A 60948-nucleotide genomic window follows, 5' to 3' on the forward strand; every position below is an offset into this window, starting at 1 on the left:
TTGAGGTTCCATAGCTGATAAGTGGCAGATTGGACTTGCCCTCGCAAGTGATGACCGTACAACCAAGCACATGATACCTGGCACATACTGTGAATGAATAAAGTCTCACAGTGTAATTTGGATAATGTGGACCAGCTATCCTGGGGCTTGTTCAGTCCTGGAGGAACCACTCTCAGGGTTGCTGAGACTAGACACTGCAGACTTCAAGCTCTATCACAACCCTGTCACCCTATTCTCACTTCCTGTCAACATGTCCTTCTGTTTGGTTTTATTGGAATTTTTATTTGCAGGACTCACAGGGCTTATGTCAACACAAGCAAGTCATTTTGTGAAGCAGAAAGTAATTTTCGATAATTTGGGCTCCTATTTTTATTATTCTAGTACTTGAATTTTTTGATTAGCCACTTAACTTTTTTCCCACCACTTGAATGAATGGATAATAAACTATATACTTAAATTTACAAAGATAAGAATCAAATACGTCACTGAATCATGGAAGGGATTTTTAATCTACTTGATTCACATTGATTTATTAATATCAGATAATGAAATCTGGTTTTCTCTATCTTGAGTCATTAAAATATGCCTAAGTAGGTAAGGCCCCCTGTACAGAAAATGGCTAAAGACCTTATTAAAGATTCTAACCTTTCTAACTCTAAAATGTTAGAATCTTTCATTAAGTTTTAGTACTAAGAAGTAACAAATAAGATTAGTTACAATAAATAGTAAAAAATTAAAATAGTAAAAGTACTAACAAGTAACAAACTATTCTATGAGAATTCTGCTCATATTCGAAAGTGAAGGATATTTTGCGTGAATTTCAATTCTGCTGCTATATGGAATAATAATGTAAACGTATCGATTGTAGGCTAAAACTGTAAAGTAAGAGGTTTCAAAACATTCATTTCGTGAATGTCTTTACTCCCTTTAGGAGCAATATAGAGTGTAGCTGTGTGTGTAAATAAATTAGCACATACATGCTTATATACATACAAACACATGGGAAAAAATATATATTTATAGCATTTATTGACAGGCAGATCCTGGTCATATTTCAGAACTTAATGTCTTTTGCAATTTTCTTCCCATATTTGAACACTTTTACATCCATTGAATTATTTTTTATCAATTTGATAATATTTGAGGTAAATATACAAATATGACTAAAATTAATTTCTACAACCTCATTAAAATGATGGTCTGATGATAATGGGTCAGTCAAAATTACATTCTTTGTATGTTATACTCAAAGACATCCTGGCATTTTCATAGGGAAATTTTTAAGAAAAGTAATTAAGGAAAGGGGAACCAAGATCGATGCCTATCGTCAAAATTAGATTTGTCAATGTTGAATAAAATAAGTAGAAATAATTTTTCTTAGTGATCTAGAAATGGGAATCAAGAGAAAAAATAATACTTAGGAAATCTAAAGAGATTTAGAGCTTAGAAATACATCCCAGTCAATTCTACGTGTAACGTACAACGGTCTGCAAAATTTATAAGGGGAACTGCTACTCCTGGATCACTTTGGAAGTGATGAAATAAGTACTGATGACTGCGTGAGTCTAGGAGTTTGGTCAAGAGGACAAGGGCTAAATGTCCGGACTCGCGTCATGATCGGCCTGTGAAGATTCCATTATCCCAGGGGGTGCTTACCTAAGCCCCAAACTGGAGGGTTTTACTTGTGATTGCTCTGGGTTGTTTGGGTAGATATTGATCGGAGATAGTGTCCTCACTGGACCGTCCCAGAAAGACTGTAAAAGGAGCCGAGAATTCTGCCTTCCATTGGAAATTCTCTGGGAAGGCCATGAGATTTCTTTCTGCTGGTTTATTCCTCTGAGAAGCTACCAAAGCCTGTGATCTACCAGCTCTGAACCTCTGAGTCCCTAACGTGCACCGCTCCTAGGATTACAGTTCATCGAAAGAGGGATTCAAAAGTGCCAGAGAACTGAAGGAAGAATGCTCCGAGGCCGATCCCTATCTGTGACATCCCTGGGTGGGCTTCCCCGGTGGGAAGCCGGACTCCCTGTGGAGGATCTACTGCTCTTTGAAGTCGCTTGGGAAGTGACCAATAAAGGTTGGTACTGCCCCTGAGGTGGTTATTTGACAGATTGCTGAAGAATGTAGATTAGGATTTCACAGAATGCTCTCTAGTAAGGATGAATTGCCAGTGAGTGAGGAAAGTATTCAAATCGAGTATGTTTAGATCATGTGTAACCTTGTCTATTTCGACAAGGTTGAAATGAAAGGCAATGAAACCTTAAACTGGTGTATGTGTGGAAGGAAGAGAAAATTGAAAATATTAGTCATGGCCAGAGAATGTGTATTTAAATTAAAATTTGAAATCCGTGTTATGACAAGACAGGAATATAGAGTTAATATTTACCTTTCTGGTCTTATGATTTTTCTCAGCAAAGAAAAGCACACTTTTGTACTTTATTTTAGGAAGAACTGTGCCTGATCAGGACCAGTTAGAAACTTTAACCCCACACTCTGTTAGCAATTATATGAAATATTTAACAATATTTCTAATAATTCAAGATTAGCTTGGAATTAAAGTTTTAACTTAGAACCAGTTCAGAAGGCATAATATTGAGCTCCTATTAAGAAGAATGCATGTAATTTTTCTTCAATACTATATAAACATAGAAATTATAAAATAAGAAAGGAAATCAAATTGCCAAATCTAAAACAATTTCCTAATAAAGTATAGTATCACTTACACTGGATTGGAGACGGCAAGGCAGAGAACTGTGACCTAAATGATTTTTATGATAAAGGTATCTGTAAAATTATTAAAAAACAATTCCTCGTGGATTGATATTGTCTAGTTTAAAAGTGTCAAGACTATTACCACTAATACTGAAGGAATATTGGTAAAGAAAAAGGAACCGTTCTGAAGGTTGAGTTCTTCAAGGTCATGAAAAACCAGGCCAAAAGATTGATGGGTAAGGCAGTGATAACTTGTGGGATTTAAAGGATCTGAAATGATAACATGTGATGTGATCTATTACATGTTCATTTTTTTGAAATTTATTTTTTGTTTTTTTTATGACATGTTTATTGCAGTAGTCTAAAGGATCCGAAATAAACATGAATGTGATACATTACTTCTTCCTTTTAGCTAATCAGAGCCAGCAAAACCTCAAAATCAGAGAAATTGTATTTAGAATCTGATTTTTACCTTATGCTCAAAGCTCTCATGTGTATGCATTCATAAAATTCATAAAATCATAAACTAAAACTTAAAAATGAATTCTTCTTATTTAGAAATGCACGGAATGAATGTCAGAGAACAAATCACAGTCTTCCTCTTTGTAGTTTACTGAGGAAGAAGGGGACAGAAACCTTAATATGGAAGCGTGAAGTATTATACCAATAGCTGTTCCTACTGTTCTTTTTCCAGTCCAAGGTTTTTAAATATGCCCAAAGCTCCTGGGAACAGAGCCATCTCTACTACATATAAATCCCAGACTGTGACTTGAAATAGAGGTTGTTTTCTTCAGAGTAAGCAGGAACTCAAGGATATAGCTTATTGGTGGAAAAAACTGGCGGGTACTCTTTTGCACCAAGAATCAGTTCAGAAGACCTCTGTGTGGGTTCTCCTGAGCAGAGCCCCTCTCCTTCCTTCTAGCAAACATTGCTGGGGCATTGTCTCCCGGTGCTGGGCACACACAGGTGAAACTGTTTATCCCACAGATCTCATATCCTGACTACATGCATGTAGCTCTCAGGGCCTAGAACAGTGCCTGGCGCATAGAAAATGCTCAATGGGTTTTTTTCTTTTGGATGAAGGAACGAATACATTTATTTTTCAACCTCCAAGTTGCCTTCGATACTTATTTTCTTTCATTTCCCATGCAAAAGGAAGGGAATTTTCTTGTCAAGATGGGACCCACAGATTGATTTACCCAAATTGATATCATTTCCAACATACCTTTAATATTTATCATGGTCATTTTTTTTTTTTTCGGTACGCGGACCTCTCACTGTTGTGGCCTCTCCTGTTGCAGAGCACAGGCTCCGGACGCGCAGGCTCAGCGGCCATGGCTCACGGGCCCAGCCGCTCCGCGGCATGTGGGATCTTCCCGGACCGGGGCACGAACCCGTGTCCCCTGCATCAGCAGGCGGACTCTCAACCACTGCGCCACCAGGGAAGCCCCCATGGTCATATTTTTAAGAACTTTTTATATAAATGGACAATGATTGTGTCCATCCCTGACAAGACATTGACACTACAGTTTCTTTGAAAAAATTTACTTTGAACTTCTACTTCCCTGCAGTTCATAGCAGTGACAGGAGGCATCTCTGAGATCATGACTCCAACTCCCCCACTTCATAGATGAAAAGGATGCCTACAAGATATTAAATGATCAAGCAAATGGCAGGGTTGGGACTAGCATTTAGGTCTCCTCCAGGTCCACTTCTCTTTTTTATTACCACACAAGCACTAAAAATTAAAATGTCCAGTTTCTAAGGAAGTGCCCTGTAGGACACAGGACTTTAGTCAAAAAGGTCAGGGTTTTCTAAGACTTAGAAAAAAATCCCTTAAACTGTCTGAATATCAGTTTCTTCATGATAAAATGAATGTAGTATGCTCCAGCCATCTTACAATGTTTTGTGGAAACAACAAAATGTATTCATATCCAAGAAGACAAAAGATTTCTTAGGGGAAAGAAATTCCTAACTGCCAGAATTTTGCCCATGAACAATGGAAATGTGTAAAATATAACAAAGAGGAGAGTCATAGTTAAATTATTGGGTGTTAATTCTCAGACGTCAAAATAACCTTTTCTACTTGTTCACATTAACCTTGAAATTTATTGCTTTTATTCAGTAAAGATTCATCAAGTGTGTATTGGGTATGAGACACTGGAAAACAAGGGGCTTAGAATTTAACAATACAGAATTGATTCCCAATCTTCCAGAATTTACAAACTTGTAGGAAGATGGACATTGAACATGCAATTGTAGTCAAATGTAATGAGCGTAAGAATGAGAACAAGGTGCTCTAGGACTATAAAGGCAGACCTCATTTTACTGTTTCGTTTTCTTGTACTTAGCCAATGTTGCATTTTTCTTACAAATTGAAGGTTTGTGGCACTCCTGCATCAAATTTCGTGTCTCTGTGTCACAGTCTAGTAATCCTCACAATATATCAAACTTTTTCATTATTAATGTATTTGTTATGGTGATCAGTGATCTTTGATGTTACTACTGCAAAAAGATTATACAACTCGCTGAAGGCTCAGATGATGGGCAGTCTTTTTTAGTAATAAGGTATTTTTAAATTAAGGTATGTACATTATTTTTTTTAGACAAATGCTATTGCACGCTTAACAGATTGTGGTATAGTGTAAACATACCTTTTATAGGCACAGGGAAACCAAAAAATTCATGATTCTCTTTATTGCAATACTCGCTCTATTGACCTGGTGTGGAGCACAGCCTACAATTACCTCTGAGGTCTGCCTGTAATTTATTGGGGATGGGGGAGGTTTTTACCTAGTTGGAGGCTTGGGAAGAACCTTTGATGAAAAGACATTTGAGCTGACACCTGAAGGATGAATAGCTGTTAGGTAGAGATGAGGTGGTGATAAAGAGGGGACAGAGTTCTATGCGTGGGAACTGTACATGCCAAGGTGCAGAGGTGAGGAAGTATACTCTGTTCAATGATCTGAGGGAAGCTCAGAGGCGGAAAAGGAGTGGAGCATGAGAGGAGACAAGAGACACCAGCAAGGGCTGGACTGTGGAGTGTATGGTGAGTTAAGAGCCTTAAGGAGTTACATTTCCAATCCACGAAGGATGGGAAGCCATTGAAGTTCTAGATAATGGAAAGTGTTAAGGAGTCAGATGTGGTTTTTTAAAAATTATTTTTAACTGAATGAAAAATTATTTAAATTCTATAGTGCTTTACAGTTTGCAACTTTCACACACATGATTTCATATAATCCCATAATAACTTTTCCCCCCACCCCTACATTGCTCCTCCCCCCTTCCATCTCCCCACTGGTAACCACTCATTTGTTCTCTATGTCTTTGTGTCTGCTTCCTTTTGGTTTTATTCACTAGTTTGTTGTATCTTTTAGATTCCACACATAAGCGATATCATACAGGATTTGTCTTTCTCTCTCTGACGAATTTCACTTAACATAATGCCTTCCAAGTCCATCCATGTTGCTGCAAATGGCAAAATTTCATTCTTTTTTCATGGTTGAGTAGCATTCCATTGTATATATACACCACAAAAAGCACTATTACTCGTTGCGGGACAGGCTAGCAGGAAAGTAACTGTGCCATGGTCTAGGATGGAGAGTTTTGCCCCAATATTGGAGATAAGCTTTACTCTCAACTTCTTTGCTACAATCATTTCTTCTATACAAACTTGCCCAAATCATTGTAGATTGTGGACCAATGACCATGTGGAGGACATTTAGGGTCATTAAAAAGAGTTTAACGAATGTTGTCAAAAATAACGCATGCTAATCTAACAAATGTGAACACTTCTGAAATTTAGTCACCAAATGGATGCTTCCCTCTAAAAGTTGCCTAAAAACAATTTGTTTTAGCACCAAGCCAGTGTCAACTGAAAAAAAGATTGCACAACCTAAAAGTTGAGAACTGTGTTTTATTCAGCAGACTTTCTGAGGACTATAGCCTCTCAGTTCACTCTGAGGGACTGTTCCAAAGAGGTAAGGCAAGGGCCAGGATATATAGCAATTTTTGCTGGGAAAAAAAAAAAAAACATGAACATGTAGTCAGACATCAAAAGGTTACTGCTAATTACAAAGACAGACATCTCAAGTTAATGACTTTAAGTATTTTCTATGTTTGGAAAGATGCAAGAGACTGGGCTTGCAGAAATCATTGATTTCAATGATTGAAATATTCCTTTGATATGCTTCTTAACTATCTAGGGCCAGTATCCTGTTTTTCTCCATCCTGAATTCCCCTCAGGGTGTACCCTCGGGGCAGGTGCGGTGGCTGATGACTTCATGCACAAAACATCCTTTGTTTACTGAAATGGCAGGTGACATTCTTTGTCCACACCAGCTTATTGCCTGACATAATATTTCTCCCTGCTCCCTCCTCAAACTGGACACCATAGTTCTGGGTTACATGGTACAAAAGGCACATGGAATAATTCAGAAAACTACAGTCAAAAAGATGTGGTAGAAACTGATTATGATCAAGTCCACTACTGCAATCTGAGGCAGGAGTTCTAAAGGTGGAGACCTTGATGAAAGTGAACTTCCAGGAGTTTGCAAACCTTCCAAAATTGTATGTGAATATTGTGTGCTCATATGTGTACGTGCTTTGTCAGAGAAAAGGACTGAATGATTTCATCAGATTTCCAAAGGTCCCTGTGATTGATGTGAGAACCACTGCTCTAAAGTTCCCTTAACCTTGGGTTCCCTTTTATTAACTCAGAATGTTTAGAGCCAAAATAAAAAAGCTATTTCCCCTAAGTGCTGTTTTCCAAATGGCCTTTCTCGAGAGCAGAGTAGAAAGGATTCCACCTTCCCCAAGACTTAAAGATGTGTGATACTGCTCACTTTCTCCCTCTGCCCCTCCCACCACCATTTTCAAAAATTCATCAGTATGTTGTTCAATAGAGTTACAGTCGGCCGTCCGTATCCACGGTTCCACATCTGCGGATTCAACCAACTCTGGATCAAAAATAGTCGAAATAAAATTCCAGAAAGCTCCAAAAAGCAAACCTTGAATTTACCACGTACCAGCAAACTAGTTACACTCCCATTTACATTGTGTTAGGTGTTATAAGTAACCTAGAGCTGATTTAAAGTATATAGGAGGATAGGCATAGGTTATATGCAAATACTATGCCATTTTATATAAGGGACTTGAGCATCCTTGGATTTTGGTATCCACAGTGGTGGTTGGGGAGTGGTGTCCCCAAAACCAACCTGCTGTGGGTACCAAGGGACAATGATACTTAGAATCCTGCTATCTAAAACTTGTGGGCTCTGGAGTCAGACGCCTGGATTGTAATCCCCACTCCATCATTACCTTTGTAATATTGGATCCATCTCATAGCCTCTCTGTGTCTCAGTTTCCCCATCTAAAAATAAAGATAATAATAGCATCTTTCTTAGTAGTGTTGTGAAAACTAAAAGAAACACCAACTGTAAATCACTTAGAACTGTGCTTAGCATCTATTAACACTCTGTTACCTTATTTTTATCTCTTATAAAGTTTATTCATAAAATGGGGACATTCATTTTCACACTAGCTCTCACTTTGAGCAATTGCATGTTTCTATTTTTAAATGCAGAAGAAGAAAGAGAAAAAAAATACATGGATCAAAGTTACTACAATCATGGGCAACGCTGTAATTAGAGGTTGGGATTTCTTTGCCTGGTGTGGATATGCAGTGGCCATGTCATGTCAAAAGCATCCTGAACCACACCACATGAAACACACAGTCTCTGTAAGAACCACGCTTATCACACACATACGTTCAAGATGAGTACTGGTCTCTCCACTTCCCTTTCATCCAGATTGCCATGACTAAGCCCTTCCTGTATAAAATATTCAGAGCTGCCGCTGTGGATGTAATCAGGGTGGGGCGTGCTTGTGGGCATGCTCTTAGTGTATCATCTCCCACTGCCCAGGACTGCGGCTGCTTTGATTTGAACCACAGACCCAGCTGACTGCTAGGCACACGAACATTTGGTGGCCATCGTCACCAGTAGCATTTAATCTCTTTCCTACCAAGACCTGCTGCCTCAGAGAATGATGTCTAACTGTGTAATGACTACCCCTGCTTCTGTAACTGTGTCTTGGGACAGGAGGGTCAGATTAGTAGCTATGCACACTGAAATCATAGACTTCTAAATTCTCTGACTTTTAACCATTTAAATATAGTGAAGAGTCTATATATATATACTTACATTTATATATTATAACATATATCTCCTTTTTATGGCTGGTGCCCACCTTCCATACTGCCTTGGAATTCTGCTTTTAACAATATCAGCAGTGTTTCTAGGTAAAAACTTGAGGTTTTAGCTACTTCATTGACATATATGCTAGGATAGCTCATCTTTTCTTTCTGATGAAAGGCTTGATACTTTGCCCTAACACTACAGACAGCTTCCATGTTGTTTCAGGAAAGTATAGATCAATAAAAGACAAAGTACATGTTTGAAAGTGAAGGGTAAGTCCAAATTCAATGACCTACACTGTGGTAAAACAATAATTCATTAAAAAATATGTGTTGGTGAACCTTTGGTTTGTACTCCAGATTTGAAAATAGGAATGACCCTATTTCTCAGCTATCATATTCATCTTTTTTTTTTTTTTTTTTTTTTTGCGGTACGCGGGCCTCTCACTGCTGTGGCCTCTCCCGTTACGGAGCACAGGCTCCGGACGCGCAGACCCAGCGGCCATGGCTCACGGGCCCAGCCGCTCCGGGGCATGTGGAATCCTCCCAGACTGGGGCATGAACCCATGTTCCCTGCATCAGCAGGCGGACTCTCAACCACTGCGCCACCAGGGAAGCCCTATCATATTCATCTTTAATGAGCATGCCGAGAGAGGAGTTTCGGGTATAAGGTGTTAAATAGAGTGAAAATTAAGGAAAGTCGTTGGCATATAAATCTGGGAAGGACAGGGAGGGCCTGAAATGGAGCTTGAACCTGTGAAATAGCAGTAAGAGGACCTCCCCATAGAAAGACTGTACGGGGAGAAGCCTGGGAGGAGGGAAGATTTATTTACAAGCAAGCCTCAACCAATATGGGATGAAATTTTTTTAAATTTTATGTTTTTATTCCTGATAGACTGAAAGAACATAGCCATAGTCTTTGTAAACACTCTAAGGCTATTTGGGGACTATTTATCTCAAGGTTGAAGTCCTCAAATGGGAAAAAGAAGCAGCAGATTAATTGTGTCTATCTTTGCATTTCAATTCTCAAATCTAACCATGTATTTTTTTTGAAATAAAAAATTTCTCTTCTCCCTTACATCCTTTAGTAAATAAAAATATGTTTGCATTAACCCGAGTGTATTTGAATTTGCAACACATAATCCAACAAACAAGGATGTTCAAAGGTCTCTGGGCAAGGTACACAGTTGCAAGTAAAAGAGAGTTTTCAAGACCTGAAATGTGAATAAGACATTTAATAAGTGTATGCCATCAGAACCCGATAACATAGTCCCCTGGATAATATAAACATGAAGGAAAATAGTCTACAAAGAGGAGGAATTATTTGGAGATTTTCAATTTTTATTGACAGTGGGCTTGAATAAAGCTTATATAAATATATATACCTTTAAATATGTTGCTAAGATGTGACTCCAAGACGTTAGAGAAAAGTTCTTCTTTTTAGTTGCTCTTGCAAACTATTTCTCTAATTTTTTTTTTCCTCAACAAGTGGTTTTGACGGTTCCTAAATTTTTCTGGAATTTGGGGAAATATTTAGGCATCCTTGAGGTTGGCATCAATTTACGTAGACTCAGATTCGTGGTTGAATGGTGAAGTGAATCCTGTCTGTTCTGGTGCAGTCGGAAAGGCTCTGCTTGCAGGTTTGCAGAGCCTCTTTCTGGTCCCACGCTGTCCTCATCTGAGGACACGCTGTCCCCACCTGAGCTGAGATTGATAGTGTCCTTATTATCAGATTCTGCTCAAGTGACAGTTTAAGTTTCTTTTAGGTATGGTCAAAAAGTTTTTTCTTAAAGATCAAGTTTCTAAGGACAATACATTTATGTAGGCTTATATGAAAATTACAGGTAATATTTACATGTTGGGAGTTACATTAGCTCTTTTCTTTTATAAATTAATGAACCCGGTTGTATCATGTAATACTATTAACATTTGCCTTCTGTGTCTCACCTCTCAAAAGGCAATTTACCAACGTGTGTATTTTGAGTGATTCGGACTTTTAAAAAAATAGGCAAATGGCAATTCTACCTTTCGGCTCTCAGTTATGACTATCAGTAAGATTTATTATTAAAGGTCTACTTGATTGAAATAAGAAATTTAAGAGATGCAGTAGCTATCAAACCCTACATCCTGAAGAATTGAAATACCTTATGAAAAACCATGATGAAAAATAAGACTTTTTCTTCTTAATATACAAGTAACAAAATTGTCCTTGGAAGTGGGGTTGATGATTGGTGCCAGAATCGTGCTGGCTTGGGGATTTTATACAGGATTTCTTGAGTCGTTGCTTTGCCTGTGGTTCATGGACAAAGATCGCTCAAGAAAGTGGTTCACATTGTTTTCATACTCTCATACGAGGTGATTGCTTTGAGCTGGCATGGGAAATATCCTGTCTAGTTTACTGAAGGCCTTTTTCCCCTCGGTCCTCTCTATTCCTCCCACCTGTTTACTGAACCCCTCCTTTTGAATGCCTAGGACTCTCTGCTCCCAAAATAGAGCCTTGCCTCTGACTGTTCTCTCTGCCTGAAAATTTCTTCCCCATGAGATCCACTTGCCTGATTTCCTTACCCTTTTAAGTACTCACTCCAAATATCACCTTTTCAATGAGGCCTAATTTTTAATACTGCTGCTCCAACCTGCCCTTCCTCCCCAAGTGATGTACTGTTTTAGCCCCCTTGAACAGGTGAGCTAATTGAGCCTTAGACAGGTTACGTGAGTTAACTAGTTCAATTAAAGTTGGTTACAATTTTTCACCACCATAATTCTTTAATAAATAACCTTATACACACATCTTCTTATTTTTCCCCCAGGACAGTTTTCCAGAGGTAAACATGCTGGGTATAACAGTCTGCATATTTTCCAAGAGTATACATATTTTTTGGCTTTGTGTTTTAATAGTGGTAGCAGCAATGCCAGAGAGGCAAAATGAAATACCATATGAAAACTTGTATTTGTTTCATTGGGTTTGACATGAGGATTGGGCCAAGCATCCCACCCCTCAAAATCCATCAGCTTCTCCTTGTCAAAAGGTACTTGCTTGGTCCCTAGAAGGGAAGAGGCTCTTTATCCTGGGAGACTTATAATTTGAGCAGTGGCTGTTACTTGGTCGTATTTTATCCCCTTGGACCACTGTTGGAGAAGGGGTGAAATGCGATTACTGCTGCTGAGGGCATGTGTCATGACAATAGCTGTTTGTCTCACCTTTGACACTTCCATGTGGGTAGAGGTTTAAGCCAAGTACTGCTTTATTCCAATTGTCTCTTCAGGTTTCCTTGAAATATTTGTACTTCTCTGCTGCTGCAAACCTGTTGCTTTCTGACAAGCACCCAGCATGAAATTGAACAAAATAGTAACTCTTTGATTATGTCCCTTAAAAATTTTCTTTTAGAAAGTTAAATAAACCCTTGAGTTTGATGGATCCCAAATGCTAACTTAAAAATGAGTACTAACCCAATATTATATATCAACTATACTTCAATAAAAAAATGTTGGCTTAAGTAACCTAGAAAAAAATGAAGACTCGTGTCCATCCCTTCATCACTTAAAATGAACTACTAACCTGAATGATAATGGGACCTTTTCTTTTTAACAGTTGGTGGCATCTATACTGTGATTCAGACAAAGGCCAAAACAACAGCAGATGAATGGGGAGACAATTACTTTCTGCTTGGTCCATATTTTGAGCATAATATGAAGACTCAGGTGGAACAATGTGAACCTGTAAATGATGCTGTGAGAAGAGCAGTGGACGTGATGAACAAACATGGCTGCCAGGTAAAGGATACTGTCTGACACTTCATTAAGCAAGCCTTAGTAAACTGTTGTGGGAAAACACCACAATGTACACGAACTCACAAGAAAAGGCCACTCATCTTCTTAGGGGAAAGGAGTTGGTTTAGAAAAAGATGATGAACTTGATTTTAAATAGGTTACATTTGAGGTACTTTGTGAAAACCATAATATATCCATCTAGAAGTGTACTAGGTTTGGAGCTCAGCAGAGGGTATAGAATAGAGATGTTTGGGGAAAAGTGATTTGTGTCTAAATTGTAGTTGACAATATGGGTATTGATAGCATTATTCAGTGGAAGATTATAGACTAAGAGCAAAGGTTTTGAGCCAAATCTTGGGCAATGTGAACATGTTAGAATATCTACACAAAAAGAAGTCAGAGACTGCAAAAGTAGAAGTTCAGCTGGTGATTAGAACCAAGGATGTCTAAGTGCTAATCCTCAGAACCTGTGAATATGTTACCTTATAAAGCAGAAGAACTTTGTAGTTGTGACTGTGTTAAGGTTCTTGAGATGGGAAGATTATCCTGGATTATCTGGGTGGGTCCAATGTAATTACAAGGGTCCTTATAAGAAGGAGGTAGTAGGGCTTCCCTGGTGGCACAGTGGTTGAGAGTCCGCCTGCCGATGCAGGGGACACGGGTTCGTGCCCCGGTCCGGGAAGATCCCACATGCCGCGGAGCGGCTGGGCCCGTGAGCCATGGCCACTGAGCCTGCGCGTCGATCCTCCCGGACCGGGGCACGAATCCGCATCTCCTGCATCGGCAGGCGGACTCTCAACCACGGCGCCACCAGGGAAGCCCAGTCGTGACTTTTTAATGGCACAAATATACACGACTGTGACTTTCTCCGGCAGCTAGAGTGGAAGTGAAGGAAGTAAATAGTTGGAGATTTGGTGTCGTTTAATTCCAGCATTTGTGCAGCGGGGCCAGGTGGCACAAGTCTTAGCGGTAACTGTGTGATTGACTGAATTAATTGTTGTGTTGATGAATTGTTAGGTCTGAAATGGATAGGAAAGGAAGGATGAAAGGAGAAAGATGGGGATGATGTAGGAGAAAATGGGAGGTTCCAGAAACTGGAGGTCTTGAAGGGCGGCATACACTGGGAGAAATATAGTGAGAGAAGTGGAAGTATGGTAGTTGTGGTCAAGGGATACAATGCTAAGGTTGAACATTTCAGAGGAGGAACAGTTTGGATTTTGACAAGGGTAAGATTGCCATGAAGTTCTTTGAAGTCAGTAACGTCCAATAGCTATGATGTAAGTGTGTAGGATATAATCCTGGATTTTAAAGTTGCCCAGAATAAGGTGGAAAAGTAACCAAGAGATTTGTAGGACAAGGAAAGTAACATATTTGCATAAGGAAAATTTCACAGGTGTCTTTATATACGAATAAAGAATAAGGTTTTAAAAGTTTCAGTGTAATTTAAAAACTCCTAACTTTCCTTCCTACTCACCCCAGGAATATAGTTTCTGGGGGTGAAAAAATGAGAAGTTCTTACTGAGATGTCCATGTCAGTGGTGATGTCTAGGAGATATATACAAGGTTTAAGGTGCAGAATATTTAGTTTAAAAGGGAACTTGAGGTCCCAGAGGGCACCATGGAAGCATATCACAGTGAGAGTAACATGGAGAATAAGGAGAGTAGGGAAGGTTGCATGTTGTACTGTTGGGATGAAATGAGTGAGATGTTAGAAGGGGTTCGCATTTGAAGCACTTGCGATAAAAGAGGGAGGTGAAAACCATGGTGGAACTGACTGGTCTCAAGATTCTAAATGGATTTCTGATGTAAGGATGTTTCCATGTCAGGGCTGAGAATGCACTGCACGTCAAGACAAGCTAGCTTACGTTCTCTGTTCAGCGCTTCACTGTGTCTTAGCTCACTGTATCATATGTCACATATTAGGCAGCCAGTAGCTACTTGTTAACTGAATACATAAAGCAATGAGTGTCCCAAAGAGAAAACTATTGAAAGGTTGTTTGGGGCTCAGGAAAACTCAATCTGAAAGAGTGATAAATACTGAATTACAGTGGAAGCGACTGACACATAATGAGGGTCTTTCAATGTTGACTGAGGCATGGCTGGGAAAGAGACATCACCATACATTCCTGAGTCCCAAGCAAGGGAATGATGATCAAACGGGCTTTCATGTTCTGTAAAATTCAGCCTTGGGTGGAGTCATAACATCAATGTAAGCAGTGTAGACACATTCAGTTTACTAGAGAGGTCTGGATACCCAAAGAGAGAAGCTCTTAGCTTCTGCCAACTTCAAGAAGGGTTTGAAGTGATTTATGGTATTGCCTTGCATGTAATATGAGAATAAACATAAAATAAAGAGCATGAGTAAATTACTATAGAAAAATAGAGACCAAAGGGGAAGTTAAAACTTGGATATACAAGTGACTAAATAATTACAATTGGAAAAAATTTGAAATAGCTACTGCATTAAAACTTGCACAAGGTAAAACATTTAGGAATAAAAGAATCAATTTGATGAACGTAATAGAATTAGACCTTGAGCTGCTAGATTAAAGAGAAAATGCATCTTGGGCAATACATTTAGTTACAACCTCTGGCAGCAACCATATTGGGAAACACTTGTTGCCACATTTTCCTTGATAGGAGGAATAAGGGAAATTATACACATTTGTCTAGAGAAACAACTTTTTTTTCTGGCAGGAAATGTTGTAAGTCCTGTTGCATAAAGGAAAATAAGTGACATGGTAGACATATCCAACTCCAGGTTGTTAAAGACAGAGCAGTTCACCTTATGACTCTATCATAAAAACGTAGACCATAATATGAAATCCTAAAACCATGGGCTCAAGGTCACAGGAGGATAATGAGGGACAGAAGAACAGAGATGACATGATCTAAATACTTCATTTTAAAATAACCAAATTTAATGAAGTGCAGGAACTTGGAGATTCTAGATGAATGGATGCCAGCCCACTCCCTCTTCGGGCTCAAACATCAGATGCTCTGTGTTATCACTATGGTTTCCTATACGGCTTGTGTAATCTGCTTTTGAGTTCTAAATACAGTTTATAGCTTCTAAACCCAAATACATTGTTCTCCCTTGCGTTGCCTAGTATTACTCCATGGCTGTGTGTTCTTTTATGGCAGGTGCACTTTGGAAGGTGGCTGATAGAAGGGAGTCCTTACGTGGTGCTCTTTGACATAAGCTATTCGGCTCGGAACCTGGACACGTGGAAAGGTGACCTCTGGGAAGCATGCAATGTTGGTATCCCTTATCACGACCAAGAAGCCAACGATATGCTGATATTTGGATCGTTAACTGCCTGGTTCTTGAAAGAGGTACTGTTTACTGTAGAGTCGTTCAACAGAGGAGAAGCCCAGTTGCTCTCCATGGCCAGCAACGATCCTCTAAACTTTAAGCCAATTTTGAGATGATGCCATTATTAATTGTCCTAAAACATTTCAAAGGAATCTGAGAAAACATTCAGCCTTCCCGTAACTAAATACCAGCTGTTGGAACAGGGTGATGATAATGCTTATTCATATTTACCTCATGTCAGGTTCAACTAGAATGATGTGGATAAAACACCCAATTATATTCCCTGTTACATAGATAATATTCAACATATATGCAAAAAAAGACAGTATACATCATGCACTATGTACTTGATTTCTAGCGTCATGGGAGTAGAAAATGGCCTGAAATCTTTGATTTTGTTTATGTGTGAGTGCTTGTGCGACTTCAGTGGCTCTTAGATCTTTTAATCATTTGCTAAAGGCTGAAGTGGTCTCAGAAGTTGCTAAGGAGTCTACAGCAGTGAAATAGTCCATAGATGTAAAAAAAAAAACACCCAAAAGTGTTGGAAATCAGTCCTTGTTGAATGAGCCAAGGCTGTACTCAATTCCTGAAAGCACGGCAGTAGGATTTCTTCCTCTTCCTTTCATTACCTCAAGATGATTATGCCTCACTTAAAAATCGGAGAATGAAGAACATCCCTAGAAAAGTGGGACTGTGGTCCAAGGACAAATCACAGAACTCTATGTTGGGAGTATGTCCCCCTGACCAGTATAACTTCTTTCTGATGAATTAACTCCAACAGCCATCAAGGGCTGCTTTGAGGTGAAGGGGAAGTGAAGGGGTGGTCCTATTGCTTTGTCTTGGTGACACCGTAGGAGAAGAGTGAGGCTGCTGACAGGATCTGGCCTAATGACAGATAGATGCAGGCTTAGCATCAGTTGCTGAAACCAACTCTTCCTCTGCCAACTGCCCCAGGGCTGAGGCCAGCCTCCACGAGCACCCACACATGCCACACATCTGTGCATGTCAAGCCTTCCAGGTGATTCTGATGTACCCTAGGTATGAGAACCGCTGTCTTAGGTTAACTCTCCAGACTTCCCAATTCTCTGGGCAGGCTCCTTGAACACAGGTGTTTTTCATTATCGATGCTACTCCCCCACTAGGGAAACAGTCATTAAGGGGAGTGGAATGTAAATATTAATTTTTTGTAAGGGTGAAACAAAGTAACATTTCTATTGAAGTGCAGTTGATTTAAATATTGTGTTAGTTTTAGGTGTACAGCGAAGTGATTCAGTTATATATATATATATATTTTTTCCATTATAGGTTATTATAAGATGCTAATATAGTTCCCTGTGCTACACAGTAAATCCTTATTGTTTATCTATTTTATATATGGTAGTGTGTATCTGTTAATTCCATATTCCTAATTTATCCCTCCTTCCAACCCTTTGGTAACCATAACTTTGTTTTCTATGTCTGTGAGTCTGTTTCTGTTTTGGAAATAAATTCATTTGTATTATTTTCCATATTCCACCTATAAGTGATATCATATAATATTTGTCTTTCTCTCTTTGACTTACTTCACTTAGTATGATATTCTCTAGGTCAATCCATGTTGCTGCAAATGGAAATATTTCATTCTTTTTTATAGCTGAGTATTATTCCATTATATATGTATACCACATCTTCTTTATCCATTCCTCTGTCGATGGACGTTTAGGTTGCTTCCATTCCTTGGCTACTGTAAATAGTGCTGCAATGAACACTGGGGTGCGTGTATCTTTTCGAATTATGGTTTTCTCTGGATATATGCCCAGGAGTGGGATTGCTGGATCATATGGTAGCTATATTTTTAGTGAAACAAAGTAACTTTTAGGTTAAGAAACTGGTGCCCTGACTAGTGTTAGAATGAGACCTGGAATTAGACCTGGGTCCTCAGTGTGTTATTAAATTTCTATTTGATTCTAAGCAAGTTATTAATCTCTTTCCCTAGTTCCAAATTCTTAAAATAATAGTATATCATTTAAAATGTTTTTGGCTTCAAGGAACAGAAAGTCCAAATAAGACTGACTTAAAACATGAAGTCATTTATTGTTTATTAAATAGAAGCTTGTAAGTGGGTGGTCCCAACTAATTCAGCAGCTCAGTGAACCTTCAAGGATAATATTGCTATTATCCATTCATCCATTTAATGAATAGTTATTGAGTGCCTACTGTGCATTTATTCAGGAGTCCCCTCTGTGGATACAAAAATAAATTTGATCCATATTGAAAGAGAGGATTATGCCATAAACATATATGGGCTTTATGAACATGCAGCTAAATTCTATAAAACCGTTATATTTGCTAAATCTGCCTGCTTTGTCTTTAGATCCCTTTAAATTGTGCTAAAATTTACAGGCATGATCACATTCCTTATGCTGTGGGCCACGAGCAAGATCCAACTACACCACCACCTTTTCTAAAAGCTTCTTTTCCGGTGTAGGTGACAGATCATGCCGATGGGAAACACGTCATTGTCCAATTCCATGAATGGCAGGCTGGGACTGGACTGATTCTTTCTCGAGCTCGGAAACTTCCGATTGCTACAGTCTTTACCACTCACGCCACACTGCTTGGGAGGTATCTCTGTGCAGCAAACATTGATTTCTACAACCACCTTGATAAGGTAATTAGTCCTTCCACCTTCCCCCCTCATCACCTTTCTTTCTGATCCTTGAAGCTGAAGGATGGGAAATATTGACTTTCGTCTTTCATCTGTCATCCAGATGGCAGAAATGCCCTTTCAACCAATCAGTATTCATGACAAAGCCTCCCCTGCGTGACTGAGAGCTCATATAGTTTAACTTCGTTCAGAGTGCAGTAGAGTGTAGCAGGGAGAGGCCAGATGGCTGTCCACTTTGGAGCAATAGACCCAAGGTCCAAAGGCATCTGGTGGGAGTCAGACACTGAGGATGTGAGGTCGGGCTGCTGTCTACTCTGAAGCTTGGGAAATGCTGTGAGGACTCTGGATCCACACACAGATCTGAGTGGCAGGTGCACGGCAGGGAATCTAGCCATCAACTTGTTCTATGAGCCTTACTTCCTCCATCCTTCAAGTGAGCAAAGGTCAGATTTCTGCTGTGACTCTGCAGTGAGTTATAGGTGGAGCTTTGTGGGGGTCTAGTAAAACAGAGTTATCAAAGACAGGGATGTGGGGCTTCCTTGGTGGCGCCGTGGTTAAGAATCCACCTGCCAATGCAGGGGACACGGGTTCGCGCCCTGGTCCGGGAAAATCCCACAGGCCGCGGAGCAACTAAGCCCGTGCACCACAACTACTGAGCCTGCGTGCTACAACTACTGAAGCCCGCTGGCCTAGAGCCCATGCTCCGCAACAAGAGAAGCCACCGCAATGAGAAGCCCGCACACCGCAACGAAGAGTAGCCCCCGCTTGCCGCAACTAGAGAAAGCCCGTGCGCAGCAACGAAGACCCAGCACAGCCAAAAATAAATTAATTAAAAAAAAATTTCTTAAATGAAAATAAAAGAATAAATGAAACAAAATAAATTCGGAGAGTATTAAGATGAAATTAGTACAAGATAATGAAAAAAAGATGAATGAAAAGATCTACGAGTAAGAAATACATCTCTGAAGAAAAGAAAAAACAGGGATGTGGATCCTTGGTGACTAAACAGTTGGGTTTGCCTATCTTAGAAGACTGCCTTATGCTATGACCCAAAGTCATTCAGTTTTGACTTCTTCTATTTTCCATCAGTTCAATCAGATTAATAAAAGTATGTTTCTCACATCATCCTGTCAGTAATAGTGATCAAGCATTTGAGTAACATAAAGCCAGGAGTTTTGCAGATTTGGTATCTATGTTGCCAATTAAGTCAATTTAGTATTTTAGGGTTCTGTTCCACTATCAGGAACATTAGGAAGTTGGAAAGTTGATTTCTAAAGACTCCCCCAGTTTAAAAAATTTCTAGAATTCTATGAAACAGAATGCATGCTTGTGTGAGTGTGTGTATGTTTGTGTGTGTTTGTAACATATGAATAATACTACTCAGATAATGAGGGCAGAAAATTATACTATCATCTCAGAGACATTTTGAGCACAGGAAAGTTCTTTCAGACAAACTTTAACATTTGCAAAGCAATGAATGGTCCTAAGGAGAGCTTGCCTATAAAAAGGTCAGCTAAACCTGAAGGTCAAATTGTAAACATTAGATGTATATTTAAAATAAAGTCACCAAGGAATTCAAAAAGTCAGGAGCTCAGGGAGATTTCCTAATGGTAGACTAATGAGGGCAAACCAGTGATCTGTGATAAACTCAACCACCATGTTTCCTGGAGAAGAGCGGACTTTGATTTTTGTGAAAGAGAAAATATTACAGAGGCATATCAAATATTTCACAGCAGAATACTTAAGAGCATTGGATAAACAATTAATAAAAACAACTAATAATATTCATCAGATTTTATTAATCGTTTTTAAGGAACAAAACCATTATAATGTATAGTTATATATTATAACTGTATCTGTTCAGTAAAAGGTCAGTGTTTATATCACACTGTTTTCAAATATGATTATATATCTCCCTAGCTTAAACCCCTCACTTGTTGAAATATGGAAGCTTAGCCAGACCCTAGCCCATCTCTCTAGTAAAAAGTTCTGCTCAGCAGAGTGACTAGTAAATAAATAACAAGTAATTAAGAACTAGGTTTTAAGTTAAAAACTCATAATCATTATTCACAGGAAAGGCCCCCATATCAATTTCTACAGCAGACCTTCCAATGCTCACAGTAGGTTTAGAAATTCAGTGAAACAGCAAAACACCAAATTATATATATGAAAAGTTTTTAAAAGTTCAACATAAGAAATGAGTCATAAATTAGTCTTTGGTACAGGATCCAGTCAGTTTCAGTGAGCTCTGACTCAGGCAAGTAGACATCGGGGGGAAATGAGAACAAGGATAAAAGCATTTAACTTTGATAAAAGCAGAAAGATTAGAACTATTTTACTCAAAGACATTAACTGAAAACATTTTTGGTTAATAGCCGATTCATAAGGACCTTGATGTTTGTTTATGTTTTGGCTTAAATGTATTGGTTAAAATAGCATTGCAACTATTTTCAGCCAGCATATGAATTTTCTGAGACTCTCCATGAAAATGTTTCAAAATTCATTCTTATCGGTCCTGCCATGGGTCAATCGTCTCCTCAATGATAATGACTAGATACCTAATGCTTTAAATAAAAAGGGGATGGGCATTAGTTTTCTTATGTTTAGGCCTCTCTTTTCTTGATAGCAATGGGATTTCCTAGATGGGAAAGTGAGGACAGGGCTGTTTGGGATTAGAAAATGGTGAAGAAAGCCATAGACAATTGTTTGGTGGATTTTAACTCTTTCCTCTGACCAAGTGTTGAGCTGGTCAAGTTCAATTATAGGGAATCGCAAGGCCTCTGCTATCCTCTCCCTGTATTTTTGCATACTTGGTTTCCTCATTTAGGAATCCTATCTTGACACCTCTAAATAGTATTCAAATGTTAAGTGCTACCCCTATGTGAAATCTTACTATTCTCTACAATAACAACAACACTACTACTAAATAATAACAATAGCTGAAATTATCAAGCCCTTTCCATATGCCAGACACTTTTCTAAACATTTGATATGTGTTAACTCATTTAATTTCCCCCAAACTTAATGAAATAGGAAACATTTCATTCCAGAGTTATTTTTCTCAAACACAGACTATGTCTTTACCATACCTCTAGCTGAGCCCTTTCAGTGCTTGCCATTGTATTCAGGACAAAGGCTGAATTTCTAGCCTTGTCTTCAGGGACTTCTGGGATCTGGTCCTATTACCAGGATGTTTCTCTATTACGTGTCCTACATTCTACACCCAATGCTATAGTCACATCAGATGTCTTGCTATTTTCTGCACATACAGTTTGACTTTATATATTTGTTCTTTGGGGCAACTAAATTTCTCAGTCCAAAATAACCTTTCCCCAAATTAAACTTTCATGCCTCAGTCCAAATGTCATTTTATTTATCTAATCAACTTAGAAATACAAAGATTAATAAGTCATGTTCCTTGCCCTTGAAAATCGTACATTCTAGAGGTGATATTGACAATATGAACAATTGCATAAATATGACATACTTTTCTCTCTCCTCAGCCAGGATGAATCAGACCCTCTCTGATCCTGCACCTTACTCAGACACTTACTCATTTCTGCCCAACTTTTACCTGCTTTCTCATTCATAAGCTCTTTGAAAGCAACAAAAGTATGTAAATTACTAAACAAATGTAGGCTGAATGAGAGATTTGGTTGAATGAATGAGACCAGCCATACAGAGCTGATCTAAGCATGCCATATAGAGCCTTGATTCAGACATTTTCAGAGAGATGGTTGCAAATATTACAGTCAAGAAAGAATGCTCTAGGTATGTCCCTGTTGCAATCTCTAGAATCATGTAATGAGACTCTTTTAGTACATTCCTCTACATGGTGCAGTTGTTATTGGGATTGCCATGTTGATTGAGCTGGAATCTACTTGATATGAAAGCAGGCAGGAGCCCAGGTGTGGAGTCAAACTGATTTGGGATCAATTTAGGGCTCTGCTAAGATACTTAATAGGAATGTGACCTTGGGCCAGTTTCTTAACCCCTAAAAGTTTCAATTTCCCCCTACGTAAGATGAAGACAAAAAATGTGTCTCTGGTTTATGAGGATTAAATATGATATCGCTCTTAGAAGGGTCTGATACATAGACTTCAGCTTCTAATAATCTTTATTGCAAAAAGCACCCCACTAATACAATGCCAGAAACTTTATATACTTTTTTGTCTTAGACACTGCTAGTTTCATATGCAGCTATAGAGACATAACATTCAGTAACTAAGCAAAATGGCAAAAGCCCGCAACGGTTGCTAACTGTGTTAAGTAACTGTTGGGAGTTTGGCTTTTTTTTTTTAAAGTTAAGATGCCCAGAATAATGGATGATTACACAATCTAACACACCATCTAATTAAAGTAACTGTACACTCCTTGAAGTTTCACAGTGTTGGGAGTTATATAGCATGGAAAAGCATTTGTCTTTTCTCTTTGTCAGGTTTCTTTCCTTTAGTGAATAGGAAGGATAATACTTATCCTTACTTTCAGTATCAAGTTTAATGTCAGCTTTGTTTCATTGTTTATGGAAAAAATATGATAAAGACCTTGGGGAAAGGAATTAGCTCAACATTTATAAAGTAAGTAAAAGGATAATTAAAATGCCAAAAAAATCAAGAATTCTCTATGATTATAGCAAAGGGGAAATATCATTTACATAGGGGGTTAAATGACAGTTTAGAAGCACAGATGAACTAAGCAGCACTTTTTGTAAGCATTAAGTAGCTATGTGCTTTAGTAATGGGTTTAACAGAAATTTATCATTTCTTTTGTGGTCATAAAATTTCACACAGCCTTGAAGAAAAACAATATGAGAAATATGTGATTTTGTTTTGCTTGTGTAGAAGAATCGGTGTAAGCAAATGTGTATGTGCGTGTGTTTTGTTTTGTGTTCACAGTTTAACATAGACAAAGAGGCTGGGGAAAGGCAGATTTATCACCGGTATTGCATGGAGCGTGCCTCAGTCCATTGTGCTCATGTATTCACCACTGTTTCTGAAATAACAGCAATAGAGGCAGAACACATGCTGAAGAGAAAGCCTGGTAATTATTATCCCTGAGTTTGTCACCGACCTATGAGAATTTTGTTTGAAACAAAAATGCGTAAAATAATAATAAGAGGAAAAATTGCATTCACTATTACCACTCAAATCTTTACACATATTTTCAGTAGCTTTGTTGAACACTAAGCTATATCTGGAACATACTAGTGTACAATCTGTGCTTGTCGTATAGTCTATGCTTAAAATGACCTAGTTCTGAACTGGGTTGTCATAATGACTTCCTGTGCATAAGCAAGCTGAGTTGATTTTTCTATTTTAAGAAAATGAAAGTCCAGAAAATATCAGAAATGTGAGTGATACTACCCTAGTCCTACATCCTAGAACATCGCCTTATTGGTCCTGTTTAGTAGAAACCTGTTGTTTTACTTCTCCCAAGATTTTCTTGTAAGTTTTTCTGGGAACTATCCCCAGACCCATCCAGAGGTTGCAATGCCAAGAGGCATGTTCCTAAAACATGACACTGTCACCTGACCACAGCTGATTGGTCCAGAGGTAGACATCTGACATAAGCTGGACCAATCAGAATGCTCTCATAAGAAGGAGTCTAAACAAATGAGTCTGTTTGAATGCACTCTTGTATAACAGAAATGTCACCTTGGAAGCTGTTAGCAGTGCCCATTTTCCCATTATGTTGCATGAGATGCAAAGAAAGTTAAACTACAGTGAAGTACAATAAGAAGCAGAAACAGTTTGAGAGAGAGAGAACTCTATACTTTCCACAGTGATTTAGACCATGGTTTAAACTAATTCCTGAGGCCCAGCTAAGTCTTTGCTATGAGACACTCCAGCATCTTATTAATAAATCCCTCCTTATTATACTTAGTGTTAATAGGTTTCTGTTACTTGCAACCAAACAGTCCTAATTAATACATCCTCCTTGCTTGATTGCTGTGGTCTTGTCTCTAGTTGTCTTTCTTTCAGATACCAGTTGAATATCAGAGAAAGCATTTCAAAGTGCTAGATAATTAAAAAAGAAGAATCCAAGTAATTTGAGTAGTGACAGCCTCAAGATCCTATGCTATTCTTTTTTCTTTCCAAGGGTTCTCTTGGATTCACTTGGGTTCTCACTCTCATGTCTCTTACAGGAGTTTGCTACATCAACATGCTCACTTGTTTCTTGGATTCCTTTTTTCCCCTATCTTCAGTATCCTTTTCTGTGCTTACGAAAATGCTTTATTTTTTCCTATTCTAAAATAAAACTTTCTCTTGAAGCCACTACTCTGTCAGATGTCTATACAATCCCATCCTCCCTCCTTTTGTTAAATATTTTAGAAAAATAATCCATAGTTCTTCCACTTACTCACAGCCCCTTCAACTCTAATTTCCAACCTCCAACACTTGGTCTAAAATTGCTTTTTCAAAAGTCACCAAGTTCAGATTTCTGTAATTTTCTTTATGTTCCTTGACATTCTTTAGGAGTTAAAGGTGGCAGATACCTCTATCATCCCTTACTTTTCATGACATTACATATTCTAAGTTTTCTCAAATATGATTCTTTCTAGTGTCTCTCATAGTTCCTCTTCTATCTTCCATCTTTTAAAAGCAGACATTCTCCGTGATCAGATTCTGGATCCTGCTTTCTCTACATACTATTTTCTTAACTTCCTGTTTTCTTAAGGAGATTGCTGTAGGATAGGGGTGAAAACTGTGGACTTGTTGCCAAACTGCCTGAATTCAGTATCAAAAATGGCTTTGTGTTGAATATATGTCACTAGCTGTATGACACTGTGAAAGTTGCTTAAGCTCTCTTTGCCCTAATTGCATAATGGAGATGATAATACTATCTCTTATCTAGAATTGCTGCAATGATTAAATAAGTTACTGCACGGGAAGAATGCAGATCAATGCCTGGTTCATTGTAAAGGTTCAGAAAATGCCAACGATTATTATTTTGTATGGATCAGACTTTTCCCAAGCTCTCATCTCTTCTTCTGCTAACTTCACTTGGAGGTTCTACTAGAACTATAAACCCCATAAGCTACTCCATTTCTGACTAGTAAAATGATCACGTGGTGGCTCTGATAGAAATTGTGAGATCCCTGATGCTTTGTGGTTCAAGAAGGTCCACAGACTTCCAATGGATTATTAAGCACAAAATTTTTCCCAAGAGCATTCTGAGAAAAAGCATCATATAGCACATCATTACTTTGTATTTTTTCTTTTTCCTTGAAGTCTTCCCCAGTTAAAAGTATAACCACAGCTAAAAGGTGTGGGTGTAGCTCCAGAGCAAGAGGGAAATGTTGGCTGGATCAAAAGCTTATATAGGGCCAGATATTTTTAATAGTATTATCATATGCTAATTGGCAAAGCCTTATTTATTACTGCATTATTATACTTTTTTTTTTTTTGCGGTACTCGGGCCTCTCACTGTTGTGGCCTCTCCCGTTGCAGAGCACAGGCTCGGCGGCCATGGCTCACGGGCCCAGCCACTCCGCGGCATGTGGGATCTTCCCGGACCGGGGCACGAACCCGTGTCCCCTGCATCGGCAGGCGGACTCTCAACCACTGCGCCACCAGGGAAGCCCCATTATTATACTTTGACCATAAATTCCATTAAAAGTAACATCTGATGTTGAAAAGATGATTTTTTAAAAATATTGGAGAGAGGGCAACATTATAAATTTACTAATTACAAATATGCAATTGAATACATCTGCTTTGAAACTTGAGAATAATGTACATCAAAATGATTGCCCTTGGGCTTCCCTGGTGGCTCAGTGGTTGAGAGTCCGCCTGCCGATGCAGGGGACACGGGTTGGTGCCCCGGCCTGGGAAGATCCCATGGGCCGCGGAGCAGCTGGGCCCGTGAGCCATAGCCGCTGAGCCTGCGCATCCGGAGCCTGTGTTCCGCAGCGGGAGAGGCCACAACAGTGAGAGGCCTGCATACCGCAAAAAAAAAAAAAAAAAAAAAAAAAAGATTGCCCTAATGGATTATATATTGAAAAGTTTTTATTCTGTGTTGAAGCAAAAAACTCCCAAACGAATTATCTCCAGTTGAAGAATGCCAATACATCCGGCAGGTCATGTATTCCCACATTTACTATAAAATCACTCATTGTCCTCCTTTCACCTAATGTTTGGTGGTTTGGATTTGTGAAAAACATGAAGGCACAGTTCTATTCAAAACCATCTGATTTTGTTCAGAGATGTACATTTTACAAAGAGAATCAATGTCCCTGTAAGAATTTTTTGATTTTGTTGTAGAACTCTACCATCTGCCCGAACTTCACAATTCGGATATTTCTTAGAAAATGTAGGGTTTGTGATGTCATCTTAAAGAGGTGTCATATAAATGAACTAAACTTGACATTGTAATGTCAACCAAACAAAATACTCTAGCCAGTGAGTGATTTCATGCCATTTTGCCAGAAAGTCATTGGGGTCCAAAGCTCCTGTAGACTTTTTTCAAACACACTAAGCACAGCTTTATACCCCAACCCAGTGTATAGATGCCAGGCTGCAGAGAGGGTGTTTTGCAAGAATATTCATCTTGAACTGGTATGACTCTCAAAATCTATTATATGGAGTTTAGGGAATTTCTAGCAGTCCCCTTATGTGATGTGTGATGATGTGAATTATTCACAAGACAGTGAATCCCAGGAGTGTCTACTGCATTCAGAACATTCAGTAAAATGGCTCAAAATCCTGTAGAATATTTTGACAGTGCATCTGTATAATACCATATGGACAAGGCGGGTATGGAGTGTTCAGTTATGATATAATAAGCACTTTTTCAGGTGGCCCTTGGCCAAGGTTGTTAGAATCATATTCCTTCTTCATGATTATAGTGAGTCATCGCATACGTGATATCACTGAAAGCTATATTCTGAATTGCTTCTCTCAAAGTCACTTCCACTTATCAAAGCAAAGAATGATCCAAAATCCCCTTGGTAAGGAGTCCCAGTAGCCCTCAAACAAGTAGAATAAACTTGCAACAAGAAACAGACTTCCCATGGTGATCTCTCAGAAATTAAAAAAGTACAAAGAAGCATCAGTGTCAGCTCTTTTGGATTTAATCATTGCTGCAATATACTTCCAGCTTAGAACTAAGACCTGAGCCCTTCCTAAGGAAAAAAATTGGAATAAAAGTATGAGCAAATACTCCTTAAACTAGTTACACATCTGTAGTGAGGTGTACATGCTGTGCCAATACTAAAACCCGATGATAAAACAGGATACGGTACTGTGATGACAACATATGCACTCTAAATAAGACACCGAGGCAGCATTCAATTCCTTTTTGGTGGCAAGCTCTTTAGGGGTTTTTTTGTTGTTGTTTTTTCTTGTTTTGTTTTGTTTTTGTGCTGTCAACAACAAAAATAAAATAATACTATTTTATTTTTAATTTTTCCATGATAAATAATATTTATTGAATGCTTGTCATGTGTCAGGCCCCATTCTAGTATTTTGTTCACATGAATAATCTCATTTCATCATCACAGTAGACTAATGAGATAAGAACTATTATTAACCCTCCTTGCTATGGATGAGGAACCCAAGTCAGAGAGGTCAAGTGACTATTCCAAAGCCAAACAGCTTGTAAGTGCTGCCATCTGGATGCTGTCCAGCCAGACCTGTTATTTTTTTAAATTTAGTTTATTGAAGTATAGTTGATTTACAATGTTGTGTTAATTTCTGCTGTATATCCAAGTGATTCAGTTATATATATATACTTTCTTTTTCATATTCTTTTCCATTATGTTTTATCACAGAATATTGAATATAGTTCCCTGTGCCGTGCAGTAGGACCTTGTTGTTTCCATAGTACTATTTTAGATGCCCAAGGAATCATAACTCACCCTTGGTTCAGAATTCCTGAGCAATTAGACTTTCAAACTGATGGCGATTCTATTTCCCAAAATTCTAAGTATGGAACAACATTTCAATAAAGTAATATGGAAATTATTCATTCATCCAACAATTAATTATTAAACACTGCTTCAAGCAATAGGAAAGGGTAAGTGGATAAACGCACGTACCTACCTTCATAGAGCTTACATTCTGAAGGGAGGAGACAGGCAATAGACCAGATTATCAAATAAATGCATGATATGTTTGGGTTAATAAATGCTGTGGAGAAAAGTAAATCAGGTAAGGGAATAGGGAGTGGAGCTGGAGGTGGTGGGCATGTTTTGTTTTTGATTTTTTCTTTATGTAGCGTTTCAGAGAAGTCCTCTTTGATTAGGTAAAATTTAAGGGAACAACAGATAAGACTCAAGGCTTCATCTATACAGGAGATGCCTATATACCCAAGAGGGCAAAAAAGGAATGAAATAAGAAGTTACTTTCTTGGACTGTTACAACAATTCTGTGAGCTCTGTGCATAGCCAAGATAAGTTGCTTGCAATCTAATATTTTGCCTGCTCCGAAAACCAAGCAAGATATTTTATTTATTTTTATTCTTTTAATATTTTTAAAAAATTTATACAATTTTTAAAGGTTACTTTCCACTTACAGTTATTACAAAATATTAGCTATATTCCTCATATTGTATAACACATCCTTGAGCCTCTCTTACACCCAAGAGTTTGTACCTCCCAATCATCCACCCCTATATTGCCCTCCCACCTCCCCACTGGTAAACACTAATTTGTTCTCTACATCTGTGAGTCCAAGCAAGAGATTTTAGACTAGAGTAGTTCTGGTTTCCACAATACAGTTGTTCTTCAGTTTCTACAATGTTTTTCATTTACAAAATCCTATTTTTACCCAGTTGCTTTACTACCTAGAGAAAAAAGAGAGGATCCAGGGAGCTGGATTAGCTATATGTAATTAAGAATATCAAATTTCTTTTCATTTTCCTTATTTCAACGGCATCCATGTGGTAAGAGACTTTTTGTCCACCCAAATTCTGAATTTATTCTGTTTTGTATTTTTTTAAAAAACAATAAATTCAGAATTTGGGTGAGAAGATATACTTAAAATGATGAAAGGGAAGAACTTACAACCAAGATTACTCTACCTAGCAAGGATTTCATTCAGATTCGATGGAGAAATCAAAAGCTTTACAGACAAGCAAAAACTAAGAGAATTCAGCACCACCAAACCAGCTCTACAACAAATGCTAAAGGAACTTCTCTAAGTGGGAAACACAAGAGAAGAAAAGGACCTACAAAAACAAACACAGAACAATTAAGAAAATGGTCATAGGAACATACATATCGATAATTACCTTAAACATGAATGGATTAAATGCTCCAACCAAAAGACGTAGACTAGCTGAATGGATACAAAAACAAGACCCATATATATGCTGTCTACAAGAGACCAGTTCAGACCTAGACTGAAAGTGAGGGGATGGAAAAAGATATTCCATGCAAATGGAAATCAAAAGAAAGCTGGAGTAGCAATTCTCATATCAGATAAAATAGACTTTAAAATAAAGAATGTTACAAGAGACAAGGAAGGACACTACATAATGATCAAGGGATCAATCCAAGAAGAAGATATAACAATTATATATATATATGCACCCAACATAAGAGCACCTCAATACATAAGGCAGCTGCTAACAGCTATAAAAGAGGAAATCGACAGTAACACAATAATAGTGGGGGGCTTTAACACCTCACTTTCACCAATGGACAAATCATCCAAACAGAAAATTAATAAGGAAACACAAGCTTTAAATGAAACAATAGACCAGATAGATTTAATTGATATTTATAGGACATTCCATCCAAAGACAGCAGATTACACTTTCTTCTCAAGTGTGAACAGAACATTCTCCAGGATAGATCACATCTTGGGTCACATCAAGCCTCAGTAAATTTAAGAAAAACTGAAATCATATCAAGCATCTTTTCTGACCACAATGCTATGAGATTAGAAGTCAATTACAGGGAAAAAAACGTAAAAAACAGAAACACATGGAGGCTAAACAGTACCTTACTAAATAACCAAGAAATCACTGAAGAAATCAAAGAGGAAATCAAAACATACCTAGAGACAAATGACAATGAAAACACAATCATCCAAAACCTACGGGATGTAGCAAAAGCAGTTCTAAGAGGGAAGTTTATAGCAATACAAGCCTACCTCAAGAAACAAGAAAAATCTCAAATAAACAATCTTACACCTAAAGGAACTAGAGAAAGAAGAAAAAACAAAACCCAAACTTATCAGAAGGAAAGAAATCATAAAGATCAGAGCAGAATAAATGAAATAGAAACAAAAAAACGAGAGCAAAGATCAATAAAACAAAAAGCTGGTTCTTTGAGAAGATAAACAAAATTGATAAATCATTAGCCAGATTCATCAAGAAAAAGAGGGAGAGGACTCAAATCAATAAAATTAGAAATGAAAAAGGAGAAGTTACAACAGACACCTCAGAAATACACAGCATCCTAAGAGACTACTACAAGAAACTCTATGCCAATAAACTGGACAACCTGGAAGAAATGGACAAATTCTTAGAAAGGTATAACCTGCCAAGACTGAACCAGGAAGAAATAGAAAATATGAACAGACCAATCACAAGTAATGAAATTGGAACTGTGATTAAAAATCTTCCAACAAACAAAAGCCCAAGACCAGATGGCTTCACAGGTGGATTCTATCAAACATTTAGAGAAGAGCTAACACCCACTCTTCTCAAACTCCTGCAAAAAATTGCAGAGGAAGGACCACTCCCAAACCCATTCTATGAGGTCACCATCACCCTGATACCAAAACCAGACAAAGATACTACAAAAAAAGAAAATTACAGACCAACATCACTCATGAATATAGATGCAAACATCCTCAACAAAATACTAGCAAACAGAATCCAACAAAACATTAAAAGATTCATATACCATGATCAAGTGGGATTTATCCCAGGGATGGAAGGATTCTTCAATATATGCTAATCAATCAATGTGATAAACCATATTAACAAATTGAAGAATAAAAACCATATGATCATCTCAGTAGATGCAGGAAAAGCTTTTGACAAAATTCAACACTGATTTATGATAAAAACTCTCCAGAAAGTGGGCATAGAGGGAACCTGCCTCAACATAATAAAGGTCATATATGACAAACCCACAGCAAACATCATTCTCAATGGTGAAAAACTGAAAGCATTTCCTCTAAGATCAAGAACAAGACAAGGATGTCCATTCTCTCTACTATTATTCAACCTAGTTTTGGAAGTCCTAGCCACGGCAATCAGAGAAGAAAAATAAATAAAAGGAATACAAATTGGAAAAGAAGAAGTAAAACTGTTGCTCTTTGCAGATGTCATGATACTATACATAGAGAATCCTAAAGATGCCACCAGAAAACTACTAGAGCTAATCAATGAATTTGGTAAAGATGCAGGATACAAAATTAATGCACAGAAATCTCTTGCATTCCTATACACTAATGATGAAAAATCTGAAAGAGAAATTAAGGAAACACTACCATTTACCATTGCAACAAAAAGAATAAAATACCTAGGAATAAACCTACCTAGGGAGACAAAAGACCTTTATGCAGAAAACTATAAGACACTGATGAAAGAAATTAAAGATGATACCAACAGATGGAGAGATATACTATGATCTTGGATTGGAATAATCAGTATTGTGAAAATGACTATACTACTCAAAGCAATCTACAGATTCAATGCAATCCTATCAAATTACCAAAGGCATTTTTTACAGAAGTAGAACAAAAAATCTTAAAATTTGTATGGAGGGCTTCCCTGGTGGCGCAGTGGTTGAGAGTCCGCCTGCCGGCAGGGAACACGGGTTCGTGCCCTGGTCTGGGAAGATCCCACATGCCGTGGAGCAGCTGGTCCCGTGAGCCATGGCCGCTGAGCCTGCGCGTCCGGAGCCTGTGCTCCGCGACGGGAGAGGCCACGACAGTGAGAGGCCCGCGTACCGCAAAAAAAAAAAAAAAAAAAAAAATTTGTATGGAGACACAAAAGACCCTGAATGGCCAAAGCAGTCTTGAAGGAAAAAAACGGAGCTGGAGGAATCAGACTCCCTGGCTTAAGACTACATTACAAAGCTACCGTAATCAAGACAATATGGTACTGGCACAAAAACAGAAATATAGATCAATGGAACAAGATAGAAGGCCCAGAGATAACCCACGCACCTATGGTCAACTAATCTATGACAAAGGATACAAGGATATACAATGGAGAAAAGACAGTCTCTTCAATAAGTGGTGCTGGGAAAACTAGATAGCTACATGTAAAAGAATGAAATTGGAACACTCCCTAACACCAAACACAAAAATAAACTCAAAATGGATTAGAGACCTAAATGTAAGACTGGACACTATAAAACTCTTAGAGGAAAACATAGGAAGAACATTCTTTGACATAAATCACAGCAAGATCTTTTTTGATCCACCTCCTAGAGTAATGGAAATAAAAACAAAAATAAACAAATGGGACCTAATGAAACTCAAAAGCTTTTGCAAAGCAAAGGAAACTACAAACAAGATGAAAAGACAATCTTCAGAATGGGTGAAAATATTTGCAAACAAATCAACGGACAAAAGATTAATCTCCAAAATATATAAACGACTCATGCAGCTCAATATTAAAAAAACAAACAACCTAATCCAAAAATGGGCAGAAGACGTAAATAGACTTTTCTCCAAAGAAGACATACAGATGGCCAAGAAGCACATGAAAAGCTGCTCAACGTCACTAATTAGAGAAATGCAAATCAAAACTACAATGAGGTATCACCTCACACCAGTCCAAATGGGCATCATCAGAAAATCTACAAACAACAAATGCTGGAGAGGGTGTGGAGAAAAGGGAACCCTCTTGCACTGTTGGTAGGAATGTAAATTGATACAGCCACTATGGAGAACAGTATGGAGGTTCCTTAAGAAAACGAAAAATAGAATTACCATATGACCCAGCAATCCCACTACTGGGCATATACCCAGAGAAAACCATAATTCAAAAAGACACATGCACCCCAATGTTCATTGCAGCACTGTTTACAATAGCCAGGTTCATGGAAGCAACCTAAATGCCCATTGACAGATGAATGGATAAAGGAGATGTGGTACATATATATAATGGAATATTACTCAGCCATAAAAAGGAACAAAATTAGGTCATTTGTAGATACGTGGATGGATCCAAAGAGTGTCATGCAGAGTGAAGTAAGTGAGAAAGAGAAAAACAAATATCGTATATTAACGCATATATGTGGAACCTAGAAAAACGGTACAGATGAACCGGTTTGCAGGGCAGAAATAGAGGCACAGATGTAGAGAACAAATGTATGGACACCAAGGGGGGAAAGTGGCAGGGGGGCTGGTGGTGGTGGTGGGATGAATTGGGGGATTGGGATTGAATGTATCCACTGATGTAGATAAAATGGATGACTAGCAAGAACCTGATGTATAAAAAAATAAATAAAAGAAAAAAATTAAATTATGTAAACTTACAATTAAATATTATACTAAAAGCAAAATTAGTACTCAAAAAACATCAATTCCTAGTTATTTTAGTACATTTTACCGTGATCAATACTCTCGTTTATGTCTATTGCATTTGTACGGTGGAAATAGTATGTAACGGTGTTACTTTGTATCTCTTTCCGATTCTGTATTCACATTAGTAGCTTGAAATCAGTCATGGTGGGAGTATTTACGCCATGGAGATGGGCAAATACTACTAATAAAACATCTTTCTCTCTTTTTCCTGGAGTGCTGGATACCACTGCATGTAGGCCTCTATGTGGGAGGTTATTCTTCACTAGAAATACGGATGTTAAAAGACCTCATCGACCTAATTCTTGAGGCTAATAAACTGAGACAATTAATTTCAAGACACATCCTTTTTTTTAAACTTATTTTCTTGAAGTATTGTTGTTAGTTTCTGCTGTATGGCAAAGTTATTCATATATATATTATATATATATATATATATGTATATATCTTCTTTTTCACAGTCTTTTCCATTGTGGTGTATTATAGGATATTGAATATAGTTCCTGTGCTTCACAGTAGGACCTTGTTGTTTATCCATTCTATATATAATAGTTTGCGTCTGCTAATCCCAAACTCCCAATCCATCCTTCCCCCACCCTCCACTCCCTTGGCAACCACAATTCTGTTCTCTATGTCTGTGAGTCTGTTTCTGTTTCATGGATGAGTTCATTTATGTCATATTTTACATTCCACATATAAGTGATATCACACAATATTTGTCAAGACACATCTTTTATTTTTAATTGTTTGTGACACAGTGAGAAAATTCCAGAGGAATTAAAGTCATAATAATGTGGTATTCATATACAGTCTTGCCTTCTCCATCTTTGTGGACAGTACAGCTGCCTGACATGGAGAATAAGGATGTAGACACTGGAGCTAGGCTGCCTTGGCTTTATATCCTACTTCTGTTACTCTGTACTTACTTGACCTTAGCAGATAACCTCTCTACAGTTTCTTCATCTGCAAAATGGGGACAGTGAAAAGAACTTACTTCATATGGTTTAATGAAAATTAAATTAATAGGGTCTACAAAAAAGTCTGGCTCAAAGTAAGCCTGAGATAAATGTTATAGAAAGAGATACATTGTAAGAGGGGTTTGTCCGCTATCCTGATCAGTAGCAAATGTCCAATTACTTAGTAAAAAATCATAAGAACAGCAGTTCTTTTTAAATTTTTTTTTTCACAACAAACGACCAAGAAGCCTGGGTTGATTTTGTGGAAGCATTTCAAGGGAATAGCCTGTTAACTGTAAAATATCCTTCAAAATGATAGCATACTTATACTTCTAGCTCAAATCTCCACTGCCCAAATCTTCATTGCCATGTGCTAATTTTTTTATTCCTTTTGTTTTAACTGCTACTAAATACAATAACCCATGAATTCAACTCAGTTGGTGATTTCCACCATATACTCTGAGCAGTGTCTCTCTTTCTTATCACAGACCAACATTCTGGAAAACCAAAAATGTCTCCCTGCCCAAGCAACAAAATCTCCTAGGTAGAAAGACTCAGTTATGTATCAGATCTAAAGGGCTACTTTTCCAATGTTCCATATGGACAGAACACTTCCCACACATTTGACCAAAATAAAATGACAAGCGGTAGTTTAGTGCACAGCACAGTTAAAGCTACAACAGGTGGAAGCAGACTGCACGGACGCTACTGGTCCTCCTGACACGTGTGCTCTGGAACAGATTCTGTTGACAACTCTGTGCCTCAGTTTCTGCCTCTGAAAATGCAGATAGGCACCCTGGCTTTATTGGTTGTTGCAGGGATTAGATGAGTTACTTGCAAGGTGTTTAGAGCAGTGCCTGGTACACAGCAAGTGATCAATAAATGAAAACTCTAACAATGACTATTTTTGCTATTCGTGTATTTCATAATACCCATCACTCAATGTTATTTCAGTCAGATAGTCCTGATTTTCTATGTCAGCAATTTATTATAAACTTTTATGAATTTTCAATTCTTTGGTAGTCAGAGACTAGAAATGTGAATAGACACCTAACTTGATAGATTTAAAACTACTGTTTTCTTTTTTTTTTTACAATGCTACCCTCTCTCGAAAGAGCTTTTTCATGATGATTTTACTTTGCTTTTCCAGATGTAATTACTCCAAATGGATTGAATGTTAAGAAATTTTCAGCAGTACATGAGTTTCAAAATCTCCATGCCACGTACAAGGCCAGGATCCAAGATTTTGTTCGAGGTCATTTCTATGGGTATGCTTTTTTTTCTTCACTGAAATAAAATTAGCATGTGATGTTAGGGATCTGGGGTATAGAGAAAACAGGGTTACTAAAGTAAATGTTTATCTTTCCTAGTCCCCTTTGTACTTTAACAGAACTCATGTGTACATTTTGTTGCTGTTGCTTTATTTCATTGGAATCTGTTTTGTTTTGTTTTAGTCATCTGGACTTTGATCTCGAAAAAACGTTGTTCCTCTTCATTGCTGGGAGGTATGAGTTTTCAAACAAAGGAGCTGACATCTTCCTAGAATCCTTATCCAGGCTAAACTTCCTGCTCAGGGTAAGAATGATCTAGAACGCCATACAGTATATTTTTATAGGAGAACTTTATTCTGTGGGAAGTAAAGAACTTTCTGGCTTCTTAAATAGATTTCAAAAGAATATATGATTTTGAAGACTTAAAATGACAGCCTTACTCTAAAAGTGACCTTGGTCTTTCAATTAACATATTAGGATTGCCACACTGTTCACTTGTGTATTTGTCTATGATATCAGGTATATTTTAAAGAGAGCCACAAGCTTATCACATATGTGCTATTTTGTTTTCAAGAATCATAGGAGAAAAATCTTATTGGAAATGCTTCTAAAAGAATATTTTTATGTTAATTTTAACTTTTTCCATTTTTATTGAAATATAGTTGATTACCATGTTTCAGTTATACAGCAAAGTGATTCAGTTATACACATATATAAATATATATATTCTTTTTTTTACATTCTCTTCCATTATAGGTTATATATGTGCTATTTTTTTTTTTTGCGGTACACCGGCCTCTCACTGTTGTGGCCTCTCCCGTTGCGGAGCACAGGCTCTGGACGCGCAGGCTCAGCGGCCATGGCTCACGGGTCCAGCCGCTCCGCGGCATGTGGGATCTTCCCGGACTGGGGCACAAACCCATGTCCCCTGCATCGGCAGGCGGACTCTCAACCACTGCGCCACCAGGGAAGCCCCTATATGTGCTATTTTTAAGACGACCATATAGCATCCCTTTTCCCACCTGTCCCCAAAGAATTTGTAAACAATTGAAAGATAAATATAGAGAAATCAAGTAAACAGAGAACAAAGAGAACAAAACCTCACCTTTTTTAAAACCAATAAAAACTATAATGGAAGATATGGCTTGGGTGTATGGCATCAATAGGCTTCCTAATATTGGACCTTGGTATTAAACTTCTTGGTATTAGACATCCAATCACAGGCAGCTCTGGCCATTGCCATCCTCCCCAACCAGAGCATGTCTTCAGAAGAACATGTGCAACACGGCTGACAGCCAAGCAGTTTTCCTCTGTAGAGCGGGGAAGACACTTACAAAATCTATTCCTATCCCAACTCACTTGCCATGCCTCTTCCTTGAGATTGAAAGTCTTGAACTGTGAAACTAGGAGAGGTCCCACCACAAAAAACATGAAGGAGGGAAAGGAGATTCCCATCCCAACAAGGTGGAATCATTTTTTGCTCAGGAGGGTGGGGCTTTATAGGTTCCAAACTAATCCAGCAATAAAATCTGTGCAAATAGAAGTACCGTGTCATAGCTACTGATGAAAGCTATTGGCTTATATTCAAATCCCATCACATAAAAATATAGAATAAGGGGCTTCCCTGGTGGCACAGTGGTTGAGAGTCCGCCTGCCGATGCAGGGGACGCGGGTTCGTGCCCCGGTCCGGGAGGATCCCACATGCCACGGAGCGGCTGGGCCCGTGAGCCATGGCCGCTGAGACTGCACGTCCGGAGCCTGTGCTCCGCAACGGGAGAGGCCACAACAGTGAGAGGCCCGTGTACCGCAAAAAAAAAAAAAAAAAAAATAGAATAAGTAACAGGAAAATAGGGGAGACTAGTGTAGAATTCCAATCTTATTGAGATACTGAGACAACCTAAACTTTCCTGAGCTCCGTACTGCTCTCCAGTTCAGTTTTTATTTCTTGGACATAGATTTAGCCTTGCCTTAGAGCAGACATTGTACCAAGTATGCTAAAAGATTTACTAAAACCACATTAATAAAAACCCAAGCCTGTAAAATAGGATTGAAGGTCAGAAAGATTATTCAAGAATAAACTGCAATAATCTTATTTCACAGTATTTCCTGATACGTATCTATTCAACAAGCTTTACAGATGGACTCACAGCTATATCAAATATGTATTGTGCTTAGAGACATTATTAATCAATTTATCCGTACCTTTATTAATTATTCACTTTATTCTTAGATGTCAAGAAAAAACCAGTTTCTCTTTTTCTAGACATCAAAGACAATTACAGTCTTTGGAGAAATTAAAAGAAGGCATTCTCTTTCCATATAGTACATTTATTCTTTAATGGCACATTGGCTACTTGTGGGATGTTTCCTATTCTATGGCTCCTGTAAATGTTCAAATAGGATATCAGGTCCTAGAGGACAGAGACCACAGATTAGATGGTGAAGTGGCCCACATTCAGGAGTGAGTCATTTCAGAATACAAAAGCATTCATCTGTTCACAGTTTTAAGTCTATGCTTTCATTCCCACAGCTGTTTGGCATGTCATTTCCTTCTGAGAAATTCCAGGTCAATGGTATTTATTGGAATAGGAAAAGTAAGCAGATTGTAGAGTCAAAAAAACACCGGTTGACCCCCAGTTTTGCCAATAACCTCTGATAGGAGCTCAGACAAAATTTTGAAACTCTTGTGCCTCTCTTTTGAAATTAATGAGGAGAGTGATAGCTATTGTGCAGGTATTACCAGGCTTGGGTTAAGTTATGCATTTAAAGCACCCAACACAGTGCCCGCCACACCAAAAGTTCTGGGCATATGCTCGTTCCCTTACTTTAGGGCTAAAAAAACCAAAATGCAGCATCATGAGAACGAAGACATTTAACAGAAAAATGTAAATAATCTATTTGTGCAAATCCATGTAAATTAGCTATAAGAAATAGAATAAACCCAAACGAAATCCTCATTAACTTTCCAACCTGAAATTTTAAAGAATATTAGCTCACATTTATGTTATTTTTTTAACCACAGAAAAGCACAGTGATATCAATAGCAATTGCTCTATATTTTAGATGATCGATGTCATGAAAATATTCTGTGTGGATTTTTAAATTGTTAATTGACAAATCTTGATTGAATGCCATATTTAAATTAAAATTTCTGAAAAAGCCTCAAGACAGTGGGTGTAATTTTTTTGTCAATCATAAATAAGTATTCTTTTTATCTCAAGATATTCAAAGCACTCTTTTTCACAGTTTAAGGTCCATCTGTCACATGGTTTATTTTATCTTTGATAGTTGATCTGTTGTGTTTTCTAATCCTTCATTAGATGCATAAAAGTGACGTCACCGTGGTGGTGTTTTTCATTATGCCTGCCAAGACAAATAATTTCAACGTGGAAACCCTGAAAGGCCAGGCAGTGCGAAAACAGCTATGGTAACCTCACATCTTGTACATGTTCTCAAGCAATAGACCTAAAGGAATTTTTTTAAGTGCATGATTTCTGATCTATTTCCTTAACCTGTTATTTTTCATTAAGATTATTATAGCACACATACTACTTGGTTCTCTTCTCATTGGGCTACTAAATGTTAGATTATGTCATGCCTATAAAACTGTGTTAATATAGAAACATTGGAATGAGCTACCATGGAAGGATAAGGCCTCTATAGCTATTTTTAAAGATGGGTTGAATTTAAAACAAAATTTTATTATGGAAATGCTAAAACATATGTCAAAGTAATGAGATTAGTATAATGCTCCCCTACCTGCCCACAGCCCAGATTCAACAATTATCAGCGTATTCCTGATATTACATTGATACCTCCATTCACTCCCCTTCCCTTCCCCCTACCCTCTCCTGATTATCATCAAGCAAAAAAATGTTACATTCTCTGCACTGGTCAGGGTGTTCAGCTGCCTCAGCTCTGGAGGTTTTAACTCAGGCTAAACTGGCCAATAGGAAAAGAACAGAAGAGGTGATACAAAAGGGACCTGTAATTTCAAAGTCTGCACTGACAGAACAACAGCACTGTCACGGCAAAGAAAGACTTAAAATGGTGACATTGTTTAAGTTGTGAATCTTTCTGCTCATACAGGGACACTGCACATTCTGTGAAGGAAAAGTTTGGAAAGAAACTGTATGATGCATTATTAAGGTAGGTGCTTGGAACACTGAACACTTCAAACGTTTAGGGCTTCACTATTCACACTTAACCATTTAGACATTGTATTTATTTTGTTCCAACTGTAAAGGAATTAATAGTCTTTGAAGATGTTTTACATCATGTGAGCAGATTTTGTTTCATCCTTCATCTGACAAATATTTGTAAACAGTTTGCACAAATGAGAACATATTTATATATACAGATAGGTTCTAGTTCAATGGAAATCTGGTTAAGGGTTAATATGTCAGTCTGAAGCTGAGGGAGATTTCATGAGGGTTTTTAAAATTATTTATTTATTTATGTTTGGCTGCATTGGGTCTTCATTGCTGAGTCAGGGCTTTCCCTAGTTGCAGCGAGTGGGGACTACTCTTCTTTGTGGTGCACGGGTTTCTCATTGCGGTGGCTTCTCTTGTTGCGGATCACGGGCTCTAAGCGCGTGGGCTCAGTAGTTGTGGCTCGTGGGCTCTAGAGCACAGGCTCAGTAGTTGTGGCACACGAACTTAGTTGCTCTGTGGTATGTGGGATCTTCCCGGACCAGGGCTAGAACCTGTGTCCCCTGCATTTGCAGGCGGATTCTTAAACACAGAGCCACCAGGGAAGTCCTTCATGAGATTTTAAGTCAAAATATATACTGACTTCATGTATATTAAATATATATTTACTTATATATTAGATTAACATATATTTATTAATTAACATATTAATTAATGTTAACTAACACATTTACTTAATAAGTAATATATAGTATTTAAATAAATAATAAATAAAATATATAAAATGTATAAGTAAAATAAAATCTAAATAAAAAATAAAATTAAAATGTATTACAAAATAATAATATGTACAAAATATATGGATTTTGTTACAATATGAAGAGAAAGCTGTGTAGTCTCCTGATGCATGGTGGCAGGTGTGCATCATTTCTTGTTACCGGTAAAAATATCAACTTATAGGTGGACAAGTTATGGCCACTGTAGAACACAGTACTTAAGGGTGGGCAAAATACAATGAGAATGTCCTCCTGATCATCAACATGAATGCTTTAAAAATTAGTTTCAATTTTCTTTTATGCTAGCAAAGGTGTTCTTTTATCAAACTTCCTCAAACTTTAGGAATTTATGAGCTTCATCAGGAACATTTGTTTACCTAACATTTCTTTTTAAATTGCTTGAAACGAACGGTGTCTAACACATAGGAAGCACTCAGTTACTGCCAGCTGTTTTCATTTTTATTATTAAAACTGTTTTCCCCACAGAGGAGAAATTCCTGACATGAACAATATTTTGGATCGGGACGATCTGACAATTATGAAAAGAGCCATCTTTTCAACTCAGGTAATAAAGGAAAAAGTGCCCATCACTTCCCATAGTTGTTAAAGTCCAGTTAGATCAATATCTTAATGCATTGGAGTGGGCTGATGTGGGAAATTTTTAAACCTGAGAGCTAGAAAAGTCATTCTTAGGTATTTACCTAAATGACACCTTTGTAAGTTCTCTTTCTTCAGTGTATTTTCAGTGCTCCTTCAAAAAAAATCTCATGGAACTTGTCTTTGTATCTATTTAAAAAATTCATTTGGAACCAATATGTCCAATTGAAAAATGATGTATATTGCAATGACACCAAAAATACCTCCTAAAGTTTTCAAAAAGCATAGAATTCGGAGTCACTATAGAGAAAAGGTGAATGTTTCTCAGTCGAGTGGAATTATTATTAAAAAGGAGAGATAAATGTGTTAGGCTTGCACGGGAATCTTGTCAATAACAGCGAGGCATCAGAGGACAGCCCCCTAGTGGGAACCAGCAGAGTAGCTTATCTGGAGTCAAGCTTCCAGGACACTTACTCCAATGAAGTCCCAGGAGCGCTCAAGAATTCTAGGCTTTTCATAGAGTGGCTGCAGGTGAAAAACACAAGTACCATGTGTTCACAGTATGGGAAGGAAGTTCTTTACCCTGTTATCCTCCCCTTAGTGGCATGAAAGACTTTAGTGGCATCTCAGACCAGAAGGCATAAAGGTTAGATATCATGTCGCCAATGACTTATTGTTGAAATTAGTCACACTTGTTAATTCTTTTCACAAACTGACATTTTCTTCTCTCTGTTCCTTCAGCGGCAATCTCTGCCCCCGGTGACGACTCACAACATGATTGATGACTCCACCGATCCCATCCTCAGCACCATTAGAAGGATCGGGCTTTTCAACAGCCGTACAGACAGAGTCAAGGTACAACTAATTGTTTACGTGGAGCACTTCAAAATCATACAGAATAGATTTTTGAGAATTTATTAGAAGCATCCCTTTTTGGTTATAACGTCTATCAGAAATATTGTAAATATTATTTTGTTTCCTGTCTTGAGCAATTAATGAATGACTAGTTTGGTATCATTCTTAAAAAATGAAGACTATTTATGGCTTTGAGTTGTAATTTAGCTTTCATTTTCATTGTACAATACTGTCAGTAAGCATCAGGAAATGGCCTCATTTTTAATGAAACACATATAGTCTAAGAATTGCTTTAATTAATGAATCTCTGAGATTAACATGAACTGTCTTTTTGTTTCTTCTTGATAAAGTTCAACTTAAAAGCAGAGTTATGAGGAGCTTCCAGTTTCAGATAATGTGGCTAATGATGGTTTTATGCAGTTTTCTACTGACCGATTCATTCTTTTGACTCTTGGGTTTCTATGATGACGAGGGACAGGGTTGGGCACATGAATAAGACTTGGTTTCTGCCACCGTGGAGTTTAATCTCTGTGATGTTTACTGAGGGCGTGTCATGTTCTAGGCATGGTGCTAGACATGGGAGACATGGGTGAACGTGGCAATAGATAATTGCTTATCCTTACTCACTTCCATTCACCAGCATTCAAGATCAAGTTGTCACAAGTTTTACCAATCTTTTCAAAGGGAAAGGTCTCACTGTCCCTTCTTTCTTTCACCTTTAGCAGATCATATGAGTCCCTTCATACTGGCCTCGAATATAGATTTTGACCCATTCTTACTTCTTTTCCTTCAGATTCTAAGTGTTTTTCTGGGACCTTATTTCCTCCCACATTCTGAGAAAATGTGCCCTGTTTACCCTTCTTCATACTGTAGGCTTACTAGCTCCTTCCCTTGCTGTCTACAAATATTTCTTAAATTTTTCCACATGAAAAAACAAACTTTGCCTTAACCCTGTCTCCTCTTGATGTTTCTAAATGTTTTTCTACTCTTCTCTGCAAAGTTTCTTGGGAAAATATAGTCTATTCTTAAATGTATTTCTCATCCTGCACTCACTTGTTAATGTAGGTATAAGTGGATATAATGGAGACAAATTAAGAACCTGCTGCAACAGTACAGGTGAGGGATGCTGAGGGCCTCTTCCAAAGGCCTTATCAGAAGTGCTGGAGAGAATGGAATGATGGGAGAAATGGTTGCCTGCAGAACGGACCATACTTCAGTGACCAGTGGACACTGAGAGTGAGAAAGAGGGAGAAGGCAGGGCTTCAGTATGTAACCCACACTTTCTAAAAACTAAGGAAAGCCTTCAAAAGAAGTTGGTTTGAGGGTCATGTCACGAATGGAGTTCAGTTTTTGATAGATTGAGTTATGTGTGAGATATTCAAGTTGAGATGCTTAATATGTACTTAGAAATCATAGGTCTGGGGTTTATAAGGACAGTTGTGAGGGGAGCTATTGGCGTGTGGGCAGTAGTGGAGACCAAGGAATGATGACCCTGCCATGCTAGAAGACCAGGTGGAATGAATGAAGAAAAGTGTTGACCCAAGGGAACCTCAAGAATTAAGAGGGGGGACTTCCCTGGTAGCGCAGTGGTTAAGAATCCACCTGCCAATGTAGGGGACACGAGTTCGATCCCACGTGCTGTGGGGCAACTAAGCCCCTGAGCCACAACTACTGAGCCCGCGAGCCACAACTACTGAAACCCGTGCACCTAGGGCCCGTGTTCCGCAACAAGAGAAGCCACCGCAATAAGAAGCCCACGCACCACAACGAAGAGTAGCCCCCGCTCGCTGCAACTAGAGAAAGTCCGTGTGCAGCAACGAAGACCTAACACAGCCAAAAATAAATAAAATTAAAAATTAAAGAAAAAAGAGTTAAGAGGGGATTAAAAAAATGAAAGTTCAGGAAAAGAAAGGGAAATAAATACAGATTGATGTTTAAAAAAGTGTAATAACAGTGAGGCAATTTCCTAGGAATGGACGAGTAACTTATTTCCTAAACATATTAAACACTTTCATACTTCTGTGTACTTGCTGATATTACTTTCTCCTGAAATAACCTTGTCTCTGTTATTTTAACAATTCTTTTGGGATCCAACCTAAAAGTCATCTCTTCCTTACACTTTTCCTCAATATACATTTGTCTGCTCCAGACAGAACAATTGTTGCCTTACCTGTATTCTCAAGACACTTTCTATTTTCTGCAATTATAGGAATTACCACATTGAATTCTATATATTTTAATTTATGTGTCCCTTTCGCCAGAGACTGTGGGTTCTTCGAGGCAGTGATCATGTCTCACCTATTTTCTAAGATTTTTTCCTCTGAGAAGCAGACGCGGAGACAGGAGTAGATATGAAAACACTTATTGGCAGAAATGCTTGTGAAGGATAAAGAGGTTGAAAGCAAGAACAGGCAGGGAGGTGCAGCCAGACACAAGGAAGAGAGAGCAAAAAGGAAGGATGAGATAGGAAGAGCCTTAGATTGCAGCCCAGTTTTTAAAAAGTCTCAGCCTTATTATCTTTTTTTTTTTTTGGCAGAAAGAAAAGTCAACTGTAATTAACAAAACACTAGAATTCATAAAAATTAGCAACTACACAAAAACTGTACGCACATAACCACACTATATATAGTGACTCATAAAGGGGAAAAGCAATGGTCCAAAACCACCTAATATGGCTTGTCAGTTAATGGAAGGAAACACACACACACACACACACACACACACACACACACACACACACATACCACACGTGCGTGCTTACGCACCCACAAAAACAGTTTTCAACAGTACACTCAAACTAGAGCTAACACAATTTCACAATTATTATACAGTGCTTCCTTTCTTTTTTTTTTAAGATTTTTTTTTGCTGTGGGTCATTTTTAGAGTCTTTATTGAATTTGTTACAATATTGCTTCTGCTTTTTATGTTTTGGTTTTTTGGTCGTGAGGCATGTGGGATCGTAGCTCCCCAACCAGGGATTGAACCCGCACCGCCTGCATTGGAAAGCGAAGTTTTAACCACTGGACTGCCAGGGAAGTCCCTACAGTGCTTCCTTTCTTTTCTTTTATTTTATTTTATTTTTTTTGTGGTACGCGGGCCTCTCACTGTTTTGGCCTCTCCCGTATGCGGAGCACAGGCTCCAGATGTGCAGGCTCCGCAGCATGTGGGATCTTCCCGGACCGGGGCACGAACCCGTGTCCCCTGCATTGGCAGGCGGACTCTCAACCACTGCGCCACCAGGGAAGCCCTGCTTCCTTTCTTAATACTAAGGATTCTTATTTGGGTGTGTGTGTGTTTTGGTTTACTGTTGACTTATTTTAAGTATCTTAGTGTTCTTACATACATTTTCCTTTATTGAACAACCTTTTCTTTGTGTTTCATCTTCATGTGTCCTTTCTACCTACCAGAAGTTTCAGGTTGGCAGGCAGATGGGTGCCTTACTCTGTGAACAATTCAATGCAACGGTTTTAATAGGGATTTCCATTAATAGGGATAGGGATTCCCCAAGGAAAAGTTGCCCATTAAAGGAATCGCCCAGTGGGCAGAAATGGGTTGGCGCTAGTACCCATCCCGGCTGGTCTTACAGGCTAGGAGCCGCCACTGGGATGGATGCACAGGTGAGGCACTTAGGGCCGTCAGTCAAGATCCCCGGGCCAGGATCTCTTGAAGGAAATCCAAGTGGCAAGTTCAGGGCTGCCACACACATCTATAAAGGTATGTGAAGTCCTTTACGACTGTACTCACACTGCCTGGTTTTAAGTCTCTGCCACTTATTCAATGTGTAAGTTTACTTAATCTACCTGTACCTCAGCCTTCTCTGTAAAGTGGTGATCATATAGCCCCACTCATAGAATTGTTGGGAGGATTAAATAAACCATAGGTACCATGTTTAACACAGTCCTTGGCACAGAGTAAATGCATAATAAATGTTAGCTTTTATTAGTACTTGTCCAGTCCCTGGCACATCATACTCCATATATTTTTAGAAGTGTGAACGGAGTTTGATTAGAGTAGAAGACAGGACTGATTTTTACCTGCAGGGTTTGATAAAATGTTTTATAAAAGAGATGATATGTCAGCTACATCTTGATAGATGAGCACAAGTTCATCAGCAAATAACAGAGGGGTGGGCTCATCAGGCCAAAGAAGTAGATGAAAAGGCACAGAAATATAAAAAAGTCCATGACTTACGTAGAGTGAATGGAGAAAAAAGTTGGTCTCATACAAATTGTGTTTATGCAGTTAAACTCATGAGCATTTTCAGATATTCACTGATTAATATCATAAAGCAAACACACACAAAAGAAATAAAAGAATAGCCCTTTTCTAACAATATACACTCAAAAGCACTGAGATAGACTTTGGTCGATTCAGAATTAGGTATTTCATTTTATTAATAGCATCCTTTAAAAGCTTGACAGTAATTCAGGGCCTGTGTTAATATAAGTACCTATTTGATCATCTGCATATTTATAGATGGCTACAGAGTGGTTCTTAACTCTCCAACTGGATTGACAAGTGTTTTATGTGAATGTGACCATTTGATTCAGATTTAAACTTGAATTTATCATCCATCCTGCCTCAGTTGCAAGGTATAGTGAGAAAACTCTAGATGGCAGATTTCAGGTCTGGACCCTGTGCTGCCGTGCTGTGAAAGTAAACTAACTTCCTGGGACCTTACTTCCCTCCCAGGATAAATACAGTCCGACAAGTTTTTGTTTATTTGTTTTATCCCCACTGATCCAGGTACTGCTGTGAACCAGGTGCTCTGCTGGGGGGCTTTGCATACAGGATCTCATTTAATCCTCCCTGGGCTGACCTCTGGCATCCTTTCCTCTGCCCTGAGCTTCTGCCATTGGCTGTTCTAGGACCCAGGGCAGCTGTTTTCTTATTTTACTCGTGCTGTCATTCTCTTTGGCTGGGAACAAAACGAACGAGCCATGATATTTTCATGTTCCAAAATGGGCTTTGGAGAGTACAAATTTTCCTAAGTTTGGAAATGCCAAAGTAGGCACAATGTCTTTTAAATCCCCCTTTGCTGATATATTTACCAACAGAGTACAATGGGCTTCTGACTTGATGGTTGCCCAGACTCCGTCAACTGTCTATGTCTTTGGTCTCTTTTCCTACTGCAATATTTTATATGTAATAGGAATTAAAATTATGTTTTGTGGAGGAAAATATTTTATCCATTTTTGCTTTGCCAATTTGTGATTCTTGTGATTGAATAAACCATCATTTGTAGGTACTGGTTTTGGACATTTTTACCATTTTATTCCTTCTTGAGTTTAACATGTCTGCTATTTATGGATCTGCTGAGATATAACCAATGCTTCTAAAGTCTTAGCTTCCTTATTTCTAAAATTAGGACAATGAGAATGTCTACAGTCCCCATCACACAATGTTGCTAAGATTAAATCAGGTAATATGCATGAAAGTGACTTATATAAAGTATTAGACAACTGTTGTTGTCTAATACTTTTGTTGTTGTTGTTAAAAAAAAAGTTTCTTTTTCCTCTTCCTTTTCCTCTCCCTGTTTCTCTTTCTCCTTCCCAAACAGTTCAGTTCTAAAGCCATTAGGTGGGTCAGCACAAGGTAGGCATCTACACTGGAAGGGGGGGCATGCTGGGGTAGTCCATAGAAAGGAGTCAGAGCCCAGGCAAGGTGGGGAAGATCCACGCACTGGGGAGAGACACTCACAGCAGGTGTCAGAGCCAGAGTGGAGTGAGAGAGAGGCTGTGGAGAGACTAGTTAAGGAGGGGGATTGTCTGAGTCTGTTCCGGCTGCTGTAACAAAATACCACAGACTGGTTGTCTTCTAAACAACAGACATTTATTTCTCACAGTTCTAGGGGCTGGGAAGTCCAAGATCAAGTTGCCAGCCTGGTCATGCTCTGGTGAGGGCCCTCTTCCTGGTTCATAGATGGCAGCTTCTCACTATGTCCTCACATGGTTGAAAGGGCCAGAGAATTTCCTGGAGCCTCTTTCATAAGAGCACTAATCCCATTCATGAGGGGTCCATCCTCATGACCTAAGTACCTCTTGAAGGCCCCACCTCCAAATACCATCCGTCTTTGGGGGTTTATGATTTCAGTATATGAACTTTGGAGGGAACATAACATTCAGATCATATCAGGGATTGACCCAATAAGTATGAAAGATAATGAAACTAAGTATAGATGCGTGTGTGTGTGTGTGTGTGTGTGTGTGTTGTATATTGTGTCTCTCTGACTGCTGAGAGGACCTGTAACACCCCAATAACAATGAGCACATCTAACACCCAGGTCTTTATATCATTCTACACTAAAAGGAACCAGGACTCACTGAAGAAATTGTTACTTCTAGGGCTGTGGCAGGAAAAGTAAAAGATGAGTCTAGAACTTCTTCTTGTGTCAAAAAAGCAAAGAAATGCTCAAAGAATGATGGAGATCTGTCAGAAGTTTACAGAAACCAGTCTGAAGGGGCTCCCACTGGCCAAATTAGGCACCATTTAAGTATCAAAATAAATAAAGATAGCAATGAATTAGAATCCATTGAATAACACAAGGAACCATGAATCCAATACAAGTTTATTGAGGAATGGGGTATTTATATAGTTTCAAAATAACTCCCCCCCAAATACTTACTAATAACAAAGGAGAAACAGAAGAAGATTTTACAGTGGAGAAGCCAAAAAGACATGACTTTAATCAAGAGATCAAAGTAAACATCAGAAGTAATGAATAAAGTGTAAATCCCTTGCCACCTGATGCAATGCAGTGAGAAGAACAGAGTATCACCTCTGTGCTATATCTACCAAAGATGCATAACTTACTCTAACCATGAGGAAGCATAGGACAAGCCCAAACTGAAGATCAAATTTCAAAATAACTAGACTGTAGTCTTCAAAAGTGCTAAGGTCATGAAAGCCCAAGAAAGTCCTCAAACTCTTCCAAACTAAAGGAGACGAGAGAGAAGTGACAACTAAATGTGACATGTGACTGTGAACTGGGTTGTTTGGTTTAAAGGACAGTATTTGAACCACTGGAGAAAGTTGAATGGGATTTAAGGATTAGATGGTAGTGATGTATCAATGTTAATTTTCTGATTTTGATGCTTATAGTGTGGTTATGTAAGGGACTGTTCTTTTTTTAATTGAAGTATAGTTAATTTACAATGTTGTGTTAGTTTCATCTGTATAGCAAAGTGATTCAGTTTATATATATATATATATATATATATATATATATATATATATATATATATGTATGTATATTCTTTTTGGATTCTTTTCCATTATAGGTTATTACAAGATATTGAGTCTAGTTCCCTGTGCTATACAGTAGGTCCTTGTTGTTTATCTATTTTCTATATAGTAGTGTGTATATGTTAATCCAAAACTCCTAATTTATCTTTCTTCCCCCCACCACCATCTCCTTTAGTAACCATAAATTTGCTTTCTATGTCTATGAGTCTATTTCTATTTTGTATATAAGGTCATTTGTATCATTTTTTTAGATTCCACACATAAGTGATATCATGTTTGTCTTTATCTGACTTACTTCACTTAATACGATAATCTCTAGGTCCACTCATGTTGCTGCAAATGGCATTATTTCATTCTTTTTTTATGGCTGAGTAATATTCCATTATATGTGAGTATGTATGTACCTATATATTAATATATATATGGTATGTATATATATATATATCTTCTTTATCCATTCACCTGTTGATGGACATTTAGGTTGCTTCCATGTCTTGTCTATTGTAAATAGTGCTGCTATGAACATTGGGGTGTTTTTCAAATTATCTTTTCAAATTAGAGTTTTCTCCAGATATATGCCCAGGAGTGGAATTGCATGATCATATAGTAACTCTATTTTTAGTTTTTTAAGGGAGAATGTTCTTGTTTGTAGAAAATACATGTTAAGTATTTGTGGATGATGGGCATCCAGTCAGCAATTTATACACAAATGGTTCTTGAAAAAATATTAATTCTCTTTACATTGTACTTGCAACTTTTCTGTAAATTTGGGATTTTTTCAAATTATATATAGATATATATATATACATATATACATGTATTTATATATAATTATATATAATTCATATAAAATTAAATTTTAATAGAATTTTAAAAATATATAATTTATACATAAACATATATATAATTCTATTTCCCCATTTTATGAAAGTTCTCACCAAACCAGTTTTCTGTTATCTGTCAGCCTCCCCCCATAGCTAAGTAAGTTATTAAAAATAATTTCTAATAAATTTTTAAAATCAGATTTTAAAGTACTGGGCTAATAATATAATTTATACATTATAATTATATTATAATTTATAATTAATAATTTTAACAAATAGGAGATATAGAACTCATTCATCTAGGTGACCAGTTAAGTAGCTATTCTATTCACAACTTTCCAAGTATAGCTGGCTGTATCTGGGCTCCACCTTTGCAGAAAATTACAGGCTGTGCATTCCAAGAAAGGACTCATACCAGTGCACGAGAGCCAATTGCTGAATTTTCAGAAATGCTGTAGGCCAGTTTTAAACACAACCAGTGTGTAAAATTAAATTACATAAACTTAAAAAAATCAATTATGCTAAAAAGAAAGGTAATGCTCAAAACTCACTGCATCCTAGTTGTTTACTGCATTTTCCTATTACCTATGCTCTTGAGGTTATTTATGACTATTGTACTCACATGGTGGAAATATTCTATAAGGAGGTACTGCTGCTCTTCCCATCTCCAGTTCAGTGACATCACATTGGTAGCTTGCAATTTGCCCTTAGTTGCATTTCACTTGGCTAACTTATGCCTGGGGCATATAAGGGTAGCTCCCCTTTTTCCTGCTCAAGGTGGGAGTAAATTGAGAAACAAGACAAGGGCCAGCAGTCAGAGAACCAAGTAAAATCTTTGTTGTCAGTAAAGTCTGGGTTGGAGGAGTTTAGCATGAGAACAAAAATGGATACAATAACTCCCTATCCTCTGATCTAGGCCTGGGAACCTGAGGGAAAGTTAGTACTCAGAATAGATATTTACAGAGAATGGAGAGAGGAGAAAAAAACACCCGGACGTTTTCCTTTTTCTTTTTTCTTATCTCTCTCTTTCTTTCCCCAGAATCTAGAACACAAGGATTCTACAGTATTGAAATATTGAAATAACAAAACTGTAGGAGATTTTTTGCTTCAATTTCTTCTTTCTTTTCTCTTTTTTCTCATTAGAATTTTTCTTTTTCAGGTGATTTTGCACCCAGAGTTCCTATCCTCCACCAGCCCCTTGTTACCCATGGATTATGAAGAGTTTGTCCGAGGTTGTCATCTCGGAGTATTTCCATCATACTATGAACCCTGGGGTTATACTCCAGGTATGTGACATGTATAGATTGTGAAGTGTTTTAGATTTTATTAGTATATTATTTTATGCACCTGTATGTAATATTCGATATGTCATTTCTAAATGATATGTCATTTAAAACTACAAAACAAAAACCTTAGTAGAAAATGGTTGGATCTATCCCAGGGGTCCATTTTATGTTTTGTAGCTCCTGACCTAAGAGCAAGGACATAATACATAATCTTTTATGTAAGTATAGGAGGTTGTGGTTGGGCATATTTTAGGGGGTATCTGAATTGTTGCCTCATTGCATTTCAAAGAAAAAGAATGTTTTATAAAGATTATATCTTCACCAGTCCTACCCATTAGTATGAAGGTGAAATTAACTGCAAGGAGGTTAATATGAGAAACAATTTTTGTTTCTAAAATTGTTCTAAAATTTATTTCAGAATTCTTTTTTAAGTGAAAGGATATATGTATCTTTTAATTAGATAACACATTCATATAGTTTTAGACACAAATAGTATAGAGATGAAGAGTGAGAAGTCATCTTCACACCCCTGTCTTTCAAAAATGAGGTACTTTTAACATAGAATGCTGGTTCAGTGGTAGGTATTATGCCCAATGACATAGCTCAATTCAGACCCTCCACCTGCCCCGCTTTCTGTTCGGATGGTGGAGTCTCAGATCCACTATCTATTTTTCTTTTCTGGTCCCTACTAGCATGGTTACCATTAGCCTCAAGAGCCATCAACTTGTATTTGTACTGAGATGCCTAATTAGAAAAGAAACAAGTACTTTAAATGTATGCCAATGCAAAGAAGACACCGATGGCTTTTCCATCTTCTTGGTAAACAGCGATTTTCCTCCTAGTATAGATATAATTCCATTTATAACTGTAAAAGAAAAGGCTCAGAAAACATATTTATTTATAATGAATACATTTTGCCTTCTGCATCTCAATGTCATTATAGGCCAAGTAAAGGGCAGCGGCAGTCAGGGTTAAAGAGGTCATAGACTGAATTATGAAGAAGATATTTTTCTAATCTTTACATGTTGATCCCAGAATTTTAGTGTGGAATTTAAAATTCTGTATAAATAGGATACTATAATCTTTACAATAGGAGTGACATGAAGGCTCTTCATATTTTGACATAGGTCCTATTCTATTGTTCTAGGCTCCACCAAGAATAATTTGCCAGCAGCTGTAAAAACCATTAGAACTTTTGGGGGAAGATTGAAAAAGAATTATCCATTCTTGAAGCATGACAGAGAAAAGTTATTGATCTAACTCCTCCAGCTACCTCTCTTGTAGTTCTAAAAATTGTTCTCGGCACAAATTCCACTTTTGTGAAGGCAGTGTCTTCTTTTTTTAAATTTTTTAAATTTTATAATTGTTTTTATTTTTCTAATGAAATGTTTCACTTAGTGTGAAAGTGTGAATATATATATAGATGTATATATCAGTATATATGTTTTTTTTTAACATCTTTATTGGGGTATAATTGCTTTACAATGGTGTGTTAGTTTCTGCTTTATAACAAAGTGAATCAGTTATACATATACATATGTCCCCATATCTCTTCCCTCTTGCGTCTCCCTCAAGGCAGTGTCTTCTTACCTATGAAATGCCCGCATAGTTATCTTAAATTGCTTACAATAGAGTATCTATCTTTTGAGATACTCGAAAACAATTCACTTGATGAACTTAAAACTTTGTTATAGGCTCTTATTCCTATTATTTCTAGGAAGTAACATAATTTACGATTGGAAATATTGAGAGCAAAGAAGTACAAAACCAAAGCATGAGTGACCAAGGGAATGTGGGAAGTCATTTATATTAAAAGAGAATGTATCTAACTTACAGCAGTCTTTCTGCCAGAATATCATTTTATAGGACAAAGTTAAACTTAACATGAAATGACAGAGGAAATATATTTAGTGTGTTAAGATAAAGGCCAGCAAATGTGTTGTGAAAAATAAGTAGATGGAAAAAAGGATGTGAGAAATATGTACCCTATAGTGAATGAGTCATTTTCTGTTTTAAATTAACCAAAGGGGAATTCCCTGGTTGTCCAGTGATTAGGGCTCCATGCTCTCACTGCCAAGGGCCCGGGTTTGATCCCTGGTTGGGGAACTAAAATCCCACAAGCCTCATGGTGTGGCCAAAATAAATAAATAAATAATAAATTAACCAAAAGAAGTTGGTCCCTCCTTATTTATAGAAACAACAAAACCTCTGGTGGTATACATTTGGCATTAGCATATTAGATATGTCTCTAACTTTTTTTACATAATTGTTTTATGCTGTACTAACTCTCACTCCAGAAAGTGTTAAAATCTGTGTTTCGTGTTTTGAGAAAACCCAGTGAAGATAAACGCTGACTTCATTAAATTCACTCAGTGAACATATACTGAGCTTACATGGGTCCCTGGCATTTTATTATATGGGTGTCAATGAGTATTTAATAGAAATAAGGATCTGTGAATTTCCATAGAATTGTAGGCAAAATTTTTCTGGGGAGGAGTTCCAGAGTTTTCATCTGATTCTCAAATGGGTCAATAATCCCCATCCCACCTTCCTCTCCTCTACCGTCTTCCCCCAAATTCGGAAACCACTGTTCTCTAGAGCTAAACCAAGAGGCAATACTTGCAGAACAGGAGTACATGGGTCATGAGGAAATCTCTTTTTATCCACCCATCCCCACTAGCCAACCAAGAGAAATTCCATAATAAAATATAAATTTCATGTTAACAATTCAAACATCCTTCAGTGTGTTAACATGTCTTAAGACACATCTGATATTGTCTAAAAAAAGGGTTTTGACTAAAAGGTGGTAGAGGATTGAAAGAAACTATGGGCTGGCTGAGCACCCGAGAAAGCGGAAGGGGTTGGTGGCAAGAGAGGTGAAAATGTTGGAGGAGGTGGTTCTTTCCAAAACATATTTACTTACCCCGTAAACTTGCCAAATACTTAGAGACACAAGCTTAGAACAGAGCAAAAAACAAAGCCAGCTGGAATGAGAGAGGCAGTGTAGGGTAGCAGTTCTGAGCAAGGGCTCTGGAGCTGGGCACCTGGCTTCAAATCCCAGCTCTACCACGTTGCCTGGCTTGATGAAGTTGAGGAAGCTAGGTAATCTCTCTGTGCCTCAATGTCTTCGTGTGTAAGATGGGGATAATGGTAGCCTCACTTCATAGGGTGGTTGAGAAGATTAAATTAGTTCATGCATGTAAGGAGCTTAGTACCGTGCCTGGCATAAGATAAATGTTGCTATTTAGGTGGACTGGGGCTTTTCCTTCTCTGCGTGTGTAAGAGGATGTTGTTGCTGGTTTGAAGCCAAGCCTTTGTCTATTTCCCCTGGCAGCCGAATGCACTGTGATGGGTATCCCCAGTGTGACCACCAACCTCTCTGGCTTTGGCTGTTTCATGGAGGAGCACGTGGCTGATCCCACTGCATATGGTGAGGATTTTCATCATGAACCCAACTGGGGGAGAAGGGACCTCTAACCAAACAAAGCACGGGGTCTTTACAGAGCCCGACTCTAACGCTATCTTGAGGATTAAACTTTTTATACTTCTTGTTTAATTAAAAGTAGATTTCATTATATGGTCCATAGAAAAGATTAGAATGATATTAATATTGAACATATTACTCAAACGACAAACTACAAAAGGAGTGCTAAACTTGGACAAACATTGCCTTTTCACCTTTTTATTTTTCTGAACTGATTCGGTCCTCTATTACCTAGAAGTGACAAGCACAATAACCATGGCTTTAGAGTACACGTGTCGATCAGCATAATTATTTTATAAGTTCCATGCCAAGTTATCAAAATTCACATATAAGATGGCAGATGGTATCACCATCTATATGTCCAGGCTGCATAGCAGCAAGAAAAGTTAGAATGGGCTGGGTGCTCTGCCTGGACGTTGCCGATTCTCTGGTCTTTTAGAATTGCATTATCACTGTTGTCTTTCCTTGGCTGACAGCTCTGGTCCTCACCCATGGCTGCACGGTGGGGACACTGGGGAACCTAAAAAGCACTGAGACCCAGGTCTCACCCCAGGGATTCTGGTCAGTGAGCAGCCCCAAGGATGATCACTGATCCGAGGTATCCCTGTACTGCCAGATTTTCTTTAGCAAGATGTGTTTTGTTGGCTGTGTGTTGGTGACAATTTTGAGCCATTGGAAGGAAATCACAGGAGAAATACAGTCTCAGAAGGGAAAAGATAAAGCAGAGGCAGTAGGGGAGTCAGGGAGTGGATAATCACGCAGTTCGCGATAGACCCTAAGGAACAGTAGAAGTGCTTTAAGGTTAGCCTTATCTTGACTTGTGTTCTGGCTTTTGTGTGCCTCAGGTATTTACATCGTTGACAGGCGATTCCGCTCACTGGATGATTCTTGCAATCAGCTGACTCAGTTTCTCTATGGATTTTGCAAACAGTCACGCCGCCAGAGGATTATTCAGAGGAACCGAACCGAGAGGCTTTCAGACCTTCTGGATTGGAGATACTTAGGCAGAGTAAGCAAGTTTATGATAACACACAGAGGACCCCTTTAAAAATCCCACTGGACGATAAAAGAATTGATTCGAGGTGTAATCTGCAAGGTCAAGTCTGCATCATCGTTAAGATCTCAGTGATGTTTTCACATACTTAATATGAATACCTTTGAGCTTCATGTGAATTCGCCAAGTCCCAACCCCAATTTTTCATATTTAGTTTGAGACCAGAACAGCCAGTCTAGCAGCATCTAGCCATGATCTTACTAATTATTCTATCACCTGGGCTTAACTTGATGCTTTCATCAAGGTTTCATGAAGATGAGGAAATCAAGAGAAAAGTCCCTAGTTTGTTTCACTCTAAGAGATAATATGATCACATTCCTCAACTACAGTGGGGAATGGAAATAATCTTGTTTCTCAAAATGACAGGTACAGGAAATACCTCCTTTCAATCCTGCCATTAGTTTATAAATACTCAGACGTTCATATGTCTTAGCAGTGGATGATTTAATAAAAACTAAATTGACTTTGCCTTCACATAATGTATCTGCTTAGATACTGCTCAACTCTGGCTGACAAATGACAGATACGGCCATCAGCTGAGTACCCACACACACTAATGCCAGTAGTCATGCTCATTTCCACGCAGGAAGATTAATTTTGCTGTCTTCATTTTATAATGAAAGCAGGATGATAAGCCCCTTAGAAGCTATGTTTCTTACGTAAGGTCGGAAGCAGGATTTAAAACCAGTGTGTCTGATTATTCAGGCCCCGTCTTTTTCTCTGTGCCACACTGCTTTTCTATAGAGTAAAACCAGTGTTTTCAGTCACCTTAGTGCTCAATTCAGAGTTCAGTAAAGCCAGTATGTCCTTCCCCTCCAATTTTTGATAGTATTTCTTTACTTATTCCCTGAAAAATGATAAAGCTATAAACTGTGATATTTTTTTCTGATTCTTAAATTTAGGATGAATAAAATCTGCCACTTTAAAAAATATATATTTATAAGTAGGAGAAAAAGATTTTATATAACAACTTGGTTATTGAGATATAAATATATAAATATACATCTTTTTTAACCCATGGGTTGGTTTTCTATCATAGTATTACCAGCATGCCAGACACCTGACATTAAGCAGAGCTTTTCCAGATAAATTCCACACGGAAACCACATCACCACCAATGGTAAATATTTTATGTATTGTTTATTTGTTTTGAAAGCTAAATGTCTTACATATGGTAAGTCCTAACAATACCTTTTATTTTGAAGTAGCTAAATTCACAAACTATTGTACTTTTTCATAGTGTTGCTACAAAGCAAATAGAGAAACTGACAAATCAGACCAGCTCTAAGCCCTCAGTTCAGAGTTAGCTTATATACACAGGCTGAGCAGTCAGCCAATTCATGTCACTGGAGAAGCACTTTCATATGAAACCTCTCCTTGCCTGAGTGCCTGAAACCTCTGTTAGACATCCATTCTTTTGAGGGTTGTCAAAAAATAAACTGGCCTGCTCTCATTGGAAGTGAATTTGCTATCCAAGGAGATGTTGAAATGTAGGGTGACGACTTGGCAAGGGTAATAGTGAATTTGAACACCACAGGAGAAATTGGACTAGATGAACATTTATGCATGGAAATTCATCAGTGCCCACCAGGGAGTCTTCCTCTAATATTCCCTTAGACATTTATATTCTTGAGGCTAGAGCAGATTACTTGTCATCACATTCACTTAGAAGGAAACACAGCTTGAAGTAGGGCAGTATCAGGCATTTCTCTTCCGTGGAATTAGTCCTTACAGGAGTCTACACAGTGGTCCAAGAGCTAAACTTCTCTGTTCCCGACCCACCAGGTGAAAACTTAGGTGTAAAAGATGAAACCCATATCATTGACTATGAGATCCATTTTAGCTTAGCAGTTCCACACCCCACAGGACCCAACATCTCATGTAAATCCTCACAGATAAGCTTCTATGGTCTCCACAAGGAATGTGAGCAATTACAAGAGTCATCAAACTCAAGGATTTCCAAATACTAGAGACCTTCTTCAAGTATTTATAGATCCTCCAAAAGCAGATGTAATTTTCCAATCAGGAGTCACTTTCACTATAAACAGTTTTGCCTAATACCTTATATTCCACCTGTATTTGGTGTCTGGGGACCAGATCTAGAAGGTTAACCCAAGGGAAAATTTGCTCATAGAGAAAGTGAAAGAGTTTTGTAAATCCCTCAGTATACAAATTCCACTTCCCATGTCCATGATTCTAACAGAGTGACTTGCTTAGCTTATTTAGAGGTGTTCACTGCTCTTGATGATAATTCAGCTATATTCATTCATTTATTCAACTAATTCAAATAATAAGTATTGAGCTCCTATGCTCCCTAAGTGTAGGACTCAGCTCTTTTTTTTTTTTTTTTTTTTTGGTATTGCTTTCAGGTAAAGTATCTGAGCCTTGAAATGAGTGTATGTGTATGACATAATAATGCCTAAAAATAGTTGAAATCCAGAGTGATAAGTGCTGTAACAATTTTACACATTTGTCTTCCTGATTGATGAAGCGTCTGCACTCCTAGAGAGCAGAGATCATATTTTTCATCTTTGTTTCCTCCTGCCCCATAGGTGGTGCTTAGTATGTGTTTATCAAATGAGTTATCTCAGAGCATCTTAGGTAGAAGGGTAATTGATTAAAACCTAGTGATGTTTGCTCATTAATTGAAATAAAAGGAACGGGTGGAATTTTAAGGTCAGTGAAGTGGCCTGACTTCCAGGAACCTTTCTAGTGGGTGTTGTCCATGGAATATCCAGGCTGCTCATGTTCTGGAATTGGATTGAGCAAATCTGAAGGATGACATAGACACTGATAATCTCAACAGTGTATCATGGCAGTTGATATTAAAGGCTCTGGGACGATCACAGCCCTGGAACCACTCTTTGCTCTACCACTTACATGCCGTTTGACCTTGGGCAAATCATTGGCCTATTGGACCCTCAATTTTCTTCTGTCAGCGGAAAGAACAAATTGGTCAGAGATTAAATAAGATCACATGGGACTTCCCTGGTGGCGCAGTGGTTGAGAGTCCGCCTGCCGATGCAGGGGACACGGGTTCGTGCCCCGGTCCGGGAGGATCCCACATGCCGCGGAGCGGCTAGTCCCGTGAGCCATGGCTGCTGAGCCTGCGCGTCCGGAGCCTGTGCTCTGCAACAGGAGAGGCCACACCAGTGAGAGGCCCGCATACCGTAAAAAATTAAAAAATTAAAAAAAAAATAATAAGATCATATGTATATAGCCCCTGGCACATTTCAGTGCTTCATAAAAGAAAGCTATTTATTTAAGGAGTTTCTCTTGAGCGTGGTTGGACCAGAATCAAGATAAATCAAAGTTAATAGCCCCTGAACAGACCAAAAAATCCAACTGTGTTTTTTATTAAATGCACATGCCAAGTGTGTACATCATTGAAAAATCAAAAAGCCATTCTAATGTTTTGTGTCTTATTTTTGTCTTTGGCAGACAGAAGGGTTTAAATATCCCAGGCCTTCCTCAGTACCACCTTCTCCTTCAGGATCTCAGGTCTCTAGTCCTCAGAGCAGCGATGTGGAGGATGAGAATGAGGATGAAAGATACGATGAGGAAGAGGAGGCTGAAAGGGATCGGTTAAATATCAAGTCGCCATTGTCTCTGAATCAGGTTCCTCGCGGGAAGAAGAAGCTGCATGGTGAATACAAGAACTGAATTCCACTCTGGTCGAACAGGCTAATTCAGTGAGAACATAGTAAGAATGATTATTGAAAGAAATGAAAATGTCACATGGTTCATTCTCTTCTTCTCAGTATAACAAAGGGATTTATTCTCTGCCTAAAAAGTGGAGGAGATTAAGTGAATGGCAATTTTGTAATTTATAATAAAATCCAACTCCTTTTACCCCTGTCAGTTCAGGCTCTAGGAAGAGTGTTAATTAAAGGAGGAAGACTGGAAGTGTTTTTTAAATGGTTATTTTAAGCAATAAGAATTTTCATTTCCTCATGCTGATTTTTTAGTTATCATCACCATAATCCTTAGCTTAGTGTTTTTTTTGTTTGTTTGTTTTTTGCGGTATGCGGGCCTTTCACTGTTGTGGCCTCTCCCACTGCGGAGCACAGGCTCCAGACGCGCAGGCTCAGCGGCCATGGCTCACGGGCCCAGCCGCTCTGCGGCATGTGGGATCTTCCCGGACAGGGGCACGAACCCACGTCCTATGCATCAGCAGGCGGACTCTCAACCACTGCGCCACCAGGGAAGCCCTTGGCTTAGTGTTTATACAGCTTCTATACCTGCTAAGCCAATCTGCCATTTCCCCCACAAAGGATCCTGATCTTAGCTATGAATGTGGTCTACCTTTATATTTC

The 60948-nt window shown here is 38.2% G+C and overlaps 1 protein-coding gene across 1 annotated transcript; it reads left to right on the forward strand.

Annotated features, from left to right (window-relative positions):
• The first annotated feature begins 1959 nt into the window (after window positions 1-1959).
• GYS2 (glycogen synthase 2) lies at window positions 1960-60295 on the forward strand. Its single transcript, XM_060165329.1, has 16 exons — window positions 1960-2077; window positions 12498-12679; window positions 15821-16012; window positions 18460-18642; window positions 23535-23679; window positions 36240-36357; window positions 36544-36664; window positions 39681-39787; window positions 40450-40509; window positions 41774-41852; window positions 42626-42739; window positions 51968-52094; window positions 55429-55524; window positions 56424-56587; window positions 57672-57752; window positions 60074-60295. Exons 1-16 carry the CDS (start codon window positions 1960-1962, stop codon window positions 60293-60295), a joined length of 2109 nt encoding a protein of 702 aa, XP_060021312.1.
• Window positions 60296-60948: the final 653 nt, after the last annotated feature.

The sequence above is a fragment of the Lagenorhynchus albirostris genome, chromosome 11 (genome assembly GCF_949774975.1).
Source record: "Lagenorhynchus albirostris chromosome 11, mLagAlb1.1, whole genome shotgun sequence".
In the NCBI taxonomy this organism is placed as follows: domain Eukaryota; kingdom Metazoa; phylum Chordata; class Mammalia; order Artiodactyla; family Delphinidae; genus Lagenorhynchus; species Lagenorhynchus albirostris.

Coding starts and splice junctions, on each gene's coding strand:
- GYS2 (XM_060165329.1), top strand. CDS start 1,960: ATGCTCCGAGGCCGATCCCTATCTGTGACATCCCTGGGTGGGCTTCCC. Junction 12,680..15,820: donor TGAACAAACATGGCTGCCAG/GTAAAGGATACT, acceptor CTTTTATGGCAG/GTGCACTTTGGAAGGTGGCT. Junction 41,853..42,625: donor GAGCCATCTTTTCAACTCAG/GTAATAAAGGAA, acceptor CTGTTCCTTCAG/CGGCAATCTCTGCCCCCGGT.